Below are 72,089 nucleotides of genomic sequence, written 5' to 3'. Positions count from 1 at the left end.
TGTTGGTCAATATCTGTCAAATATGCTCTCTAAACGGTTATTTCTGAAGATTTCTTGTGCATCAAAAGTCCCACAGCACCTAAGATAAGTGAATTTGGGTTTATTTCAGCACAACACACCTCTGTGTATCATATTCAATCAAAATATGGATGTTTTAATGGTTTGTGTATGATTTAAGAACTTTTGTTGGTCAAAACAATGCTCTCTGAATAGCCATTTCTTAAGATTTCTTGTGCATCAAAAGTTCCACAGCACCTAAGATAAGTGAAATTGGGTTTATTTCAGCACAGCACACCTCTGTGTATCATATTCAATCAAAATATGGATGTTTTAATGGTTTGTGTATGATTTAAGAACTTTTGTTGGTCAAAACAATGCTCTCTGAACAGCCATTTCTTAAGATTTATTGTGCATCAAAAGTCCCACAGCACTTAAGATAAGTGAAATTGGGTTTATTTCAGCACAACACACATCTGTGTATCAAGATCAATCAAAATCTGTAAGTTTGTGATTGCTTTAAACAGGGGGTTGTCCAATACACATAAAACAAACAGCAAAGGTATGCTAATACAAAGCAGCACTACAGGCACTAAATAATAATTTACATTTGATCAGATTCACCTTTATTGTCATTGTGCAGAGTAAAAGTACAAACAGGGTTCCCACTCTAAGTCAAATGTAAAATTCTATGACTTTTCCCTGACAAAACACCTGAATTTCCATGACTTACAATATACCGACCAATGATTTCAGAGCAGCCGCATCAAGAGTCTTTTACTTTTTTAGAGCGGGAGATGAATAAATAGGCATTGAATTAACACAGTTGGGCTACTCAAGCAAGCTGTAAAGCTAATAACCAGATATACATACTGTGTGGAAATATGCATTTTGGCTAGTACATCATAAACTACTACGACAAAATTCCCTGATATTTCATGACTTTGCCCCCAAAATGATAAAAATTCCCTGACTTTCCATGTCTGGAAAAGACTTTCTAAAATTCCATGATATTCCAGAAATTCTATGACCCGTGGGAACCCTGTACAAAGCAAAAGTGCAATGTGATATACAAAGTATAGACAGATGGTGCATAGGCAGGACAAGAAATACTGTATAGTGTCGTGTAGACAGTAATATGCAGTTGGTTTACAGAAGGTGGTTTAGAGTAATATAAATTAGATATAAATATGGACAGTGTATTAACAGAACATATGAGAAAAACAGAATAAATATGGATATTCAGTATGAACCATATAGACAGATATGTGCAGTGTGGTAACAGTACCATTGTAGTGCAGAAACAGTAACATTATAAGAGTAGTAAGAAGTGTTCAGGATGGATAGCATGAAGAGCAGTAGAATATGGTTATGTATAATTGTAATTACAGTATGTGCATTTGTAAATAAATAACACTATGGGTGGAATAGGGTATTTGGGGGCTTAGTTGATTGGTTGTCACCGGGATACAGAGCTACAGTCCAGTCGGGTGACAGCCACAGAAAAGAAGCTTCCTCTGAACCTGCTGGTTCGGGTGCAGAGAGACCTGTAATAATAATAATAATAATAATAATAATAATAATAATAAAGACAATAATATTTTTCAAGACCATAGAGAATGCTGTTGCAGTACTCCAGTCTTGAGGCGATGAGGGCATGGATGAGAATGATGCATTGTTGAGCCGTCTGATCACAGTAACACAAGACCCATCCTGTCAGACTAGGCCAGAAGTCCCGTCACCGGAATGATGTAGAGGACTTTGAGACAGTTATGTGGCGCCTTTGACCAGTGGTCACAATACAGAGGACCCCTGGCCAGTCAATGAGCAGTGCTTGACAAACATCATGTGTAGAAGAACCATTTTGAAAAAACGATGTAGACACCCATCTATTCTCAGGAGCAGTCCTTCTATAACGGGCAGGAACAGCTGCAGAAAAATCCCCGGGCTTTGCCTTGCTCCTTCCTGGCCTGTGCCTTGCTCCTTCCTGGCATGTCTTTTTGCTTTGGTGATGAGCCTGATAACAGCTGACAACCTGGAAATTAGAAATAGAGATAAAACAAGTGTACAAAGAAAGAAACTACAATCTCAGTGTTTCTCTTGACATGTTCAAACATACTGATGACTATAAAGTCCACTAATAAAATGCAGGTCTATGCCTTTAATATAGTGCGCCAAAGTATTTAAGGAGGGTGGACCAAGTCCTAGTATGGTTTAGGTGGTTGAATCAGCTGTCCCTTAATAGTGTACGCCAAATTGTATCAACTGAACAATTTGTTTCTCGATCTACAATATGGACCTATGTATGCTTTATGATATGCCGAAGTCAGTAGGAAGGTGGGGCATGTCTTAATGTATATTAATTGACATCTAGAGGCTATAGGCTTTCAGAAAATATATGGTTTAGGTGGTCAATTCAGCTGTCCCTTAATAGTATAGCCCAAGATGTATCCGCTGTACAAGGCGTTTCTCGATCTACAATATGGGCCTATGTACGCCTTATGATGCACCAAAGTCAGTAGGAAGGTGGGGCATGTCTTAAGGTATATTAATTGACATCTAGAGGCTATAGGCTTTCAGAAAATATATGGTTTAGGTGGTCAATTCAGCTGTCCCTTAATAGTATAGCCCAAGATGTATCCGCTGTACAAGGCGTTTCTCGATCTACAATATGGGCCTATGTACGCCTTATGATGCACCAAAATCAGTAGGAAGGTGGGGCATGTTTTAATGTATATTAATTGACATCTAGAGGCTATAGGCTTTCAGAAAATATATGGTTTAGGTGGTCAATTCAGCTGTCCCTTAATAGTATAGCCCAAGATGTATCCGCTGTACAATGCGTTTCTCCATCTACAATATGGGCCTATATTTAGCACAGCGACAACCATATCTAGCAAAATCACAGTAAAAGTAATGCAAAAGTGACGTAAAATACCTGCCAATTGTCCTTTGTATCCACCGCTGCAGTAGATCATGATGTGAGGATGCACTCCATAACACAGCTGTTAATGGAAGCAAGGACTGAGGTGTCAAGGCCATCATGCTTCAGCCTCTTCAGGAAGTAGACAAATGAGTAGCCAAACAAGGACAAACAAGGCCTTGCTTACATGCTGGCTGTCTTGTAGTTTGACACCACTCTCCTTTCTGTGAGTGTTCTGTTGGAGTCATATAATGAAGTGCAACCCATACATCAGGATATCAGGAGCAAGGATCTGTGAAAACATAAGTAGAGGGGAGAAAAAAGACATAAAGATATGTCGAGAAAACATTGCAGGATCATCCCTAAACAACACATAAGGACACCTTTCTTTCCTTTTTCATTTGATCACTACTGCAATTCATAAACATATGTTGTATACAGGTGAGACAAGGGTAAAACTGATGTGGGTATTTATTCTATTATAGAATAGGCTACTAAAATATAACTTCACAACTTCAAGTGTCAACACTGTAGTTTTGGAGGAGTATTTGTAGTTTTTATGCAGGGAAATCAGTATAGGCTACTTTGGACATTAAAAGCTGCATGCACTACGTAGTACACACATGCGTACAATGCATTATTTTGGAGATAGAAATGTTGTTGTACTGCTTTGTTTTTCAGAAAAACGGTAGAAGCCTATAACAGAATTTTTTGTCACATGAATTACCCAGACCCAAAGAAACAAATAGCTTATTATGTGAAACTGACCTGCTTATAATTTAATGTCAAACACCATCTCAACTAATTGAAAAGCAGGATTGCATCACCATCGCACTCATTCCGATAATTTAACCATAACATGTCGTGAACAACGATTTATTTGTATATCATATCATGTATTTGTCCACATCTTTTACCATTATAAGACATTGAATTGAACTAAGATATTGCTAAGATATTGAGACAGTAGGAGAGTGGCATGGAACAATAGGAAACAGACACGTCACCAACAACAATGCGAGTGGCCTACTGTAATTACTGCTATTATTATCATTATTATGTATTATTATCAATTTGTTTTGTTATAGTCTAGACACACATTCCATATTCACTGTATAGGCTATTTCTGTCACTGTACACATGTCATCTGGAAAACTTGCCTATTTATCTAACTGCACTTCTAGTTGGATGTCAACTGCATTTCATTGGCTCTGTACCTGTACTACTCTTAAATTACAATAAAGTTGAATCTAATCTAAATCTAGCCTAATCTAATATCTAATATTATGGGCTACACACATTGCAATTCTCTATTGAATTAAACCCCTCTCTTAATCAGGTTAAAGAAATACAATATTATATTATAATATAAGTGAATATCTAACATCTGGAGAACTGCTGTATCAGAATACAATTGTTTTATACCTGATATGTGGCCTAAAACAATGCGCGTTTTCGCAACGAAATCTATTCACGTTCATCATGATTATCGATTATACATGCCTGGCTGATAGGCTACCTCCCAGCTGTTAGCTGTAGCTCACACTAACAATATTAGGCTACAATGTTAATTTACACAGACAACAGCTGTTTTACAGATTAATGTAACATTACATCATGCACGTTAGCTAAATTATAAGTTGTGCAAGCCTACTCTGAATTCACAGTATTGACCATGCATAGGCTACTATTTCATGTTAAATCAACTTTAAAATGTTTTGCTCAATTGCTAGCAAAATGATCATGCTAGCGGCAGTAGCAAGGCTCACCTCATTTCCCATTTGGATTCTTCTTTTTTCTCCGTCCCTGCTCGGTTCTTGTTTCTGGATTCTGGGGTTCAGCCTTCTAAAACTGCTAGCTAGAAGGTGGCTCCTTCTAACCCACAACTCAAAGCAGGCTTAAGAGTGTGAAACTGCACATCAAAAGCATCAAATAACATTCTCGCCATTTTGTGAGGTCAGGCTTTTTTGACAGATGACGTGGTTCTGTTGGCTCGTTGAAAGCGAAATACAGTAACACGATAATTACGTCCTGCTCAACACGTTTTTTAACAAGGAAACGTGTTACACAACACGTCCCAATAGATTAATTAACGTGACAGTGACACGTTCAGACGTGAGACTGGGTTGCTGAGTTTAAACCATGTTTAAGCATGAAAGACACAGTGTGCAAGCTTTCATTGTTTCCAATAAGTTTAGGAGTGTTAATTGGTGCATGCACATGTATTTTTATCACATATTCTTTTTGAAATGTCCAGACTCTAGGGCTTTTCAAATGTAGGCCTATTAAACAACTACAGTATGTGACACGAGCAGTATGTGACAGAGCAGGGGAACCGTTTGACAAGTTGGGGAACTGTTTTTTGATTCCCAATGTCCTATAAAGGCTGGGGAATAGGACCCTAGAACTGGGTAGCATATGAACCTTTGTCATGTTCTCTGGGAAAAGGACCATAGAACTACAGTATAGCATATGAATCTTTGTCATGTTCTCTGGGAATAGGACTCTAGAATTGGGTAGCATATGAATCTTTGTCATGTTTTCTGCAAATAGGACCATAGCATACGAACCGTTGTCATGTTCTGGGAATATAGGACCCTAGAACTATAGCATATTAACCTTTGTGATGTTCTCTGGGAATAGGACCCTAGAACTTTAGCATACTGTATGTACCTTTGTCATGTTCTCTGGGAATAGCACTCTGGGAAAATAAGGATGACCCCAATATGTATATGTAACACTAACTTAGTCAAGACCAACAGATACATTTTAGTCTCTATTTTAGTACTTTTGAACATCTGAGTCTGAATTGATGGACTGAGCTTCTTGCCTTTCATTTATGATGATTGTCAGTATCAGGCATTATCAGATGAATCAGGGTGATTCAAACGTATTGTGTGTGTGTATGAGAGTGAGAAGTTTAGTTGAATGATGTAATGTATCCTATCTTCTGATTTAGATAATCCAGGTAAGGACTGTTGGGGAGTGTCCTGCTCGTCCACCAGCTTCTGTGTCTTGAGGGGCTGGCTCAACGGTGGACATTCCCTGCACATACGGATTCCCCACAGACCAGACAGTCACCACAAGATTCTGGTACAGAGAGGTGGAGAAGGGTCAGGATCTTATAGCCCTGCGTCTGGAGGAAGACTATAAGGGCAGAGTGGAACATCTCAGTACTAAGGAGCATTAATATCAGAGACGTGAGAGAAAGTGATTCAGGACAATATCGATTCAGATACGTAACAAACACGACAGGAGGGGCCTTCTCTGATGATGTGGTGACAATCTCAGTCACAGGTAAGTACATCAGTGAAGTTTTAATATATGATATCGTATATTAATAGTATATTTAATATATAAGACCGTAACACCTGCCATTTTTCCAGATCTCCATGTCTTATTGACTGCTGGTACAGTTACTGAGGAAAGCAATGTGACACTGACCTGTGACACGACCAGCTGCAACCTAAAGGCCGACACCACCTTCATCTGGTACAAGAACACACAGCCTACCAGATACAGAGCCATCAACAACACCCTCCACCTAAACCCAGTCAACAGTGAGGATGCAGGCAGCTACTCCTGTGCTGTTAGAGGACACAAACAGCATCGATCACCTGAGGCTGCTTTAGATTTCAGATGTATGTGAGAGAGCAGCTACTGGATATAAACTTGTCAATTAAATTTAACTGATGAAAGATGAATGAAAGATGAAAGAATTAACAGCCTTAGAAATGGACCGAACAGATGAAGAAAAAAGTCTGTATATAATTGTTGGTGTTTGTGTTGGCAGATCCACCACGGAACACCACTGTGTTTGTGGATCACCATGGTGAAATGGTGGCGGGTGAGTCTGTGAATCTGACCTGCCGGAGTGATGCCAATCCACCTGTACACACCTACACCTGGTACAGGAAGACGGGAACTCAAATCTCACTGCTAGGAGGAGGTCAGAGTCACATCATCGCTAACATCAGCTATGAGACCAGTGGACTCTACTACTGTGTTGCACAGAATAGTGTTGGTGAACAGCACTCAGCTGCTGTGTCAGTGCCAATAGCAGGTAAGATCATCTGATGAGACTGTGTTTTTCACTGGCATACTGTTATTCATAATCTCACTTTCAATGACTAGGTCTATGCTTCTTACACACCATACCAACTGAATCTACAAATATACAGCAATGTGCCATGTCTGTGGTACTTTCTTAGGAGAGAAACGGAGATAATATTTTTTACACTTTTACACATCTGTGCCACTCTCACAACGCATACACCCCCACCCAAAACACAGCAGCTGTTCCCATAGCAACCAACACCATTACACTCAAACTTCTGAGTGGTAGTTCCCTTACATCTTATTATAACAGTGTGTACAACAATTGTTGTCACTTTGTCTGTGGCGTAGTGTGCCATGTATTTATGATGCTTTGTATGATGTGTGTTTAGTTACTTTGAGAATGATGTTCACTTTGTCATTTTGAGGATGATGTGATGAGATGTTTATGTTTGTCTATAGAGTTGAAGAGGACCCTGTGACCTACAGTACAGTCAACAAACACCCCAGAACATGAATACGATGAGCATCACTTCCCATCAGTGCTTCCCATATGCAAATGCATGTCCTGTGTCACTGGGCTCAAGAACAGTTTCTACCATTGATAAGTTGTTCTGTCCAGGCACTTCTAGCCTCTTGGAAAAAAAGTGTCATTGCATCTACCAAGTTATGTACCTGAATTGTTATAGAAAAACGTATGTTATTTACAAGTCTACTTCATTATGTCAAATTACTTATGACATTACCATGAACCCTGAAAACCTGCTGAAAACTGAAATGATAATCTATTCGTGTTTGGTATCATGTCAACGGTCTCAGTGTGAGAAGTAAAAGGGTCTCAGTTGTCTAACAGTGGAATAAGTGCACATATGATTGTTCTGTAGCCTGGGAGAATTTGTCTGTGTTCTGCCAGGACACTCCCATGACCTCCTGTTATCATGATAAGGAAACCCTGGGTGTTTCAAAGGTCACCAGATCTGAATGTCTCCGTTTCATTTTTTTTCTTCTCATAACACCATTTCATTTTTTTGCTTCTCATAACTCCCATGTGTGTCTAGTTGAATCTATGCCAAGTATGATATACTTAATCTATTTTGAATTGATTGCTGTATTACCTTTACAATACTTTTTACTGATTGTGTCTTGAACACTGATTGATTGTAGTTTATGATTATTCCTTGCATTACAATAAATTGTTAGCTGGTAATCTGTAACATTGCTTTCCTGAGGTTATTGACTTCTAGTAAGGAATATGTTAGTCAGATGCCTATTCTAGTTAAACTACATGTGTCACAGAAGGCTAGACAAACCAAAGACCCCTGGTGGCCACATGGAGGGACTACTCTTTGGATATTACTTTACCTTATTGCTGACAAAGACTCTTTTACTGTAAGAACTGTCCTAAATAAACATCATTGTTTGACCTTATATTGTCGTCCTGGTATATTTGGAGGTTACGGTTTGCTCCTCAGTGTAGTGGGTTAAAGAGGCGGTGGCACAGGCGCCTCTACCTGGTGACTTTGATAGTAGTATGATTTAGTATGCACCTTCAGCTTAATCTCTCAAAAACAGACTTTTTGGTGTTTCCAGCTAAAACAGCTATTCCCCAACAGATTAACATTCATCTTGACTCAACTTCACTGACCCCAACTAGATCGGCACGAAACTTGGGCGTTGTAATTGATGACCGACTTAACTTCTCTGAGCATATAGCTTCTATTGCAAAATCATGTCGGTTTATGCTTTACAACATTAGGTCTTCAATCAGCCAAAGAGGACACATGTAACTCCTCTCCTAGTTACTCTCCATTGGCTCCCTATAGTAGCCAGAATTAAATTTGAATCTCTCACTTTTGCCTGTAGGACACTAACTGGATCTGCTCCTAGTTATTTTAATTCAATAATCAAGCCTTACATCCCCAACCGCCCACTGCGGTCTTCTGGTGAGCGTCTGTTGTGTCGACCAGTCATGAAAACTGGGTCTAATTCCAGACTCTTTTCTTCAGTGGTTCCATGTTGGTGGAATGAATTGCCCAGTGCTCTCCGTTCCTGTGGTAGTTTTGGGTCGTTTTAGAGGGGTCTAAAGACATTCCTATTCAACATATACTTAGTTGTTTAAGCGCTTATGTGTTATGGTTTGTATAATGTTGTTTTATTTCAATTGGGCTGTTAATTAATTTGACACAATTGTTTATTATTGATATTCTCCTTAATGTAGTCTAATAATGTAGTGGACATTATTGTTTTATTATTGCCTTTCCCCTTTTTTTCCATTGCTTTTTATTAGGCTATTGATTGAATTTATATTATTGTGTATTATAACTATTCTCCTTATTATATTTGACCTACATTCTAATCTGTTCCCTGTTCAATTTTAAATATTATTATGTTGTTTGTATTTATGTGTCGCTTTGGACAAAGGTGTCTGCTAAATCCATAACCATAACCATAACCATAACCATAACCATAACCATAGTATGCCCATGCTATTCTTTGTGGAACTGGGAGCATCTTATAGTGTCTAAATCAATGTCACATGAAAATACTAAAACCTGACCTGTCATCTATGTATTTTAAGACATAACTTTGTTAAATTAGGGCCTTTTACAGTTCCTTGCAATCACCACTAGGTTGTCTGATTTTCTCATTTTACCTGAGATTCAATGAATGGATTCACCTGCTGGTCATGTGATATGATAAAGTGATGATTTTACTTAAAGACTGGCAATGATATACTTACTGAAAGTGTGTATATTATACGGTATCAGAGGTGAAACACTGAAATAAAACCAGAAAGCGAAGGTATGTAGATTGAAGGCGAAATATGCAGGTTTTTTCTAGCTTAATTTACCTTAATTTACCTTAACTTAACAGCTTCGGAGTCATTGGAATGGCTATATGACTTTTTTCGGGTTGAATGGTGGCCGTCTCGCTTCCCCCTAGCGCCTGTGAGCTGAAAAACCACCCTTGCAACTTTGGGCCGGCGGGCCGACGGCCTCAGTGTCAGAAAGTACAACGAGTGTAACGAATTGCTTTACTGCATTTAAATACACGTACACGTCAGACACCGGCTGCTAGAACAAGGTAGCGATGGAGTTTCTCAGACATTCTTCATGTCACGTGAAAATACTCAAACCTGGCTTTTTCACCCATGCATTGTAATCTTATACAGTCTATGACTGTAACACATATACTGTAGTATGGGTGCACCTTTGTTAAATTTGCACAGTTCCTGGTAATTACCACTAGGTGGTGACATTATTCACAAATACTGTTTGGCTGAGCTTCTCAGTTCGCCTTAGATTCAGTGAGTGGATTCACCTGGTGGTCATGTGACATGATGTGATAAAGGAGAAAAACAAAGTCAATTGATTTTAGACTAACAACGATATACTTTCTGAGAGTGTAGTATAATGCTGCAGCAGTAGACATTATGAGCTAACACAAACCTTAAGCAGAGATGATATGTAGAGGAAGCCTGGCACTGACACAAAAATTGCAGGATTCTTTAAGAAATGCAACATTTGGTGGACACAACTTAATGTTTCACAATGAAACACACTAATAAACCGACTGGATTGAAACATGACCAATCAGCAGCAAAAGCTTTTGGAACACATAATGAAATAACAAAGAATTATGGGAAGGAGTGGTGCCTGGGCACTTCTCCTGGGGAGTTCTCCCACAATGGGACACTGAACAGTAGAAAAGGGCCACGTCACCTGGCACTGTAACTGGAGCAAACAGGATTATTTGATTTAAGAAAAAAACATAAACCCCCTTTATTAGAGTCTGGAACCTCCAGTTCAGTCAACGCCATATTGAACACTGGGGTTCGGATCCAGCGCCAGTCGGCTCTGACCAGAGAATGTCTAATAGGGGGAGAACCGCCACTCTCGGGAAACTTCCGGTTTCTGAACTGATTGCAGTTCCTTTTCTGGTTCCATATGAGGGCGCTCACGAATAAGTGCAGAATTAATGGAGGTCTATGGAGCTGTACCCCTCAAATCCACTTTTCTCGGGATATAATTTTTTGCCCAGAAATTTGAATGTTGCATGCGAAAAGAGAAAATACACACCGCTGAGAAAATACACACCGCTGAGTATTATATTTTTTGAGTCACTTTTTTGTTCTAAAAAGCCTTTCAAATGTGTCAATGACGTCATTCATTAGCAGAAAGTGTGTTGTGGGCAACAACGACCCAACCTGAAAGAAATCGAAAGGACGTAAGTACTCGTTCATTCAACTTTTGACCTATAATCCTTATTGAGCTTGCAGATACCACAATCAAATCTTCGATTTTTAAACAACAACCAGGTGAAAGAGACACATTTAGGCGTCTAGCTCCATTGACCCCCATTGATTTTGCACTTATTCGTGATCGCCCCTAGCGGAACTACAACAGATTGCAGGTACAATGGAGTTAATAGGGAGTGATCCGGCTCTCTGTAAACGGGCTCTGGCCAGGGTCGGACTGGGAACAAAATTCGGCCATAGCAATTTTCTCCTGGACCGGCCCACCACTGGACCGAAGACCCCCTCCCCCCCATAAATAACAAACACCCCGTATTATGCTGTAGCAACACTTCATAAACTGAACCCAAACATTAAACATTTATATTTGAGATCTAATCACAATAACACGGGGGTCCGGGGAAGTCTCTCCAGGATTATCACACCATTTCAAAGTGATTTGAGAGGGACAGGATTCAGGGATAGGCAAGACAGATTCTGTCTGTCTCATGTTACCCCATGCATTAAACCACATGTCACTGCTTGACTATATGAAAAATATAGGCTACTGAACATGGACATTGTCATAGTTGACAGAAATTACGTTTTGTGCCAACATGTTGTAGAAACACAACCACAGCCTTAATTTGGTGCAAATCTCTTTTACTTTGGTTATAGTCCGCGATTCACATAAACTGTAGGCTATCACCACAAGTGTAATAGCCTACTAAACTTTTTTGCCCAAGTTTGTGTGCCGTCATCACATTTTGCAATATTAGGCTACCTTCGTTACTAACCTACCAGTTGATGGCCTACTTTTTACCTGCCTTTTTACCTCGTTGTGAGCTAAAAGGCTAGGCCTACTACAGTATGGGAAATACTTTGAAGTTCCTTTTGAGTAGGATCAGCTTCAAAAATGAATGGATTTTATTTAACCTGTGCTATACTTTTCCACCAAGTTGTGCGGAAATTGTAGACTACCCGTAGTTTTTTTTTATGTTGACAGAACCGCACTACAGTAGCCTACATGGTGCAGTAAATGGAAGCTCTTGGTAGCGTGTGCAACTAACGTCTATAAAAACAATATATTTATGGAATAAGACTAGACCTCTGGTTGCTGTGTACGGTTAAACTGTGATGTGAACACCAGCCAACGGAGGGCACCTACAAGGCTACCATGCACTCGTAGGCTATTCCCCACAAACCTAGCGGCTGCTTGGACAAATCCACTTGAGGGGTGGGGCAGGGGGGCGCGATCGTAACACACACTGAACCTGTCATGAAGAGGCCAAAATGATTGGCCTGTCACCCCCCCAAGCCAAATGGATGCAACTGCATTTATAGGTTAGGCCTATGCCTACATGACGGGCCGCAAAAAAAAGTTGTACAGATTACCAGTCCGAGCCTGGCTCTGGCTCTGACCATGCGCCAAGTTTCAAAGCTGGAAATGACGCATGGACCAACGTCGATTTTTATTGGATATTCTGTAAAATGAAAGTTGTCCTCCAGTTAAGAGGGTGGCGATAATGCACATACATTGCTTGCCATGTAACAAGAAGAAGAAAAATTTGCTCGGGAACGCGCATGGAGTCCGAGTGGAGTACCCCTGAAGCGTAACTTAATTTAATCGGTTAACAGCGGCTCTAACGAAGAGTGGTCTGCCTGCCGTCCTGCTGCTGCAAATGATGCATTCGAACTTGAGGTGAAATATCTGTAGTCAAACTATAAATAAACTATTCCGTTTTTAGTGTCATGTGTAGCGCATTTTTACAGTCTATGATTAGTTTGTTTTTTATTTTATTGTTTGCCATCTCATAGCGGGTGCTCTAAACGTATTCTAGCGTTGGCCCATGACCAAATCAAGCCAATAATAGCCAGTAGCCACAATAATGACTGGAGCCAGCCAGAGCCTGCCACCCTGCTTCGAAAATGGAAGATAACGCACAGAACGACCAGCCTGAGTGGACAATTACGTCCCCAACTCATCTAAAATGTGGTGTCTGGAAATACTTTAGGTTGTACACCGCAGATGGTAAAGTAACCGTTAGTCTGCGGACTCTGCAAAAAACAGTTTACTTACGCATCCACGACATCCAATCTTTGCACTCACCTGTCGAATTACCATCCAAATGAGGCAGCGGAGTCAGAGGCACAGTAGACGGCCAGAGCATCGCCAGGCGTCCAACATCGTATGATTGCATACTTTCCGTAAATCCTAAATTATGTTCAGGGTCTGCTATTTACTTAGGCTGCGCAAAGCACAGGTATTTATTATGACCGCCGCGCAGCGAAGCGGTGGTCAAATAGGTTTAGTCAGATTTTTTTTTTTTTTTTCGCATGTCCACATTTCCGTCAAGGATTCCCAGGACACTGTAAGACCGGGATACACGAAACTTGGTGGGCATGTAACCCCACATGGAAAGCATGGAACCATCGTTTTTCGTTTTGATCTCTAGCCCCCTCCCCCCCCCCCCCCCCTGCTGGACTGGACCCCCCGAAAGGAGGGTAGGGCAGACACAGTTTAGGAGGGTTTAGGAGGACCATTTTTTTTTGTATGTTGATCTCAAAGGGCCATGTCAACCCATTCCATAACCACTCATTTCATGTATAGCGCCACCTAGTTAAACACAAAAAAGTAAAAATGAGGTGTTGTAATCGCAGGTATCTGTGATCTAACATAGTCAATACTGCACAAAATTGGAAGTGTAGGATCATTATACACCCTCTGAATGCACGCCAAGTTTCGTGGAATTCTGTTCATGGGGGGCCACACAATAAATTAATTTATGTTACAATACACCAACTGGCCTGTAGGTGGCCGGAGACAGTTTTATGTGAATATATCAAGAACCGTAGGGCCAAGGAGGTCCACCTTTTTTTTGTATGTTGGTCTTAAGGGGGCATGTCAACCTATCCCATTACCACTTATTTCAAATATAGCGCCATCTAGTTAAAAATTAAAAAGCAAAACATTAGGTGTTCATCACAATATCTCTGGCTGACATGTAGCCTGACGAGCCAGACCCACATTAAAATGTAGTGTCTGGGCACTCACCGTTCGTAGTGCTCAGTTCGAGGGGCGGGATAATCAGTTGTCTTTCAAATTCCCTCTGCACGCAATAAGACAGCGGCAGCGCTATGAGTCCCATGCGTTTCCCACCAGCGGAGCTAGTTGGCTAGTTCAAATGTTTGCCAACTTAATAAAAGCTTAACTCGTGTCACACTGTTCGCCAACAGCAACATACATCTTATTTGTTTTCAAGTAGCAGGGAATTCAAGCCAAACCGTTGCAAGTCTGCCATCAATCATTATGTTAAGCCCACCTAACGACTCTATACACAATTTCATTGGCCTGATTAAGTTTCGATTTCTGGAGCTCACAAGCCAACGGAGAGGTGCTAGACTAGCCCTGGCAGCAAATGTAATTTGCTGCCGCTATGGGCACGTCTAGATTTCTAGGCTAGCTGACATGGTCAAAACTGCATGAAATTGAAAGTGTAGGATCATTATGACACCCTGCGAATGCATGCCAAGTTTCGTGGACTTTTGTTCATGGGGGGCCTTACAATAAAATAATGTATGTGTACATTTAGTGACAGTACCAACAAGGATTCCCGGGACACTGAAAGACCCCACATGGATAGTCCCACATGGATAGCATGGAACCATCGTTTTTCGTTTTGATCTGTAGCCCCCCCGCTGGACTGGACCTCCAGAAAGGAGGGTAGGGCAGACACAGTTTTCTGTGAATATCTTGAGAACCGTAGGGCCTAGGATGACCAATTTTTTGCATATGTTTGCCTCCAGGGGTCATGTAAACCCATTCCATATGCACACATGTGCATAAACAGATACACACGCACACACATACATTCACAGTAATCCTACGTATGACACATACTCACACAGTAGACATATATACGCATGCATGCACATGCACACATACAGTCACATAAACAGGCAAACACACAAGCACATGCACATGCACGCACACACACCCACCCACCCACCCACACACACATAAACATAAACATGTACACGCACACATGCACACAATTTAAGAATTTCTCAGAATTATGAACAGGCAAGATGGAGGTGGGGTTGTATAAAATGTATTTTACATGTGAAATCTATAAACTAATCATGTTTTAGTACTTGTTGTCTAGCAGATACCAGTGAGAATTGAGTGTGCATAATGCAATTCAGTGAGACAGTTAGAATCATATATGCCTTTCAGCGTGACTTATTTTTGTGGAAAACGTGCTGGGCTGGGCGGTGGTCATATTGTGTACCGCTCTGCGGTACATCTAGTTTGGGGCAGGCTTATTCGAGGCACCTTTATTTCTTACATTGTGCGTTTTATTGTGAGACATGCGTTTCGTTTGGAGCGGCATACCACGCTATCAAAAGCAGGCGATTTTCAGTTTGGTATGGGATTTAATTTACTTTTGGACTTTTATTATACAGTCAAATGTTGAGACTGATGGGCACTTAAATCTAGGGGGTATTTGATGATCACTGTAAAGTTTTGTGTAGTTGAAAAAGTGTTGGCTGTTTATTGTGGGACAAGGCCCTTTCACTCATTCACTGAACGTGCACTGTGCTCTAATGGAAACCTTATTGCGTAGCCAAGTAGCCTAAATTGAGTTATTTTTTTAATTATGCATGGTTTACTTTTTATTAAATTCGTAGGCTGGAATGCCTCGCGGCAACAATTGTGTTTAAATGTAGTAGCCTACTTCTTCAGCCTCTGGCAAGCTCAAAAGGGGGCGGCTATGGGTAGCTTGAGAGCAACATGTTGGAGACCCATGGTGTTTAACGAGACAAGGGCTTTATGCCGTGTAATTTATTTTTAAAAAAAACGGATGAAAAAAACTCTTGACTAAACCCATATGACCGCCGCTTCGCTGCGTGGCGATTATAATAAATGTGTAAGACAGTGAAATGAGGAAGTAGAAAAGCAAAGCACTAAACCCTCCGTTTTCTTTGAGCTGCATTTAGTTCATCTAGATTCACTGAAGTCACAGACGCAGCCCATCTTCCGCAACAAAGTCTTACTTCTCTTATCCACGAACGGTTCGTCCTGGTTCTGGCTCTGACACATTGGTATCAGAAGTGGGAAAGATATTATGAACAGAGAACCTAAACAGAATAACAATGCACATTTGATGTGCTTTTAATACGGTGTACATACATCCTTTTTATATATAAGGTCCTTATGAAGTGACACATGTACATTGTTATACAGTGTGTGTGTGTGTGTGTGTGTGTGTGAGAGAGAGAGAGAGAGAGAGAGAGAGAGAGAGAGTGTGTCAGTGAAATGAGGAAGTAGAAATGGCCTCATCAGAGCACTAAACCCTCCGTTTTCTTTGAGCTGCATTCAGTTCCTCTAAGATTCACTGAAGTCACAGACAAAGTATCAGCTGGGGTAAGAATCAACACAAACATTCTTATTTTATAATGAAATGAATAGACAAGTGAAAAAAACATATATTGCCGAGTTGAGATGATGACGATTATTATGATGATGATACTGTATATATGAATAAAACTCTGATTCCATTAGTCAGTCATTAGACTTTTTCTAAAATACATTAACATCCTGGCAGGTTTTCATTATGCACAAGAAAATGCACAGAATCAGATGCATCATTCTGCTGTTATACACACTGGGTATGTACATCATATTGTAACACTGATATCTTGCTTGGGTTGCTTTATCTTATGTTTGTGGGAGTGTGCATCAGTTTAATACTGTTGTTGCTGACAGTGGTAACTTAGGAAAGTTCTGATTCTTCATTTGTTTGTGTGCGAGTGTGTGTGTTTGTGTATGTGTTTGTGTGTGTGTGTGTGTGTGTGTGTGTGTGTGTGACAGAGAGAGAGAGAGAGAGAGAGAGAGAGAGAGAGAGAGAGAGAGAGAGAGAGAGAGAGAGAGAGAGAGAGAGAGAGCATGTGTGTGATTGATTGAGTGAGTAAGTCAGTGAGTTATGTAGAGTGAGTGTGTGCACCCATGATGAGTGTGTTTGTGTTTCAGGTCTTCATGGCCAACCACCCCTCACTGTGACCTACTCTCCTCAGAACATCTGTGTTCTCACAGGCTCAGTCGTGGTCCTTAACTGCAATTACACACTTACACCAGATTACAGTTTTAGATCAGGATATTGGTGTAAAATCGATGGTCAGAAACATCCTACATGTGTGAAAGCATCTGAACCTCGTATTGAGTATGACTCTCGTGAGTGTAGAGTGAAGATAAGCAATCTGATTCCTAGTGACTCTGGTGTATATGAGTACAGAATTATAACGGCCAAATTCACATACTTACAAGGCAAAGATGGAGTTTCTCTCAGTGTTTCAGGTAAGTACACTTGTTGCTTGATTCATAGCTTTATTTGTAGTGGTAAGTGTTTTAAACCAGGATCAAGTGAGAGTGTATTTTGCACTATAAAATGGGTGCTGTGGTGATGCATGCTGTTATAGAGCTATTATTGCAGCCCCACCCCCTCTTCTTTTGCAAAAGTAATCAGAAGGTTCAACCACAATGGTGGAAGCTAAAGACTAGGCCTACTTGTAGCTTGAAACTATGTATAAGGATGAAAGATATTCAAATCTCTAGACTCTAGACACCCCTGATGTGCACCTGTTTCTTGCCGTCACTCCAACCATGTAATACTGTATATATATATATATATATATATATATATATATATATATATAATAGCAGAGCTGGGCAATACACACACAGTTACCCATATCGTGTGAAGCGAATACAGTGTTAGGAAACTTTTTTAATTACCTGAATAATATGCTATGCTAGACAGGGGGACATAAAACCCTGGGAAATTGGACTATAGAACTGGGTAGCATATGGAGCTTTTGTCATGTTATCTGGGAATAGGACCCTGTGATCCTAGGGAATACCTATGTTACACTAACTAAGCCAAGACCAACAGACCCATTTTAATCTTCATTCATTGGGGCGATGGTAGTGTAGTGGCTATAAGGAGCTGGGCTAGCATGCAGCATGCAGTAGCCTGAAACGTTTTAAGTTCAATTCCCTGTTGTGCCTTGAAATATAATTGACATTGTACTGTACTGTATTTGTAATATAATTGACTACTTGAATAATTGAATACTGTAGTACACTAAAATGGATGAAGGTAAAGGTTCATTTTAACACATTAACTTTGGAGTCTGAACTGATGGACTACTGGGCTTCTTGCCTTTCATTTATGTTGATTGTCAGTATCAGAAGCATTAGATAAATCAGGTTGATTCAGATGTAATTGTGTGTGTGTGTGAGAGTGAGAAGTTTATTTGAACACTTTAATGTATCCTGTTTTCCGATCCAGCTACTCCACATAAGGACTGTTGGGGAGTGTCCTACTCGTCCACCAGCTTCTGTGTCTTGAGGGGCTCAACGGTGGATATTCCCTGCATATACGGATTCCCCACAGACCAGACAGTCACCAAATCATTCTGGTACAGAGAGGATAAGAAGCGTAAGGTTCTTATAGACCTGCGTCTGGAGGAAGACTATAAGAGCAGAGTGGAACATCTCAGTACTGAGGAGCATAACTGCACTCTGAGAATCAGAGACGTGAGAGAAACTGATTCAGGACAATATCGATTCAGATACGTGACAAAGAAAACAAAAGAAGCCATCTCTGGTGGATTGGTGACAATTTCAGTCCCAGGTAAGTACATCAGAGTTGTAATATATGATCAAAGTTTTATATTGTAAACTATGGTATATTTGAATATATGAAGTATATGAAGCTATGGTATATGACAAAGGTTTAAGACAGTAACCCCTACCATTTGTTCCAGATCTGCAGGTGTCAATGACAGCTGATACAGTTACTGAGGGAGGCAATGTGACACTGACCTGTGACACCAGCTGCAACCTTAAGGCCGACACCAGCTTCATCTGGTACAAGAACACACAGCCTACCAGACACAGAGCCATCAACAACACCCTCCACCTAAACCCAGTCAGCAGTGAGGATGCAGGCAGCTACTCCTGTGCTGTTAGAGGACATGAACAACATCAATCACCTGAGGCTGCTTTAGATGTCAGATGTATGTGAGAGAGTAGCTACTGGATATTTACTGTTTAATAAAATTTAACTGATGAATGTCAACAAAGGTTATAAATGGGTTAAAGGTTAAAAAATGGTCACCCTTTGAAATGGACCGAATAGATAAGGGGGGAAACAGTCTGAATGTTATTTTGGGTGTTTGTGTCGGTAGATCCACCACGAAACACCACTGTGCTTGTGATTGTGGATCACCTTGGTGAAATAGTGTTGGGTGAGTCGGTGAATCTGACCTGCCGGAGTGATGCCAATCCACCGGTACACACCTACACCTTGTACAGGAAGACGGGAACTCAAATCTCACTGCTAGGAGGAGGCCAGAGTTACATCATCGCTAACATCAGCTACGAGACCAGTGGACTCTACTACTGTGTTGCACAGAATAGTGTTGGTGAACAGCACTCAGCTGCTGTGTCAGTGCCAATAGCAGGTAAGATCACCTGTTTAAACTGCCCTCTTCACTGGCATACTGTTATTCACAAATTCAGCATGACTACGCATATTCTTTTTGAAGAGACATGTCAGATTTTTTAACCATCGTGGGTCAGTCAGTTTTGCAGTCATATGACAAACTATGGTTTCCCTCCTGTTTGGAGGCCTATAGGCCTAGGCCTACTTCTAAGTAAACATGCTACTATGAATGTATATGATATAGTGGGCCGGATGTACAGAGAAAGCGCTAATACCGAGTTTTTCTATGTGCAGACAGCAAACGCTGTGCTTTGCCATATTGCATGGAATTTACTAAGCTGTCACTTTATTACGTAAACAGTGCTCATCACCACCCATCCCAGCCCCCTCTACAACGCTAATTGCATGCCCACAGCTGAACCAGAAGCGCAGTTGAGTTAACCAATTGCGACATTAAAAAGAATCAAAGAATCAAAAAAAGACAGGAGCCAGCAGTGACGGACTGGACGGTCTGGCATTTGGGCAGATGCCAGAAGGGCCGCGGCCCCTCGTGGGCCGTTTGGGCCGGCCAATCACGGAGCGGCATGCTTGTCGGGTTTGCGCGGCCGCGGCCCATTTATCGTAAAGACGGTTTTACAATATCTCTCGGCCCACTATCAAGCATCAATAGTGTTACATGGCTTTGAATAAGCCATTTATCTCGAACTCCCATTTCCTCCTTCATAGTAGGAACCTGATCAGTATTTATACCAGACATGAGTCTCTATACTACAGTCATGGTGACCTTCAATATTTACATCAGTCTACATTCTTTTGTAACCTTATTCAATCAAATGATTTAAAAGTGCATTGTTTGAAATTGGAATACAATAAATATGCTGCCTGTATCTTTTATTTTATTAATGGTTTACAAAAGTTAGGCTACATGAAGCAATGACTTCTGGGAATTTCAAAACCGAATGCGTCTACTTCCTTCAGCACGGGGAATTGCCAATCTAGCATGCCTTGATCCTCAGAATTTTCCCCTTATAGAAGCTAATAAACTGCCCCCAAATGCACTTCGAAACATAAGAGAATGTCTGCTTAAATTCAGTAAAGGTGCTACGGTTGAAAATCTCCTTCCCACCTTGTTAACTGCATGACGTTAATTAAGACACGTTTGTGGAGCGGCTGCTCTGATGGGTTTCCCGTTTACCAACAAAACTAGGCCTACATTCGCGCGCAGCCGTGGGGCAGAAGACACTTGGTGCCACAGTGTTATAAACTTGACTTAAATAGTCGGCTGCTGTAAGCTACAATCGGAATTTTTTATATACCCCTGGTCCCCTGTTGTCCCAATGATAATAATATCTCACTTCAGGCTATATTTCAGAGTTTGCCGTTCATTTGCATTAACATGACATGTTCTGCAGGCAAACTTCCTTTTATATGTTCTGGTTACACAATCACAGTGTGACAGTTAACACATGGCCTAAAGCAACATTTAAATTGAGTGGCCTGAGACAACATTGCGTTTACAAATCTTGATATTTGGGTCAAACAGTACATTTTGAGACATGAGACCTTTTGGTCAGACAGCACATTTCAAGACAGCTGTCATGAATTTCTTTCCATTCCTCTACGGTTGATTTGCACAACTTTGCACAAGTTGTGTGACTCAGCATGTCTGGCAACTTAAAAGCGGAATTATAAACAGAACATAAGGTTCATGCGTGTGAACTAAAACAGAATAATAAACAGAACACTTATATTTTTTAAAGCAGTGCATGTGAAACACTTGTTGTAAAGCAGTGCAATAACTTTTCTTAATTGTCAACATAAGCAAACAGATACATTTACCGCAATTTGGATTACCGTACACCTGCTTTTAACAGGCGCAAGTTTTTTCACCGCAAAACAGACGTGCGCTGTTTTCATACATATGGCGGAATAATGAATCGCTATTAGCACTTCTCCTCCCCTGTGTTTGCGTGACACTCCCACTTTGCCATGACCCTCCTATGAATGCATATGCATGACACAGAAAATAGAAAATAGCCATTCTCAGCTCCTGCGACAGGCAGTCTGCGCTTTTTTCTCAAAATTTTAGTACATCTGGCCCAGTGTGTAGAGTGATTAAAGCACCTGTACCACATTTGGGTCCCACAGGGACCTGGGTTCGAGTCCGACCCAGGTCATTTCTTGAACCTACCCAATCTCTCTCTCCCACTCGTTTCCTGTCAAGGTCAAGGTAACTTTATTGTCCCCGAGGGGCAATTATTTGCACAGCCAGCAGACTGACATAAGGACAAGACACACAACAACATCACAACATAAATACCCACAGTATCTAACACAACAATACATAACAACATAAATACCCACAGTATCTAACACAACAATACATAACAACATAAATACCCACAGTATCTAACACAACAATACATAACAACATAAATACCCACAGGATCTAACACAGCAATACATAACAACATAAATACCCACAGTATCTAACACAACAACATAACAACATAAATACCCACAGGATCTAACACAACAATACATAACAACATAAATACCCACAGGATCTAACACAACAATACATAACAACATAAATACCCACAGGATCTAACACAACAATACATAACAACATAAATACCCACAGGATCTAACACAACAATACATAACAACATAAATACCCACAGTATCTAACACAATAATAAATAAATGGAAATGGAAGTCAGGATAAAAGAGTTTCTGAGTCTATTAGACCTGCATCTGGGCATGGAGTACCTACAGCCTGAGGGGAGTAGCTTTTAAACTGGCAGGACAGGGATGGCTGGGGTCAGCTGCAATAGATTGGGCCTTCTTTTTCCAGGAGTAGTTTGCTCGAATAAAAATCACTTTAAGCATTGAGTGCTCCGGTCCTGCTCCTTGGCTCTTGTATCTCCGTTTATGTGTTCACAATGCTCTGGAGGTGTTTCTTATTTTTGACTGAGAGGGAGTGAAACCAGCACATGGATGAAAAGGTCAGTATACTTTCAATAAAGGAGGTGTAAAAAATGCTGAGAATCTTCCTGTTCCAAAAAGGAGCTATCACACCATTCCACAAACTCACTGAGGACAGGCCCGTGATCTTGGACAGAGCCATGTAGCAGGGAAAGGAGAACAGTATCATCAGCAAACTTCACTAGATGACGATCAGCATGGAGGCTTCTAAAGTCATCTGTGTACAAGATGAAAAGTAGTGGTGAGAGGACACAACCCTGGGGTGAGCCAGTGGACGTGTATCTGATGTCAGAGAACCTCTTGTTGACCAGCACAGTCTGTGTTCTTTGGGTCAGAAAGTCTGTAATCCACAGAATTAGCTGATGATCCAGGTTGAAATAGTCCATACGTTTTTTAGCCAGCGTGTGAGGTTGAATGGTGTTAAAGGCAGACGAGAAATCTGCAAATAGGAGTCGGGCAAAAGAATTTGGGCTTTCTACTGTACATGTTCATGGATGGCATTCAATATGTAGATTTTGGCATCATCCACCCCTCTTTTGGCACGATATGCAAACTGAAGAGGATCCATCTTTGAAGCTGTGGTGCTGATAATGAAAACATTCTCATAAAAGTGAGATTAATGTTAAAATTCTTCAGTTTGCGATAAAAAGTACATGCGCTGATGGGCTTTGGCACAAACAGCATAAGTGTATGGATCAAAAATAATTATGTCAAACTACTTATACTCTTGTACTGTCTCAACTGGTTGACCATCAGTGATAGTGGGGAGAAGAGGGGGCACTGCTTTCTAAAATCAATAATTAGTTCCTTAGTCTTTCAGTCACTTCACTGTCCTATCACAGTAATGGCAAATAGCCCAACAATACTCAACAAATATTGATTGGTCACTATTGTGAAACATTGTGATTAAGTGTGCTTAAATATTCTGATTTACAGGGCAAGGCTCTGCTAAGTATGTAGCCATTGGGATCCTTGTTGTAGTGACTCTCCTACTGCTCCCCGGCCTTCTGTGTCTGAGGTGAGAAATAAATGTCCTTCATATGACTTTCATAATATAATAATGTGGTAAAACATATAGTAATACGGTAACATATGTTCATTTTGTTGATGTTTCATGACAACTGGCCCTAATCCCTTCTCCTCCACAACAGCAGGCGGAAATCTAGCGTTCCCCCCACAACAGGAAGCACAACTTTTTCACAACAGGTGAGCATACCGACTGTGCTAAAGAGAGAATGTCAAACAAACTAATCAATAGACCTCCAAAGGCCGCCTACAAAAAAGCTGCCATCTTTGACATCCGGTATCTGGCGATTTTTCTACGGGAAAATAACATGGGGATTTTGAATTATCGCACCTGTTAAACTCTTGCGGGGATGAAAAAGTCTGAAATGCAGACGTTTTCCTGAACACACTTTTGTCCTCTGCCTTTGAGTGGATACTAACTTGCAATGCAACTTGCCATAGGAAGTTAGCTTCAATTAACAACCGGATCTCCTTAGGCAAAGATGCCCGTTTTGGTTCTTTTTTGTAGGCGAACTTCAGAAGTTCAGAAGACACACGTGGTAGATTCGGTCCAGGCAGGATTATACTAATTATTATGATCTCAATGCAGCAACATACAAGTTTGGGTCTAAAACTAGTGAGTTAGTTGCCTAAAATGCATTTAAAAGCAGCCTTATTGGCACTGCCAGAATACATTTATTCATTTAGCAGACGGTTTCATCCAAATCAATTTACATTTGTCAATTATATCACAAGGGCCCAGAGGAACTTGCTCAAGGGCACAACAGTGGAATCCACAATTTAGGCCATTGCATGCTAGCCCTTAGCTATTACGCTACCACCGCCTGAACATGGTGACCAGGGACGGATCATGCTTGTGCCAAATGTGCACGTGCACAGGGGCCCTCAGCCAATGGGGGCCCTCGGATTAAAAAAAAAAAAAAAAAAAAGCCATGAATTTAGGCTAGATTATGCGGTGAGCGCATAATGTGGGCTGTTGCGCAAATAAATTCATTAGGGAGATGATCTGCATCTCCATTTACCAAACGCTAGTTTTGCTAACATCTCCACTGTTAACGTGAAATATGTCTCCATGCAAGGTAGTGTCAAGCAGCAGTGAAGTGAAAACCTTATCATGCAGGTAGCCAATGTTCACGTCACCCAAGTCAGACAGAAAACGGGCCTTGCTTGGTCTGTTAAAGTTTGTATGCCCCTTCCTTCTGCGTTAAAAGGGTATATTTAACAGCCAGAATTTAAAAACTTTCCCGGGGGAGACACCCCCGAACCCCCCGTAATATGATCACCACCACCTCTCACAAAATAGCTACTATCAACGTTCCTGCTACCGCTCAGAAATATGACAACTGTTGTCCGGTCTGTTTAGTGAAAAATGTTGGGAACCCCTGCTGTAGACTGTTTGGACAGCAAAGGGAGGTTACAGCCTAATAATAAAAACAGCTGCTGGAATTATTTTCTGTGTGGGCCTGAGTTATGATATATGACATAATGTACTACATTTTCATTGTGTGAAATCAAAGACAGCACGGGGGGAGGGGGGGGCCTTTTTTGATATTGTGCACAGGGGGCCATATTTGTGTAATCCGTCCCTGATGGTGGATTTTAGCAATGTTGCCCTGTTAAACGGTTTCTTTCAGGTGTGAGGTTAGTTCCATCCCATAACACAGAACTGCATTGTGCATACAGTATGCTGGATGGGACACAGATAGATAGAGGAGAGACTGAAAGGATGTTTCTAGGTTTCACCAGACCCTTTTTTTGAGTTGTTGCTTGAACAACTTCCTCTTTCCCTCCAGCAGGCAGATTCAAGCCACAACACATTGACCTCCAACCCCTCATGCAGACGAAATGCAGAAGCAGACAATGACGAATGCCAGTATGCCAGTGTTAAGTTCAAGGGCTCGGACAAAGCAGAGGTGGGCCCATACACTGACGTTCAGCATCCTCACACCCAAACAGCACAGGATGACACTGAGTACGCTTCAGTGAATTTCTTCAGACCATAAGGACACTTCCCAGTGAGTAGTTTTACCTTCACCATACCAACTGAATCTACAAATATACAGCAATGTGCCATGTCTGTGGTACTTTGTTAGGAGAGAAACAGAGATAATATGTTTTACACTTTTACACATCTTTGCCACTCTCACAACGCATACACACCCACCCAAAACACAGCAGCTGTTCCCATAGCAACCAACACCATTACACTCAAACTTCAGAGTGGTAGTTCCCTTACATAATGGGGGATGGGTCCTTCAAAGCCGCTTTTTCAAGGACATTGCGTCATCGAATCTCGCCAAGTCAAAGGTGCTTGTATCCTCTGTGTGCTTGGAACACCCACAATCCTGTGCGCACACATGATTTTTAATAATGCACCTGCAGCTTCCTGCACACTTGCTAGTTTGTTCCATTGTGTGTTTTCCGAATGCTAAGAAGCCTTGCCTCGTCTTTGAAGTATTTGATTCGGAAGGGCTCGTTCTACCAAGCACGAATCCTTGACTTTGAGGAGCGGTCGTTATGTCTTGTCGTCCTGGCATACATTACTTTACCTTATTGCTGACAAAGACTCTTTAGTGTAGTGGATAAAAGAGGCGGTGGTACAGGCGCCCCCACCTGGTGACATTGATAGTAGTATGATTTAGTATGCCCATGCTATTCTTTGTGGAACTGGGAACATCGTAGTGTCTAAATCACTGTCACATGAAAATACTGAAACCCGTCACTTGTGTAAGACATAAGGGTGCAACTTTGTTAAATTAGACCCTTTCACTGGTCCTGACAATCACCACTAGGTGGAGACGTTATTCTCAAACACAGCAGCTGTTTCCATAACAACCAACACCGCTAGACTCAAACGTCAGAGTGGTAGTTCCCTTACGTCTTAATCTAACGTGCACAACAGTGTAGTATTCTGTTACTTTGTCTGTGGCGTAATGTGTCATGTATTTTGATGCTTTGTATGTGATGTGTGTTTAGTTACTCTGATAATGATGTGCAGTTGGTCATTTTGAGGATGATGTGATGAGATGTTTATGTTTGTCTGTAGAACTGAAGAGGACCCTGTGATCTACAGTACAGTCAACAAGAATATGAATACATAAAAGAGGCGGTGGCACAGGCGCCTCCACCTGGTGACATCGATAGTAGTATGATTTAGAATGTCCATGTTATTCTTAGTTATTCTTTGTTAGCATGTCCTGGGCTCAAAAACCTATTTCTACCATTGTAATTAAGTTGTTTTATCCATGCACATCTAGCCAATATATGTGGGGAAAAAATCTTGCTGGCTTTTGCTTTACTTGAAAATACTTTCTATCTTGTGTCATTGCATCTACCAAGTTATGTACCTCAGATGTTACAGAAAAACATATGTTATTTACAAGTCTACTTCTTATGTCAAATTACTTATTGGCAATACGCTTATGTCACGTGAGTGCCATTTTGGACATTTTTGCGCAAAAGGGAGGCTTTGGTGGTAGACCTGCTGTCGCGCCACATTCACCTACAGTGTCACACACTTTGAGCTGCTTTGATAACGATCATGACGGCTTGGAGTCTTTATCATTAATGTTCATGATGATGGACGTGAAAAAGTGGGCTAACGAAGGAATTTGGATCCTGAGATCAAGCATATATTAATAGGATAAGCATGTCATGAGTGTCATAAGACTGTCATGGTTCTCAAAAGCCTCAATTCAATGTCATTTTCGATTTTAAAGTCATGATTTGATTTAATTTTTGATGTTATTTAAATACTATTAATGCATTCCTTGGGGTTCGATTTCGGTCGGTTGATGGGTATTTTTTAACTGGCTGCAAATTAGAGGTGTATGTGTGTGTTTTTGCGTCTTGGCATACATACTGGACGTGACATTGGGGGTGTGGCTGCATCGTCAAGTCTACCTTTGAGTTCAAAGTTCGAGATTGAGATGTAATTTCGATCGATTTCGATCGATTTTCGACACCCCTAACCCATATAGAAGGTAAGAGAACGATTGGTGTGCTACCTCAGCAAAATGTCAAAATATCGTCCAACATCTTGCTTTATTTTGGCAATCCAGTGCCAATGGATGTCTGTGTCTCTTGGGACATGATGAAAAAATAGTTCTTAGTTCCGTCGTTGGTACAAAATACAGAGCAGTAAGCTATTACACATAACTTTTAACAACCAAAGCCTCATTTTGGCGCAGAAAATTTTGAAAATGGCAACATATGACTTAAGCAATCTTCTTTACATAAAATAATTGTACAGTTTAGTTAGCTATTAAAAATGCATTTTGTTAATAATAATCAGTCATTTAGTTTTGAATCAAATACTTTAATATGTATTATTTTACTTTCACCTGGAGTCTGTGCCCCAGCCCAGTTACCCAGTCAAAATGTTTTTGGAATTGACACTGTTTGAGAGTGATGAATCTGTGTGAAAATTCATTAAAGAGCTGTTCTTTTTTAGCCTGAGAACCGAGGCGATCTGACAGCTGGCAGCTTTCTGGACACAGAAAACCTTTTTTTCCTTTTGTTTTGTTTTAAGTAACACACCACAACATTGTTTAATTTAAATAGCTGAGGCTGATGGTTACTGCACCTGTTTAAGCTTGTTATTTTTTTACACAGGCTTTGTTTTCATTTTACTTACATAATTAGACTATAGTTACACTTGAAGGCACCATCCAAGATCAAACTGGCAATGATTTCCCATATCCAGACCATGGAACCATTTGAACCCACTGGACTACAATTTCAGAAACCCTCTTTAATGTATGAAACATACAAATATTATATTTACGTGTACATTTATCTGACACTTTTATGCCCAGCTTATACTGTAAGTACAGAATAACAATTTAGATGTGACATACAGTAATGCCTTTGAGTGTCCACTTATTCATCAGCTTCACAGTTCCTCTAGACAGTTCCTCTAGCTACTGTACTGTTCTCTCAGTGTGTGGTCAAAAAAGTGTGTCCTATGTGTGGTCAAAAACAATTTCAGTTTCCTACTTTGTAACTTTCAAAAAGAAGTAATGAACTCCATCTATCAAACACCAAATTGACTTGAATTGACTATGACTGTTCTGTATAACGTTCAATTATTGCCAACATGAATGTACATCACACACTTTGTAGCTTTTAGTATTGCTATTATGGTAGCATAAGTGATCTAAATTGTGTTCAGTATTTTGTGTTATTACTTTCTTATCCATGTTTATAACTTTTTTTGTTTTTTGTGTTATGTGTAATATATAACAAACATACACTTAAATGATCCAATAAAAAATATTAGATAAGTAAATAATAATTAAACATAATCCTTTAAAGTTGTAAAGATTATTTGGCCATGCAGCCCACACCCCTTCTTTAACATGTTGAAGACAATATTGACTATATGAAAGAGATGTGGACAACTATGACATCAGAGTGTATATGTAAGCAATAAGCCCAGAGAGGCCGAAGGTTACACTGATTCTACACTGATGCCTAAAACCCCCCTTAGCTGTTGTAGAATCAGTGTAACCTATGGCTTTTAGTGGCTTATTGCTTTTCTAAAACTATTACTACACCGTGTGCACAATTATTAGGCAAGTGAGTATTTTTACCTTATCATCATTTTTATGCATATTTCTAACTCCAACCTATATAAACCTGACTGCTAATTGGATTTATGCATCATCAGTTGATGTGTATTTGTGTAATGAGGGAGGGTGTGGCCTAAAGTGATCAACACCCTACAATCAAGGTGTGCATAATTGTTAGGCAGCTTCTTCACCTCAGACAAAATGGGCCAAAAAAGAGATTTAACAGACTCTGAAAAGCAAAAAAATGTAAAATGCCTTTCACAGGGATGCAGCACTCTTGAAGAAGCAAAGATATTGAGGCGTGATCACCGAATAATCAAACGTTTTGTTGCAAATAGTCAAAAGGGTTGCAAGAAACGTGTGGAGAAAAAAAGGCGCAGAATAACTGCTAGAGACGTGAGAATAATTAAACATGAAGTTACCAGGAACCCAGTGCGGCCTTATTCCAGAAATGCAACCTACCTGGAGTGTCCAGAAGTACAAGGTGTTCAGTGCTCAGAGACATGGCCCAGGTAAGAAAGGCTGAAACACGACCACCACTTAAGACTCATACGTTTAACGTTAAGACTGGGCCAAGAAATATCTGAAGACAGATTTTTCAACGGTTTTATGGACAGATGAAATGAGAGTGACTCTTGACGGTACAGACAGATGGGCCCGTGGCTGGATCACTAATGGGCACAGAGCTCCACTTAGTCAGACGCCAGCAAGGTGGAGGGCTAGTATGGGCTGCTATTGTTAAGGATGCTATTGTTAAGGATGAGCTAGTTGGACCTTTTCGGGTTGAAGATGGACTTAAAATCAACTCCCAAAACTACTGCGTTTTCAGAAGATACTTTCTTCAAGCAGTGGTACAGAAAAAACTACATCCTTCAAGAAGGCCATGTTTTGTATGCAGGACAATGCTCCATCACATGCATCCAGGTACTCCATTGAGTGGCTAGCCAGCAAAGACTTTAAAGATGTCAGAATAATGACATAGCCCCCTTCTTCACCTGACCTAAACCCATTGAGAACTTGTGGACCCTTCTTAAATGTGAGATTTACAGTGAGGGAAGACAGTACACCCCTTTGAACAGCATTTGGGAGGCTGTGGTTGCTGCTGGACAAAATGTTCATCATCAACAGATCAAAAAATTAACAGACTCCAGAAGGCTCATCACAGTTATTGAAAAGAAGGGTGGCTATATTGGTCGCTGAATATTTCATGAAATGTCAGAAGTGTTTATTTGTACATTTTGAGTTGTTTATTTTGTTTATTCTTACTCTTAGAAATGAAAATAAACAAGTGGGGTGGGAAAATTTTAGTTTCTTATTTAGTTGCATAATAATTCTGCACACCAATAGTTGCCTAATAATTCTGCACACATAGATTTTCTCCTGAGAAAGCCAAAACTCACTTTCCCTTTGTTAAATATTCAGGTTTGAGGTTTAATAACATTTTTGATTGACTGACATCATTGTATTTGTTCAACTATACAATTAATCTTCAGAAATACAACTTGCCTAATAATTTTGCACACAGTGTATAAATACCTTTCATAAAGTAAAGGCACAGTTTCATAAAGCAAAGGCACAGCAACTAGAAATATAATGAGTTATTCCTCGATAATCATTCTTCCACCAAGAAATATTCCTATCTGAATGGTTGCCAAGCAATGCCGAGACGCAGCTACTTTAACTTTTGTATCAAGTTATGGTAGCGCAGTAATATACAATGAAATTTGATCAAGGTGTATGTTTATGCTGCATTTTACAACGTGATTCAGCCAATCACAATCAAGGACTGGAACTATCAGTTTTAGAAAGCTTAGTTGACAAACTACAAATACGTCATCTACCGGTATGTTCATTTTCTACAATGACATCGTCCTCGGTGTCATATCCAGAGGTACATGTACTACTAAGCCAAGTGTGAACCTTTCTTCTGGAGAGTTCACGCTCATGCTCATCAGCTTCAGATGACAGAACTGACAAGAGATGAAGAAACAAGAATAATGACAACAATGTATAGTTTATTCTGGACCAGCTTTTTGCCTAATTCTAGCTGCATGTCTAACACACAGTGATTTGACCTTTGCAGGTTGTAGACTACTATGCTAATGGTTATCATATAAGCATGTGTGAGCTCACCAAGTGATTCAGACACGATCCCCTGAAACCTCTCCGTAACTGTCACTTCTCGTCACCCCCACTCTCGCTGGAGTGTCTCCCTCATTTTTTCCAGTGGATCTTCGTGGCTCTCATGTCTTCTCCTTTTTTGAGGAACCTCCTTTTCAGCTTGCCTGGCTTTACCTTCACTCTCTGACATGTGAAATAAAGTACTCAGGGGGCTCAGGGAGAAACCTAGCATTCAATAATAACTTTGATATTATTGGTTGAAATAGCATATAAACTCACCTGAGGTACTCTGATATGTGGTCAGTGGACCAGCGCACTCTGTGGACAACTTTTCCTCCTCACTGGTATCAGAAGGTTGTTTATTGTTATGAACTGATTGGAGAATTGAAGACATCAAATCATTTATCAAACAGAATAACTTGATGTACAAAACACAATGGGGCCAAGATTCCTGTCATTTTCATTATACAGTAGCTAGCAACTTTTCTATATTGCCATTCAAACAAGGTTTGACCAGAACAGTAACTCACAGTCAGTGTGTCCGTCCATGCTTTTCTTTCCTTTCTGTGCAACGGTTTGGCTGTACATTTTTGTCATGGTGTCATCCATCTCTTTATCCATCTTGCTCCATTCTTTGTCCAAGAATCTCACCATTTCAGCATTTGTTTCATCTGGTTCAAAACTCATCTCCTCAACCTCAGGTGTTTGAGTCTCTGGATGAAGACTGAACAAGCTGTTTCCAGCCACCATTTCCTCGATCTTCTCCAACAGTTCTGCAATTTGCAAACGTTCCCTGCTTTGGTCTTTACCCAAGACATGATATCTGTTCCCACATTTCTCTATGACCCAACGTAAAGGTTCTCCTTCACTCTCAATGTGCTCCTCAATACTCGTGTCACCAAGAAGGTCTCAAATTTTTTTTTTGAAAATATCACAAATTGCAAGGTACTGAATAATGCATATGATGAGAGAATAAGGGTGTTCTCAAATAGTTTATCATGCTCAGTCAGTAAAAACTCACCTTGTTTACGGAGTATTTCTTTTTGTCTCTCTACCCTCAGGTACCGGGATCTGGCTTTCTCCTGATTCTCTTTTCTCGCCTCTTCAGCTTCCTTTAAAACTTTCTCATCAACTGGAAAGTAGCCACCATTGTTTTTCACAATGATACCCTCTATCATTTCCAGCATTAGTTGTGGGTTTATCATTCTTTCATTCTCAAATATGAGATACCTGTTTGTACATTTATCTATTACCCACCTCAGAGGCCCATCTTTAGTGTCATCATGCTGGTCTTGGCTTCTGTCTATCCCGATGGATACCACTATTGTGTGCTTCCAAACTGTCTCACCAAAGAGCCCTACATGATCTTCCACAGACCTCCTGTTTTTCTCAGTAAATGGGGCATCAGTGCCAATTACCAGAATGAAAACATGAGGTCCTGGTGGACACTTGGTCACACTCAGAACAAACTCCTGTTTAATGAACTCAGCTGTGTCAGTCGACGGATAATCCCTCCACCAGCCTGGGGTGTCAATATAAGGATGAGCTTCCTGTCTGTGACCTCACCCACTCTCCTCACACAGGAAGCTGTTCTTTTCCCAACCTCTAGCCCTGCCTGACCGAGTAGAGTGTTTATTACAGATGTCTTGTGAGACAGATTGGCAACCACCACCACCATTCGCAGCTCTGAAAAAAAGAAAACACGTTCATCATGAACTGTGGTCTCTTTAATGTGGGTATGCCATTTCAGGATTTTTTTTTAAAAAGGGGGGCTTCAATATTTCAGAGAGATATAATGGCTCACAATAGTCTCCAAGAAGACAAGCAACATTCAGCAGTCGGAGAGGTTAATAAAACTATAACTATACCATAGTCATTAAAAATTGCAGTAACATCTACAAGTACAAGTGTAATGTACAGTAATATGACAACAAGCCACATTACATTTTATTTTTAGAATTTGTGGCCGACCACCTAAAACAGAACAATGGGCCGTAGTTGGTTTGTGGGTTGTAGTTTGGCAATTGGCACCCCTACTTTAAAGCCTTAAAAGACACAATGTACAGTAATCCTGTTACATTATTCAACAGATCAGTCAGACAGTTGGTATACACGGCTTACCTCTCTGAGGAGGATGTTCTCCTGACACTGTCTTCTTCCTCTCCTTTGCTCACTCCGTCATCATAACTGGAACAGCAGATAAATTGACTTCACTTTTCCCTTCACTCTTTCAGCATGACCTTAAGTGTACACAAACATAATCTCAAATTTTTCTAAGTTATAGCCTTTAAATCTTACTCCCTGGCCCTGTGATCGTGTGTGTGTGTGTGTGTGTGTGTTTGTGCGTGTAAGTGAATATCTATTCAATGCAACTTATTCTGGGTGTGGCTTGTAGAAACTGGTCTGACTGCATTTTTTCAAGTTCAAGATGCCTGACAGCGTATCAACAATCAACAAGTATCACTTAAGAACACATAGAAATGAACTATTTACATGCAGTGATCTGTTTGTTTCAAAAGTGTGTCACATCAAGCTTAACGCAACGTTTTCAAAATCATTTTGATGACCTAATAACATGACGAATTGCACTTCTGCTATTGTTTGATCGGCCCTCTGTAGGCGATTTTCGACCTAGCAACTTTCTAGTTTCAGGTAGGAAAATGCCCCCCTCCCCCCTCCGAAATCGAAATGCAAAAGAGCTGCTCTGCTTTGCTTATTTAGTTTGTTTATTATCGCACTATTATACATTATTTAGTTTGTTTATTATTCACCAGAGGGTGACCCTGAGAGCAAATCTTGTCAAGGGTGCCTTTAAATCACAAGTTAACCTTTGAAATATTCCAAATTATGCTAACATGGACTGAAGCCCAACTACTCACTCCTGAATGCTAGCATAATGTACTGTGTGTTTTCATTCAACAACATTAAACATGGCAGCTTTATAACTAAATAAAATCACTTCTGGTGATTTGACATCCTCAACAGGGGCAGAGGGGTGGCACTGTACTCACAAGTTCGCTTTCCAGCAGAAACCAAGGGCATGTTTTTTTTTACATTTAAAAGTCACAGTTTAAAAGTCACTCAAACATTTTATTTAGATTTCCCAATGAACACATTTCTCCAACATAAAGATGTCTAACTAGATTTAATCTGCCTGAGGACTAAAAACGGAGTGATATACTTTTTTTCCATCTTTTTTTTTCAATACAGATTCACAGACATGAATTACAGTAAACATAAAGAAAATATAAGTTCAATCAAAACCAATTTATTGTAAAATATACATACTGAAAAAAAAACAACGATAAGATAATTAGAATGTTGTAGAGTTGGATGTCTCGAGACGGGTCTTGGTCTCGAGACCACTTTTACGTGGTCTCGGTCTTGTCACAGTCTCGACCGTCTTTGGTCTTGGTCTTGTCTTGGTCTCGGATCCCTCGGTCTTGTCTTGGTCTCATTGTCTTGGTCTTGCGGTCTCGGGTCGACATAGTGGTCGGGAGATTTGCAACAAATATGTCCATGATACAAAACATAACATTCGATAATGCAACATTAAATTATTTCGCCTTTCACGCCCTTCAAATGCAACCTTTCAAATGCAACCAATCAATGACATACATGTATTTTGTTGTGATTAAGAAACTGGCGCTCATCCAATCAAAAGACGCAAGTGTAGCCAGCGCGAAACGTTAGGTTTACGTCGTAGCTGTCAGTCTCAGTCAGACCTAGTAATAATAATGTCAGCGAATTCCGCCGTCATTAAATTTGCATTCACGGAACATAGCTCACAGTCACACACATTCATGACATGCTCTGTCTCTGCATTGTTCTGTCTGTAGTTGAAATAATACCTTCTTAAATTTAATTTAAACTGGGACTGAACCTCTTACCCCAGCAGGGTTCTCAAGTCTCATGCAATGGGCGTGAGACACACGCAATTCAACAAGTTCACACGCTCACACCACACCTTACATTTCTCACGCAGAAATATTACTAGGGATGTCAAGGTATCTGCATAATTATTAGAGGAGGCGCAGGGATACGAGAGGATTTCTCGCAGGGTTCAGAACTAGCGCACCACTCACCAGCAAAATCAAAAAAACCGCCACCGACATCCAATCAAAAAAGCCTATTTGTTGTATCCTGGTAAAATTCCAAAATAGCACATCCCCTCCCTACAACCACGTTATGCTTGTGTGGGGTTACACGTTTAAGATTTCAAAACTGCACCAACATTCTTTTTATTCAGAAATTCAACTGTCTGTCATTTGGTAAACCAGCCTACTTATGGTACTTTACAGGGTGTGTAAATCAAGCCTTTTCACGAACATTTGGCCTAGCCTACTTTATGGCAAAATGATTTCTTATCTATAAACTAAACTAAACTGTCGGTCATTAAGAAAACCTAATGATTGTGTCGTTATAGCTTTGTGTAAGCCAGACATCAGCAACGTTCATTTTACACGACCAATCACTCTCGTGGCTGCCTGCACTTTCCCTGTCGTCACGGCTGCAACTTTCGCACTCATTTGTGCCTTTTAGCGCCGTGTTCATCAGGTCCCTGGACACCCATCTGATCCTCCATGGACCATGTCAACAATGAATGAAAATTAGCTTATTATTAACGAGTGTTATCAATTTGAGCGAGTATGCTACACATAGGCCTACATTTTTTTCTAAACATACAGGACTGCTGCAGACAATGACCTGCCAACCACCATAATGTATAATGAACTTGCTGTCCTCGGTTTCGGCATGCACATGCTTAGTCTAATGATTCAGTGACGATATAGGCTACTCAAGTGAATAAAGCAATTAGCCTAATAAATAAAATATTTGTTTCACTCAGTACATATAGGCCTACATCTCGTAAATTGGTGAGCCATAGAATATCCCAGCGTCACGATTATTATATATCAAGATTCCAATCTATCCCACCTAAATATGAAAAGTTATTTCTACTGACATGCTTCCTGGTGACATAAAAAAACAAATGGTTTCCCTTGATAAGGCTGACATAAGAGACATAGGCTATGCATTATACTTTCCCAGACAAAAACAAGATATAGGATGTATAGATTACAATGACAAATTCAAGGTCTCAAAGGGTTAATGCTTCTTTCCAATTTTTTTTTATAATTAGTGAGTGAGTGCTAGTGGGGCTAGTTTGCAACGCCAATATGGCCGTTGTCTACACATATCCCACCCCTTCCTCGCCAAATGTCGACATGTGTATACATTGAGCGAATCATGTGGTGTGAGTTGACTACTTTGAGCCAATTATGTGCTGTGTTGTGCAGACATTGTGCCAATCATGTGTTGTGAACTCGACACTGGAGCACGGTTGGTGTGGTGAAGCCTTGCGCACGCGCATTTCTGCTGAATAGGATGCCCGATGAGTACCCAAAAAGCGTTGCAATATGGCCGCCGAGTGGAGGGACATGCCTAAAAGGACTTTGGTAACACTAGCTCGCTAGCTGTTTTTTTTTTTTTTTTTTGGTCTCGGTCTTGGTCTCGGTCTCGTCTCGACTTTGTCTTGGTCTTGACTCAGTCTGTCTTGGCCTTGGTCTCGTCTTGGTCTCTGTCTTGATACCCTCTGGTCTTGGTAGTGTCTTGGTCTCGGTTTAGGCGGTCTTGACTACAAGTCTAGAATGTTGCTTATTTTTTGAATTGCATTGGCATATTGTGTAGGTAGTATAGATAGAATGTGTACTGTAATTTTTATAGTGCACACATCACACGTCTCTTTCCATGTTTAACTAATTCAATTTCCGTATAGCTGTGGAGCTGTCCATCAGTCTACTGTGTCTGCTGTGATGGGCCTGATCAATATAAGGCAGCAGTGGGGTGTACTACGAATCTCAATTAGTGGGTTAACAAGGTATGTTGCGCTCAAAGCCAGGCTTTGCTGTGACACGAAAGTGGATCTGTTTTAGTGTCGCTATATCACCATGGTATCTTATGCTGTCAACCAAACCTGGTCGGGAGGAGGTTATGTGCTAAGTTATAGCTCAAATCGTGTAATCTACCGCACACTGACCAATCAATTGTCTTAAAAACGAAGTTCTCTCACGTGTAGGATTCTGTCATATATCTTACAGGTGGCGCTCCGCCTCTACTAACATTTTGGATCTCGAATGTGCTTTAATAGTGCTGTGCGTGCAAATATCCCACTATGGACGTGCATACCATACAACACTGATGACAATTGATTTATTTGATGTTATAGGTTAGACACAAAAAATTACCGCAGTGTAGATTAAGCTATCGCTCATGAATGCGGAAGTAATTGTTTTTAAATAGAGGCGGTCTTGTGCGTCTCCACGTTTCACTATTGGCCAACGTCATCCCAACACCGAGAACGCGCACAGATCTGAGCTGAAAGCCTAGTTTGACAAATATATCACATAACTGCAATCGTAGTATCACTTAACGCAGTGTTTTTCAACCTTTTTTGTGCCACGGCACACTTTTGACACTTAAAATGTCCCACGGCACACTAACATCCTGTGTGAAGAAAAAATAAACATACCATAGCCTAAAATTTTAAATAATACACAGATATAGCCTTATTATGGCTTCTATGCAAGACCTGCACAATGAAACAAGCGCCCTCTGTTTCATTTGTAGGTGACTATATCTAATTTAATTGTTGTTATGAACTGGATATGTGATGATTCTGTGAATACTGGGGGGCCCCGTTGTACAATGCCTCAATACCACAAATAGTGCAATCATACAATCAATGAGAGCATGTGGTTATAAATTCTTTGATGCAACAGTTGCTTTTCTGGACCAGTGAGTGACATTTGGGTAATTTTCTGCGGCACACCTGATGATCTCTCACAGCACACTAGTGTGCCCCGGCACAGTGGTTGAAAAAACACTGACTTAACGTATACCCCTGAGTCAAGGCTTTGTCAAGCCTCGATATGTCTACATAGCCTAGATATGTCTAACGTGCTTCGTAGTATACCCCACAGGTCAGACAGATAAGATCCAGCAGCAGGGTGTGGCATTCACAAACGTTATGATGGTGTTGGTAGAATGAGAAGGGGGCTCTCATAGTTGTACCTGCCATAGAGAGGGACAGTGATAGTGTAGTGGCTAAGGAACTTGGCTAGCATGTAGTAGCCCTTGTCACAAAATGGAATGCCACTGTTGTGCCCTTTAGCAAGGCACTTAACCCAGGGTTGCTCCAGGGAGACTGGCTGCTGCAATTGTTATCTGTAAGCTGCCTTGGATAAACTTGCCAGCAAAATGCACAAGTGAATAAGCAAATAAAGAGGAGAAGGCTCAATACACGATCCTGATCGGTGCCGTGCTGCTGAGTGTAAAGATGGAGTGGAGTTGTGGGCCTAGTTGCCTACCTCATCTTTTATAGATTGTTATAGCATTATCAATATTACATGGTTAATTGTTAGGAATAAATAACTACTGTTTTGGCTTTTCAATATCCCATGTTTAGCAGTAATGATAAGTGAGTTCAATATCTCTTACAACAAATACCAAAATTGCTATTTTTTATTTGGTTTGTTTGTTTTGTTTCTTTTCTCTAAGTCCTCATTCGACCCGCGTCCTGATGATGTACGATGAATCCACCTGATAAGCTTTCTGAATCAGCAGTTAAGGTCATGCACATCCGCTTCAGATGACTTATCTGTCAGATTTAAAACATACAGTACATGAATGAGTAATCAAAACAAGTCAAAATGTAAACATTTTACATTAAACAATTCATTCAATTGCAAAAACAATATTGCTTACTGAGCAATGTTGTTTCTAAAGGCAGTTGGTATGTAATTTTGATATGAACGTGTAGTCTTACCAGATTCCCTTCCATCTTACAACAGCGGCTGAAATCTCTCTGTGACGCCTACTTCTAGTCTCCCGCACTCCCTTTCAAACATCTCTCTTATTCTCTCCATCTGACCAGGGTGGATCTCAGTGGTCTGCTCTTGGTCTTGATATCCTGATTGGCCACATGGGTATATTACTGTCACAGTAAAATTGCCTTTATTTCAGCACTTATTTTGTGCCAGGACAGAACGTGATTGACATATTAGGGTACAACAGTACAGTGCCACAATAACATTGCAGACACTACTTGTTATATAGATAAACTGAATATTAATACCGAGTACTTTTTAATACAGAGATTATGACAGCAACAGAATACAAATGGTTAAGGATATAAAACGGAGGGGGAAATCAAATTAAAGTTAATACCTGTGGTGGCATTAAAAGGGCCGGACTCCTCGATGGAGGATTTCCGGAAGCTCAGTAGACTGGTCTCCTTTCCAGAATTGTTGGAAGTATTCTCAGAGGACGGCTTACTGTCATGAACTAGTTACATGAAGAGAGCTACATAGTTATAGTTTTAATGATAGTATTTAAAATGCTTATAAGATTATTAGAAAAAAAGTTACACTGAACAAGGTACACAGTAGAGTTCAGTTGTACCTTTAAGATAAACAAGAAAATTGTCTCTCACAATCAGGATTTAAGTTTAGTTAGCAGTGTCATTTAAGGCAACTCACAGTCTGTATAGAAGCTTATGCTCCCTCTCTGCTGTAGTCTGGTGTGTCTAGTTTGATTCCATATGTTTTTAATCTTATCTTTCATTGCTTCATCTGTCCTCTCCCACTCCAGATCCAGGCATTGTGCAGTCTGTTTCTGTATAGCCTCTGGTTCCTCAACAGCCTCTTGAGACACACTTTTCTCTGCTTTGCTCTCTGGGCTAAATAAGCTGTTACCTGCCACCATTTCCTCGACCTTCTTCAACAGCTCCAAGACTTGGTCTTCCTCATCACTCCAACTTAAGACATGATATCTGTTCCCACATTTCTCCACCAGCCACCGCAATGGTTCTCCTTCACTCTCAATGTGCTCCTCAATGCTTGTGTCTCCCAGCAGATCACCACACGTGAACAGCACTATAGTGTGTCTCCAGACGCGCTCACCAAACATCTTCATGTTGTCTTCAGTGATCCTCCTCTGTCTCTCATGAAATGTCGTGTCTACTGGAACGGCGAGGAGAATGACATGGGGATTTTTGGAATCGAGCGTCAGCCCTATTCGGATTTCAGTCTTCACCCACTCAGGCATGTATTGTGCAGGAAAGTACTTGTACCAGCCGGGGGTGTCCACGACCGAGATTTGCCTTCCACCCACAAGTCCAGACTTTCTCTCTGACCGTTCCGTTCTTCTCCTCTCTATAGCTTCTTTTAAGCCCAGAATGGTATTTCTGGCAAATGTTTTTCCAGAGAACAACCATCCAAACAGGAGAACCCGGAGTTCTGGCAATGAGTGTACCACACCTAATAGAATAAATAAATAAATAAATAAATAAATACTTTATTTATTTATTAAATAAATACTTAATTTATTGAACTGGCAGAGGATAAGATGAGAGCACAAGACAATTCCTTTATCCATTTAGTTAAATACGTAGCTCTTAAAACCATGCTATACTTACCATGCTCATTCATGATTTCCCTTTCACTGTTAACCCTCTGCTGCCTGGACATCCCTCTCTCCAGATCGGTTTTCCTCTTCTCTTCAGCACCCTGTGATGCCCTCTCATCAAACTCAAAATAGCGATCTCCATTCTTTGCTACGATATCATCAATCTTTCCCAGTAGCTGTGTGGTGTTGTGAAGACCTTCCCTACTGTCAAAATTGTGACACATATTCCCACATTTCTCCAGTAGCCATTTCAGAGCCTCTCCCCCATTCTCAATGAACTGCTCTATTCCTTCATCACCTAGTGCACCCCCTGTGGTGAACACTACAATGGTGTGCTCCCAAACGTTCTCCCCAAAGAGACCCAGATGTTCCTCGGCGGCTCTCCGGTACTTCTTAGTGAACGGGCCGTCAGTGCTAATCACCAGCATGAAGGCATGAGGTCCTGGTGCACACTCAGTCACACTCAGCGCGAGCTTCCGTTGGATAAACTCTGCCGTATCAATCAAAGGATAGTTCCTCCACCAGCCCGGGGTATCAACAAATATGAGCCTCCTGCCATCCACCTCCCCCTCTGTCTCCATACAGTTACAGAACGTGCTCTTCTCGCACACTTATACCCTTTCTGACCAAACAAGGTGCTTATTACAGATGTTTTCTCTTCTCACACACTTATACCCTTTCTGAACAAACAAGGTGCTTATTACAGATGTTTTCTCTTCTCACACACTTATACCCTTTCTGACCAAACAAGGTGCTTATTACAGATGTTTTCTCTTCTCACACACTTATACCCTTTCTGACCAAACAAGGTGCTTATTACAGATGTTTTCTCTTCTCACACACTTATACCCTTTCTGAACAAACAAGGTGCTTATTACAGATGTTTTCTCTGACCCATTTGCACCCAAAACCACCACTCGCCTCTCTGAAAGAAAGATGAACAAGAGGTTTCTTAATCATTTCACAATTAAAAATATATTGTAGAGGGTGCACATAATGACATATATGAATGATATCTAGCCAGTTCCAAATCTAGACTCCAAATCCAACAGCTTTGTTAACGGCTTCCTACTTCAGAGGCCTATTTGAAGGTATTTAAAATAGCTCTGCTACGTCCTATGTTGTTACATAGTCATTACTATGGACATAAGCACAGCAATTTTTTGGTGGAAAAAAATCCGTTTTGGAATATTGGCTTGTATGAGTTTGACAGTCAACTTGTATGGACCTCACCGGAACTAAACAGTTACGTGCACTGGCTGAATTAGCACAACGTTGTGCTTTTCTTTCAAATCTACTGCAGTCATATTCACTGTGTTCACTCGGAAGGAATCATTCCACATGGCTAGGCACTTGTAATGACATCTCAAACATGTTGTGGGCGACTCAAAGCTTTGGTCGCCGAGAGGCTGAGTAGGGGAGACTAACTTGCCCGACGCGCTGTCCAATAATTTCCAATATAGCTTCCAAGAAAGTTAAGTTCCTTTATTGTAGTAAAATCGGCATCTTGAAAATATCCACCACAGTTCAATGTCTATCAATTCATAAACGTCAATAAATCCAGAAGTAAAATCCACAAGTTTCATGTAGTCCACAACAGCAATAATTCCATTCAACAGGTTAAAATATCAAATGCGGTCAGCAAAAAGTAAGGCTTCCCCCATCACCCCCTCTCTGTTCATTCACAAAAACGCTTAGCAAGTGAGCAGGTGATGTTATGATTTTGCCGTTACTAACACCAATTACCATGAGTAACCACAGGTGCACAACACAGACATCATCTGACCCCAAAACATGTTAAGAGGCTAAAAGCATGTTTAAAGCCTGCCCCGTTTCAGCTGTCTGAGTGCAAACTTTAGGCCACACTGACTTTTGTTGTTTTTCTCGCTGACAGCGTTCAGTTACCACAAACCACAGAGCTACGTGTTGAAATCGACCGGAGTTCTCCTTTAAACGTGTGGCTCTGTAAGATTTGCTGATGTCTGCGTCTCTTTCTCAGAAAAGAACTGCATGAAACAGCTGACGTTGCATTGTGGTTTAATTGTCTAGCGTCTAAAGCCAGATTCAGGCAGTTTGATAACTCTGACTCAATCTAACCGTCAAAAGTGATTATAGGCTACATTTAAATGTAGTATTTAATAGTTTTTACTTTCTTTTTTTAATTAGGGGCTTCGCCCTTTTCATTTAATTCTCAATATTTTTTATGAACAGAAAATAAGTTTTGATTGCAAATCTAAATGACTAACTTTGATTTAGGACTTTAGGTTAATAGTCTCTCTCTAAGACTGAACACAAGATAAATGGCCAGTTGTCAAAATAATTTGATCAGTCTATATCTCCACAACATTTTTACTTGTTACTATTAGCAGTGAGTTTACTCACCATTCATGCCAGTTTGTTCAAGAGACATTTTCTCCTTGTCTTAATTAACCACCAAAATATATCACATTAACCTGGACCAAAATCCAGCAACTCACTCCTGCACGCTCATGTCAACAAGTTAGCGTTCCCCAGTATGTATGACAAAGAAGTGATTTGTCCTCTTCACATAGGGGGGATGAGACTCTGGTTTGAGCACTCCTTCTTTCTGATAGGTTACAAGTTAGTTTCCCAAAAAGTACCTTTTAAATGTCACACCTCAGCACTAGTCTGTGCATGTTAAACTGCTTGCAATTACACTTGAAGCATTTATTTTTAATTTCCAATAAACATATTTCATCCATGACAATCATTTCCTTTTCTGTCTTTTTCAGAATGGACATAACTATGAATGTTTCGGGGAAGACGTGAGGTAGGTCACTGGGTAAGCCTGTTGCAATCTTGAGAAGGTGGTCTATTTTGGTGTAAAAGTAGGTGTACAGACTAATAAAAGTAACTTTTGCTTCCTTAATGATGTCTATACTGTATGCCTTCATAACTTCATACACAACCCCCGCCCCACCACCCCCCACGTGTTGTGCTCCCCCTGAATCGTGGCTTGCATCACACATCACACCGCTGTACAGCACATCTGCATTAACAACAAATCAGAGCTACAGTAGGAAATCAAACAAAAAAGGACTCTAGCTGTCAATTATGATTTTATGTACAGTATATTTCAAGGGATCATATTCACAGTGTACTTGTGTTAAAACTTCAACAACATTAATAGATAGAAGATCAAATATTTCTAAATAAATAGTATTAGGCGGGGATCACACTGACCAGCGGCAAGCAGCAGGTTTCCTATTGTTCGGCAGCAGAACGGTGGCAGTGCTGGCACCTTGTGGACTGTCATACTTGATAATTTTGATACCACAGATGAATGAAAATCCAGTCAGGCAATAGTAGGAACAATCATTGTCAGAGCTTTATTTACAGTACAATGATGCGCATCAAAGGAGAGACTGCACGACTTCACCTAAAGATCCACCAACTGCTATAACTAGACAAGGAAAAATGTTAGGGTTTAAGTATCCTTCCAGGCTGACGGGAGATGGCGTTGGTCATCCCATTTTACGTGGACCACACTGAATCAGACTCTGATTAGTGCCAACAACAAAATACTCAAACCAATGAAGTAATGAACCAATGTTTTAACATAGACACAGGTGAACTCACTCACTCAATTATGTCAAATTAAGGCATGATAAGATACAAGATGACACAAAAGGCACAAATGAGGCCATCTAGAGGCAAAACAGGGATTGCACCCATGCAGACTAGTGACATACTGCAAAAACATAATATTCCCCCTTATCACCTTAAGACATAGTCACACAAAGACATACTCAGGGACGGTACAGGAACAAAATGACATTAACAGGCATGTCAGTCTGTGCAAAAACACACAACAGAAACATCAGGGTATAAGCTACTTATGGATATAAAATCAGTATGTCAGTATCAGTATATAATTTATATAAAAAGTGAATATTTTGAATTCCAAAACACTCATTCTGCATGGGTTACTGTTGAGAATAATACTTATTCAACAGTAAGTAAATGTACAGTATTATCCAATCAAGGAAAATTGGCCAAGGCCAGAAATGAATCACATATTTAAAGCATTAAAAATGTAATGTTGAAAAGAAAAATACCAATCAGAATCACAGGGACGGCATCACTGTATAATACAAGCACTTCACTCTCAGATTTACAACAAAGGCTTGCTGACTGTATTCTTTGATGTTCTACATATTAGATCGGTGGTTCCTTAGGTGGGGGGGCTGCGAGGGTCGGGGCTGAAAAGTTTGGGAACCCCTGTATTAGATATAGACATGCAGTATATATCATTGATCATCAAATTTCTCCTCATCCTCTCCAGTTCCATCATCCATAAACGAACCATGTCCCGATGAACCCTCAAACCATTTGACAACTTTTCTAATTGAGAGTTCTAGGTCATGCACATCAGCTTCAGATGACATACCTAAAGGGTTTAAGGAAGTATCAACAGGTAAAAACAATATTTTGGATTTCACAAAATTAATTTACCACTCACAGGACAGTTGCTTATGACTGCCAAGTGTGTAGTTTCTGTTAGTTCGCCTCTGAAGTTCGCCTACAAAAAGGAACCAAAGCTGCCATCGTTGCCCATATAAGGAGATCCGGGTGTTTATGGCAAGTTGCATTGCAACTTAGCTCTGGGGTAGCAAAAATCGGTTACACTTTACTTGACAGCATAGCAGTGGGATGTGGGGGTGCTGGGGGTGCGGTAGCACCCCCTGCAGGAAAGCACGCGTATGTATATGTCATAGGCTACCACTCACGATCAGAAAAAAAAGAAGCTCTCCGTCCCCCTATTATTCTATTATGCACTAAAGAATGTTACATTAGACCTGGGAGATCTAAACAAAAACTAAACAAATTAACAAAACAAACCTGAGGGAGATATCCTATGACGCTAGCTTTATGGTACGACAATATGCCATATTAACCCGTTTAATCCCAACGGTCACAATAGTGACCGTACAAAAAAATCTGGCTCTTGTGCCTTTAAAACTGTTACTGGATGAATTATCAATACATTTCTCCCAAAAATAGAAACCTGAAAGGGTCTCAGTTAAATATGTGCAGTGCCAAATGTGTACTGTAATTTCTCACATGGCCACAGCTGCTTATGTTTTGGTTGCACCCTGACCAGAAAATGTCCACCCAAAAGCTCCCAAACTAAAGCTTAGAAAAGTATGTTTATGTAAACATAGGACAAAGATTTTTGGTACACATCATCTTTAAGGTGTCTAGTATGGAGGGATGCAATTGAAATATATGAACTTTGTTCAGCGTTCTCATAGCATGAGTGAACATGATGACGGTCACAATTGTGACTGTTGGGAAACAACATAGTCCGATTTTAGGGATTTTCGCACATTTCATTGTTCAGTCATCTAATTTCCACTAAATTCCATTCAAAGATGATATGGGGACATTGTCCCAGGTCTGTTTTTTACTTTTAAATTTGTATCACATGGCATTTCTCAACATGGCCTCTAAAATTCTCTGTTATATTCTAAGTGTGCCAATTTTTACATAGAAAATCCATTATACCACACTATTATACAAAATTATTGTAATAGCTGGTTTTCTATGCTGTTCTTTATTTTAATTTCACTTTCAGTCACTTCCTGCACATACTGTATCAGATCTAACTGACTGCCCAGATTTTACACCTCAAAAACAGTAAATCATCATACTTATTGACTATTGTATTACATGTCACATATAAACAAGGTGGTGGGGGTATAATCAACTTGCCAGTCAGCCTGTTGAAGGCATATTGGCTGAATTTATGCAGAGACTTGCAGTAGATATGAACAACCTTACCAGAAAAATTATTCCCCACCCCTTTTCCCAACAATACCCCTCCACTTATGTAGGGCCTCTGCCACAGGGACCAGTCAGACGAACCAGAAGCAAAGCTTCATGTGATCAAAAATAAAGATCAAGTGTCTCAAGAATCTGCTCTCACACTATTTTGTATGTCAAAATTACAGAATGTTTCCTATTATGCATTTAGAACCTTACTTAATTCAGTGGTAAAATTAATCAAATTTAGCAATATAGTGGATATCACACCCCTCTGACACTAGATTAGACCAATAACTGAGGCCAGAGCAGGCTCCTAGCTCCTCAGGTTTATATGTGATGGGATCATGGAAAGGTGTCCTGTGTTCCCCAGGTCAAGCATTGTGTGTTTCCAGGGTCCTCCAGCTTTATAAAGCACATAATAGGTACCCGAATGAGCATAGGTCCCAGGATACACACTGGGAATATAGGGCCTTATGAAGATGGAAAGTTACTTAGTTGCATGCTGTGATGAAAATATGTTTAACAGCACTCACCAAACACACCTCTCCACTTGTGTGTTTGATGCCAGACAGGCTCATATGGTAATGCTGTTGTATATGCATTTAGAACCTTACTTAATCCAGTGGTAAAATTAATCAAATTTAGCAATATAGTGGACATCACACCCCTCTGACACTAGATTAGACCAATAACTGAGGTCAGAGCAGGCTCCTATGCTCCTCAGGTGTATATGTGATGGGATCATGGACAGGTGTCCTGTGTTCCCCAGGTCAAGCATTGTATGTTTCCAGGGTCCTCCAGCTTTATAAAGCACATAATAGGTACCCGAATGAGCATAGGTTCCAGGATACATAGGACACTGGGAACATAGGGCCTTATGAATAAAAGGCCTTTGGATCATAGGGACCAGGTAACATAGGTTCACTTCATTTAGTGAACTTAACAATACCACTGACCAAAGGAGACCAATGGAAAGGCAATTAATGGCATTGGAAGTATGGCAGTAGACTTGCAGGACAATCTGTTGTGTAATTAATTAATGAATTAAATAATGAATTATACAATTAAATAATACAATAATAAACAAATAAACAAACAGACAACTAACATCACTTTTTGTAACATTTGTGGTTGCTGTTGTATTGTAGGGTGGTGTTGTTTCCACTATAGTCATAATAGTGTGATATAATGCCTTTCCTATGATCGGCACACTTATAATATAATAGAGAATTGCAGAGGCAATGTTGAGTATTGTATTGTGATACAAAATTAAAAGTAAAGAACAGACCTGGGACAATGTCCCCTTATCATCTCTGACTGGAATTTATTGAAAATTAGATGATTGCACAATGAAATGTGTGAAAATCCCTAAAATCGGACTATGTTTTTCCCAACGGTCACAATAGTGACCAAGCATAAAAGACTCCTTTTCACCCACTTTTTCAGGAAAATTTGAAAAAATAGTAATTGATTACTTCAAAGGGTTACTCAAGACACATGATTTTGATATATTCAAGTCTGGGAAAAATTTGGGATTAAACGGGTTAAGTAGCTGAATATTACCGTGAGTTTCCCAAAGGAGCTGAACACGGGCCGCCTCAATCTTCAGCTTAAAATTATGCATAGTGTTATCGGGGAGTCTCGGTGCACCACGGTGAAAGGTGGCATGGATATTGAGTAAGCTCCATCCACAAACAAGAGCTCTCTTCAGCGAGGTAGATGAATTTATTCATCTGTGTCTTTGCGTGCCTGTTTCAGTGGCCTCCTCAGAGCGTTCTTTCTCTTCTTTTTGAAAGTGTAGGTTAAAGGCTACACTGTCCGTTTATGATGTCAGCATTTGTTGTACTAGGCTATATTTGTGATATGTGGATCAATTTAAATTAGGCTAGCCTATGAATATTGCGTTGTGTAGGCCTATGTTATGCATATGTTTTGAGTCAATGTGTTCTGTCTAATATGCTGTGCGGTCGATAACGATAGGGTCTTTAGCCTGTTTTGACACCCATGTCAGAAGCGTCAATAATTATTACGTTTTATTAATGTTGGTGTTCAACAGTTTTATATTTCACGTGTTCACCGTCGATTTCGGTGCAAGGCTACAGCAACTTTGTTACCTTACTAGTGTAGCGTCAGATAGCAGACAGTTAGCCTACTTTGTTTGCGTTAGTATCAATCTGTGGTTTGCGACATTTTGTCGCAATTTTTCTGTAGTGTAGCCATAATGTTCTTGACAGTGATGTATGCCTGTGCTGTGTGTCATGCAATGCCAGTATGCTGTTGTCCATTAACAGAGAAAGGCGTTTAAATAAAATACAATAACCCCCCCCCCCCCCCCCCCCACTACAGCACCCCCAACCAAAACTCACTTCCCACGGCCCTGCTTGACAGTGTCGACATAAGAGTGCCATGACACTGTCATGAACATGTCATAAACGAGTCATAAACGTTTATGACATAACGCTTCTGTTATTAAGTGACATTCGGTTTTTGTCATAACAAGTTAGGGTTAGGATTAGGGTTAGGTTTCATATGTCATGACAGTGTCATGTGTTCATGACAGTGTCATGTCACTCTTATGTCGATACTGTCAAGTAAAGTGTTACCCAAAAATCTAAATGTGTCGTCTTAACATACTGAAGATCACAGTATCCACTAGAAGGCAGAGGACAAAAGTGTGTAGAGCAAAACTGCATTTACAATATCTTCATCCCTGCAAGGTGCGATAATTCAAAATCTCCATGTTATTTTCCCATAGGAAAAATCTCAAGATACCAGATCTCATTATATGGGCAAAGATGGTAGCTTTTTTGTAGGTGAACTTCAGAGGTCTATTGGAATGCTTGATTTAGTGTTAGCATGTTTGTCATCATCTTGGGATGCCTATAGCATGTGACATGGTGAACAGGTAAGGATGGCTTAAATTTCCCAGAAAGCAAAATTGAGGTGAGTGATGGCTGTCAATCTCTCCTTTTAAACTTTAGAAACATAATTTACAAGTAGTGTGACCTTTACTATGACATTTCTGGACAAATAAGCAGTCTCACCTGATTGCTTTAGATCTGATAACATATTCTGAAATCTCTCTGTGATTCCAATTTCCCGTCGGCTCCACTCCTTCTCCAGCATCTCTGTTAAGCGCTCCAACTGAACAGCATTTATCTCACAAGGGTGCTCTTGGTCTTCATGCCCTGGTTGGTCACATGGGTGAGTATATACAGTAGCATCACATCAGAACATACAGTACATTTGAAATGAAGGCAGAACATACAGTATTAACACATTATTTTAAAGATGATCCTATACCTGTGGTAGCCTTCGTAATGCCAGATTCCTTGATGGAAGTCTTAGCCTCAGAGAGGATTGGTGGACTGATACCCTTTCCGGAATTTTCCAGAGTCTTCTCAGACGACGGATCATTGTTCCCAACTAATTTTAGAGAGAATTCTGTTAACAGTATCTATTTTGTTGCTTGTAATGCTTATACCGGTAATAATGTCACAACAAATCAAGAATGTTGGCTTGGAAGAATGGTAACAGAATAGGAACTTCTTTAACAGAAAGTAATTAAGTAACAGTAATTAAGTAGGAGTTACATTTTCCCACTTTCCATTCCAAGGGAAGAAAAACAGCAAAACAAAAAACTCACAGTCTATGTAAGCATTCTTACTCCCTTTCAGGTTTGTTGTAGGCCTAGTTTGACTGCATATTTTATCAATCTTCTTCTGCACAGCTGTATCCTTTCTCCGCCATTCCAAATCCAAGAAATCAACCAGCTTTCTCTTTTCTTCCTGTAGCTCCTCAGTCATGTCTTTGCCCACACTTCTCTGGGCTTCTGTGACCTCCAGGCAAAATAAGCTGTTACGTGTCACCATTTCCTCTATCTTCTTCAGTAGCTCTATGACTTCATCTTCTTTATCATTCCAACTTATAACGTGATATCTGTTCCCACACTTCTCTACAAGCCACTCAAGATGTTCTCCTTCACACTCAATGTGCTCCTCAATACTCGTCTCTCCCAGCAGGTCTCCACATGTGAACAGTACCATGGTGTGTCTCCAGACATTATCACCAAACACCCTCATGTTGTCTTCTGTGATTTTTTTCTGCTCTGTAGAAAATGCTGTGTCCACAGGAACTGCCAGAAGAATGGCATGGGGAGCTTTGGAATCAAGGATCAGCCCTCTCTGCAATTCTTTCTTCACCCATTCTGGAGTGCATTTAGCAGGTAAGTACTTCCACCAGCCAGGGGTGTCCACCACAGAGACTCGTCTTCCAGCAAATTCTCCAGATGTTCTCAAAGATCGATAAGTTCTACTTCTCTGAACATCATCTCCTTGGCCAATAATGGTCTTGCTTGCTGATGTTTTTCCAGAGAACAACCACCCTAGCAGATAAATCCTTAGTTCTGGTAGTGAGGGTATAACCCCTGAATGAATGTGGAAAATGAGACTTTAGTAATATATTTTATAAAACTAATGGTGTTATAGCTTTGAATTTATAGATTTTATTTGGTGAATTTAAGTAAAATATATAAGAATAAGATAAAGTCATAAGACATGTTTTTCTCCATGTAGCTTTGTTTCTTATGATGTAGCCACTCACCATATCTATGTAGTATTTCTCTTTGGTCCTGAACCTTCTGCCGTCTCTGCTGTGCTCTCTCCCTGTAGGTGTTCCTCTTCTCTTCAACTTCCCTCAATATTTTCTCATCAAGCTCAAAGTTGCTGTTCTTACTCTTGGCTAGAATATCAATTTGTTTCAGTATCTTGCCTACTTCATTACAGCCTTCTGTACTGTCAATGTTAAACATGTGACACCTGTTCCCACATTTCCCTACCAGCCACTTCAGAGCCTCCCCCTCACTCTCAATGTGCTGCTCTATGGTTGTACCCTTGAGATATTCTCCTTTGGCGAACACCACTATGGTGTGCTCCCAGATGTTCTCCCCAAAGAGCCCTAAGTGCTCCTCCACAGACCTCCTGTTCTTCTCAGTAAATGGGGCATCGCTGCCAATGACCAAAATGAAAGCGTGAGGTCCTGGTGGACACTTGTACACACTCAGTAAAAGGTCCTGCTTGATAAACCCTGCTGTCTCAGTCAACAGATTATTCCTCCACCAGCCCGAGGTGTCAATGAAGATAAATTTAATGCCGTCGACCTCACTGTCTCCCTTCTCACAAGCTGCTCCTTTTAAAAACTCAAACTCTGCCTGACCACGCAAAGAGGTTATCACAGACGTCTTGCCAGACTGATTTGCACCCAATATGACCACTCGCAGCTCTGGAATAAAAAAATATATACAAATTCGTTGAGATTGAAGAGGACAAAATAATTTTGTGTTGCATTTGTTGTATTCTGCAATTCTATATTTGTAAATAAGCATAAATGTAAAGATACTAAACTTTTGAAACTTTGCTTTTGTTGCCTAACTGAGAGTCCATTGAAATGACTTTCAGTTCTGATCAGGTTAGAATTATGTGGGGAAAACACACAAACATACAATATCCACAATTCACAAACTAATGCCATGTGATGTTCTTTAATTACTATGCCCTCACCACACACACACACACACACACACACACACACGTTAAGGTGAAAAAAATGCTGTGGTCTCCTCACATGATAAGAGGTTTTTTGAATCACATGTTAGTCCTGTGACAGACATCAAAATACATGTATGCTCTTCTCACATCCTCAAATTATCAAGTAGCCTAGTTATCTGTATCTGATTTTGAATCACCTGTTAATTGACGGTTTAAGCCTATTAGATTTTCACACTTTTCACTTTTCATTGAACAAATATTTCCAATCAACATGAAAATCATCCAATCATCATGATGGCTGTTTAAACAACATAGATATTTAAAATGATAAAGAAAATTACTGTATAAAGAAGGTTTTAATTATTAGCAGTGAGTTCACTTACCATTCTACGGAGCCCTAGAGGGGTCATTGCAAGGTATTTTTTGGTATATATCCAGAAAGCGTGGGCTCATTTTACTAAATTGTGCTCTCAATTTAGTAAATCTTGCTCACGATTTAGTAAAACGTGCACACAATTTAGTAAATTGTGCACACGATTAAGTAAATTGTGCGCTCATTTTACTAAATTGTGCTCTCATTTTAATTGTTGTAAATTGAGCGCACAATTTAATAAAAACGTGCGCACAATTTTCTATATTGTGCGCACGTTTTACTAAATTGAGAGCACAAAATAAATAATACACAAAAAATATATTGCAATGACACCTCCTGGGCTCCGTACAATTCAGGCCAGGTTGTTCTAGAGACATTTTCTCCTTAGTTTAACTACCAAAATATATCAAATTAATAACCAGGACCAAAGTCCAACAACTCACTCTAACGTGTATGTGCAAGTCAGCTCACCCTATTATAACAAAATGGAGAAATGTGCTATTTTCACATATTGGGATGGCACCACTCTGGTTTAAGTAGGCCTACTTCTTCTTTTTCTGGTCACGAGGTAGTCTCCCCAAAAGTACAAAAACATGTTTTTCCACCCTGTAAATGTCACATTCAGCACTGGTTTTTGCTAGTTAACCTTCAAAATGTATCACATTTTATTAACCAGGGCCCACTTCCCCGATAACGACGGAGACACGCTCTTAAGAGGGTTTTCTACGATTCATCTTACGATCGTTCGTTTGGTTTTTCCGACTGTTTCCCGAACATGCTCGTAGCGTGAACGCGCGTGCACTGCTCTTAAGATGCTCTTAAGGGGAGCTGTCCACGTTAATAGTTCTGAAATATCCTCTGATTTGACGGTGATGTCAGGTGACTGCACGTCACAGCTATAGGCCTACCATTTAAACTTCGGATCTACACATTAATTCACATCAATACGAAAATAGAAACACTTTGACATCTGCATGTAAGCATCCCAAGTAGGTTATATACCACACAGAGACATAAATAATTGTAATTATTTTAAGATTAGATTGTTGCACCATGCAATAATTTTTTGCGGTGTCACTTAAGAACACGTTTGAAGATAAGAAAGAAGTCAAGTAAGAAAGAGAGGAAATGTGTAGGCTTAGATTTTGATGCAGTAGGCTACAGACCACATGTTGCTTTCTCTTTTACCTCATAGGCCTAATAAAATATTTACTTAGCAAAGATAATGTCAAACTATTCTGGCAACGTCTCGTTTCATAACTTGATTGCATTTTTGTCCGCTTTTCATCACATTATTATGACCATTAAATGTAGGTTATTTTGCACGCTAAAATCTGATTCATCACAGGTAAACACAATAAAGAATGGGAACGTAAGTTGGATTATGTATTCTAAGTTGTAATTCCTCTGTATGTCCTGTTGGTGACCTCAGTGAAAAGTACTGTTAAGACGCTCTTAGCCGGTAACGAGTACTCTGGAGCACTCGTAGATCTACGAGTATTTTCACGACACTCTTAAGCTACGATGGTTTCGGGAAACAGTCGGCAAATCTTAAGACGTTCGTAAGAGGGACTTTACGACGCTCTTAGGCTTAAGATGCTTTCGGGGAAGTGGGCCAGGGCCACCAACAGGACATACAGAGGAATTACAACTTAGAATACATACTCCAATTTACGTTCCCATTCTTTATTGTGTTTACCTGTGATGAATCAGATTTTAGCGTGCAAAATAGCCTACATTTAATGGTCATAATAATGTGATGAAAAGCGGACAAAAATGCAATCAAGTTATGAAACGAGACGTTAGTTTGACATTATCTTTGCTAAGTGAATATTTTATTAGGCCTATGAGGTAAAAAGCAGAGAAAGCAACATGTGGTTTAGTCTGTAGCCTACTGCATCAAAATCTAAGCCTACACATTTCCTCTCTTTCTTACTCGACTTCTTTCTTATCTTCAAACGTGTTCTTAAGTGGCACCGCGAAAAAATATTGCATTGTGCAACAATCTAATCTTAAAATAATTATTTATGTCTCTGTGTGGTATATAACCTACTTGGGATGCTTACATGCAGATGTCAAAGTGTTTCTATTTTCGTATTGATGTGAATTAATGTGTAGATCCGAAGTTTAAATGGTAGGCCTATAGCGGTGACGTGCAGTCACCTGACATCACTGTCAAATCAGAGGATATTTCAGAACTATTAACGTGGACAGCTCCCCTTAAGAGCATCTTAAGAGCAGTGCACGCGCGTTCACGCCACGAGCATGTTCGGGAAACAGTCGGAAAAACCAAACGAACGATCGTAAGATGAATCGTAGAAAACCCTCTTAAGAGCGTGTCTCCGTCGTTATCGGGGAAGTGGGCCCGGGGCCAAAATCCAATGACTCACTCCTGACTGTTAGCATGTTATTAAACGTGGCAGCTTTGTAACAAAATCAAAGCAGAAGTCCTCAACAGGGGCAGAAGGGTGGCACTGTGGTTTACTCACGAGTTAGCACAGACAAAGGGCATGTTTTTTTTTTACATTTTAAAGATCACACATAAGCAGTATTAATAAAGATATTAATATTCTAAAATATTAAGCTCTAGACTCACCAAAATATAAACTGCATTGGATACCTTTAACATTTTTTAATTATTTTACAGACAAAGTAGGCCTATAGCCTACTTAAAGAGTTAAGGTGTTGTGCTGCTAGACTGCGCAGGCTTTGGATACACCGAGAGCGTAGAAAGTTTCAAAGCGAGAGGAGCGGAAGACAGAGACGGTGAGCGGCCCAATGCGAACGTCATTTCTGTGCTCTCAATCATAATTGTTACAGGTTTATTCAGAGCAAGATTATTTGTCACCCCTCAATTTCTGTATTTACGCTCTGGATTCCTGAATCTGCGCTCGTTTTCATTCTTTATGCCCTTGCATAATTAAGGCAGCTAACTGACGTCATAAATTTGCATTTACTTCCACCAGCCAGGGGTGTCCACCACAGAGACTCGTCTTCCAGCAACTTCTCCAGATGTTCTCAAAGATCGATAAGTTAGGCCTAAGAGGCCTATTCGAAGGTATTTAAAATGGCTCTGCTACGTCCTATCTATGTTGATACATAGTCATTACTATGGACATAATCACGGCAATTCGTGACCATCGTTTTTTTGGTGGAAAAAAAAACGTTTTGGAATATTGGCTTGTATAAGTTTGACAGTCGAGACGTCACCAGAACTAAACAGAGGTACGTGCACTGGCTGTATTTTTATGCATTTCTTTCACATCTACTGCAGTCATATTCACTGTGTTCACTCAGAAGGAATCCGTCCACATGGCTAGGCACTTGTAATGACATCTCGAACATATTAAGAGGCTAAATGCACGTTTAAAGCCTGCCCCGTTTCAGCCGCCTGGGTGCGAACTCGGCCACACTGTAGGTCACACTGATTTTTGTTGCTTGTCTCGCTACTGACAGCACTCAGTGACCACAAACCACAGAGCTACGTGTTGAAATCGACCGGAGTTCTCCTTTAAACGTGTGGCTCTGTAAGACTTGCTGATGTCTGCGTCTCTTTCTCAGAACAGAACTGCATGAAACAGCTGACGTTGCATTGTGGTTTAATTGTCTAGCGTCTTAAGCCAGATTCAGGCAGTTTGATAACTCTGACTCAATCTAACATTTAAAAGTGATTATACATTTAAATGTAGTATATCATAGTTTTTACTTTCTTTTAAATTAGGGGCTTCACCCTTTTCATTTAATTCTTAATAATTTTCATAAACACAAAAAAATTCTAAATTACTAACTTTGATTTAGGACTTTAGGTTAATAGTCTCTCTAAGACTGAACACAAGATAAATGGACAGTTATCAAAATAATTTGATCAGTCCATATCTCCACAACATTTTTGCTTGTTACTATTAGCAGTAAGTTTACTTACCATTCATGCCAGTTTGTTCTAGAGACATTTTCTCCTTGTCTTAATTAACCACCAAAATATATCACATTAACCTGGACCAAAATCCAGCAGCTCACTCCTGCACGCTCATGTCAACAAGTTAGCGTTCCCCAGTATGTATGACAAAGAAGTGATTTGTCCTCTTCACATAGGGGGGATGAGACTCTGGTTTGAGCACTCCTTCTTTCTGTTAGGTCACAAGTTAGTTTCCCAAAAAGTACCTTTTAAATGTCACACCTCAGCACTAGTCTGTGCTAGTTAAACTGCTTGCAATTACACTTGAAGCATTTATTTTTAATTTCCAATAAACATATTTCATCCATGACAATCATTTCCTTTTCTGTCTTTTTCAGAATGGACATAACTATGAATGTTTCGGGGAAGACGTGAGGTAGGTCACTGCAGTCTGTTGCAATCTTAGAAGGTGGTCGGTCTATTTGGGTAGGCTTTCTCATTTGTACTGGCAGAACAAGTGTAAAAGCAGGTGTACAGACTAATAAAAGTCACTTTTGCTCCCTAATGATGTCTGCTCTCATAACTTCATATACAACCACACCGCCCCCAAGTGTTGTGTGTGTCATACTTGATGGTCATTTTGATACCACAGATGAATGAAGACCCAGTCAGGCAATAGTAGGGACAATCATTATCAGAGCTTTATTTACAATGATGCGCATCAAAGGAGAGACAGCACGACTTCACCTAAAGATCCACCAGCTGCTCTAACTATACAAGGAAACATGTTAGGGTTTAAGTGTCCTTCTAGGCTGACGGGAGATGGCATTGGTCATCCCATTTTACGTGGACCACACTGAATCAGACTCTGATTAGTGCCAACATGGCAATCTGGAGTAGCTACTGACACAGTGTCACATGGTTATGCTAACCCCAGGCCTTGACACAGTGTCACATGGTTATGCTAACCCCAGGCCTTGACACAGTGTCACATGGTTATGCTAACCCCAGGCCTTCAACCCGGGTCTCCGAAGCCTGAGACTGGGACCAACCCCCTATAGGCCACCCTCAAGAGCAAAAAACCCAGGACCAAACATGCAGAGGTTTCAGTGTGTCTTTTACTCAGACAAAATTCAAAGTCTAAAAAGGTAATCAACAATCCATCAAAAAGTTAATTTACTAATACGATATAAGGCAGTCTGACAAAATCCATTCTTCTAGCACATAACCCACAAAAATAAGGCAGCTCTTCAAAGTCCAAAAGACAAGCAAAAATGATTGAACAAGAACAAATAAAGCATTCTTCGTAAACCAACAGCACACTTACATGTAGGAGGGGTAAGATGAGCCATGCCCTGTTTCTAGGAAACGGTAAACAAATTTAATTATGTAACAGCATTCTAAGGTGGAGGGGACCCTTTGCTAACATCTGTGGAGAAGGGCAGGAAATCAAAAGTCCAAAGCAGGAAATCAAAAGTATTTTTAAAAATACTTAAACCAATAAAGTAATGAACCAATGTTTTAACATAGACACAGGTAAACTCACTCACTCAATTACGTCAAATTAAGGCATGATAAGATACAAGATGACACAAAAGGCACAAATGAGGCCATCTAGTGGCAAAAGACAGTTATTACAATGTAAGTACAAAGTAGTCCACAGGGGCTGACACACAGGGATTGCACCCATGCAGACTGGTGACATACTGCAAAAACATAATATTCCCCCTTATCACCTTAAGACATAGTCACACAAAGACATACTCAGGGACGGTACAGGAACAAAATGACATTAACAGGCATGTCAGTCTGTGCAAAAACACACAACAGAAACATCAGGGTATAAGCTCCTTATGGATATAAAATCAGTATGTCAGTATCAGTATATAATTTAAAGTGAATGTTTTAAATTCTCATTCTGCATGGGTTACTGTTGGGAATAATACTTATTCAACAGTAAGTAAATGTACAGTATTATCCAATCAAGGAAAATTGGCCAAGGCCAGAAATGAATCACATATTTAAAGCATTAAAAATGTAATGTTGAAAAGAAAAATACCAATCAGAATCACAGGGACGGCATCACTGTATAATACAAGCACTTCACTCTCAGATTTACAACAAAGGCTTGCTGACTGTATTCTTTGATGTTCTACATATTAGATCGGTGGTTCCTTAGGTGGGGGGGCTGCGAGGGTCGGGGCTGAAAAGTTTGGGAACCCCTGTATTAGATATAGACATGCAGTATATATCATTGATCATCAAATTTCTCCTCATCCTCTCCAGTTCCATCATCCATAAACGAACCATGTCCCGATGAACCCTCAAACCATTTGACAACTTTTCTAATTGAGAGTTCCAGGTCATGCACATCAGCTTCAGATGACATACCTAAAGGGTTTAAGGAAGTATCAACAGGTAAAAACAATATTTTGGATTTCACAAAATTAATTTACCACTCACAGGACAGTTGCTTATGACTGCCAAGTGTGTAGTTTCTGTTAGTTCGCCTCTGAAGTTCGCCTACAAAAAGGAACCAAAGCTGCCATCGTTGCCCATATAAGGAGATCCGGGTGTTTATGGCAAGTTGCATTGCAACTTAGCTCTGGGGTAGCAAAAATCGGTTACACTTTACTTGACAGCATAGCAGTGGGATGTGGGGGTGCTGGGGGTGCGGTAGCACCCCCTGCAGGAAAGCACGCGTATGTATATGTCATAGGCTACCACTCACGATCAGAAAAAAAAGAAGCTCTCCGTCCCCCTATTATTCTATTATGCACTAAAGAATGTTACATTAGACCTGGGAGATCTAAACAAAAACTAAACAAATTAACAAAACAAACCTGAGGGAGATATCCTATGACGCTAGCTTTATGGTACGACAATATGCCATATTAACCCGTTTAATCCCAACGGTCACAATAGTGACCGTACAAAAAAATCTGGCTCTTGTGCCTTTAAAACTGTTACTGGATGAATTATCAATACATTTCTCCCAAAAATAGAAACCTGAAAGGGTCTCAGTTAAATATGTGCAGTGCCAAATGTGTACTGTAATTTCTCACATGGCCACAGCTGCTTATGTTTTGGTTGCACCCTGACCAGAAAATGTCCACCCAAAAGCTCCCAAACTAAAGCTTAGAAAAGTATGTTTATGTAAACATAGGACAAAGATTTTTGGTACACATCATCTTTAAGGTGTCTAGTATGGAGGGATGCAATTGAAATATATGAACTTTGTTCAGCGTTCTCATAGCATGAGTGAACATGATGACGGTCACAATTGTGACTGTTGGGAAACAACATAGTCCGATTTTAGGGATTTTCGCACATTTCATTGTTCAGTCATCTAATTTCCACTAAATTCCATTCAAAGATGATATGGGGACATTGTCCCAGGTCTGTTTTTTACTTTTAAATTTGTATCACATGGCATTTCTCAACATGGCCTCTAAAATTCTCTGTTATATTCTAAGTGTGCCAATTTTTACATAGAAAATCCATTATACCACACTATTATACAAAATTATTGTAATAGCTGGTTTTCTATGCTGTTCTTTATTTTAATTTCACTTTCAGTCACTTCCTGCACATACTGTATCAGATCTAACTGACTGCCCAGATTTTACACCTCAAAAACAGTAAATCATCATACTTATTGACTATTGTATTACATGTCACATATAAACAAGGTGGTGGGGGTATAATCAACTTGCCAGTCAGCCTGTTGAAGGCATATTGGCTGAATTTATGCAGAGACTTGCAGTAGATATGAACAACCTTACCAGAAAAATTATTCCCCACCCCTTTTCCCAACAATACCCCTCCACTTATGTAGGGCCTCTGCCACAGGGACCAGTCAGACGAACCAGAAGCAAAGCTTCATGTGATCAAAAATAAAGATCAAGTGTCTCAAGAATCTGCTCTCACACTATTTTGTATGTCAAAATTACAGAATGTTTCCTATTATGCATTTAGAACCTTACTTAATTCAGTGGTAAAATTAATCAAATTTAGCAATATAGTGGATATCACACCCCTCTGACACTAGATTAGACCAATAACTGAGGCCAGAGCAGGCTCCTAGCTCCTCAGGTTTATATGTGATGGGATCATGGAAAGGTGTCCTGTGTTCCCCAGGTCAAGCATTGTGTGTTTCCAGGGTCCTCCAGCTTTATAAAGCACATAATAGGTACCCGAATGAGCATAGGTCCCAGGATACACACTGGGAATATAGGGCCTTATGAAGATGGAAAGTTACTTAGTTGCATGCTGTGATGAAAATATGTTTAACAGCACTCACCAAACACACCTCTCCACTTGTGTGTTTGATGCCAGACAGGCTCATATGGTAATGCTGTTGTATATGCATTTAGAACCTTACTTAATCCAGTGGTAAAATTAATCAAATTTAGCAATATAGTGGACATCACACCCCTCTGACACTAGATTAGACCAATAACTGAGGTCAGAGCAGGCTCCTATGCTCCTCAGGTGTATATGTGATGGGATCATGGACAGGTGTCCTGTGTTCCCCAGGTCAAGCATTGTATGTTTCCAGGGTCCTCCAGCTTTATAAAGCACATAATAGGTACCCGAATGAGCATAGGTTCCAGGATACATAGGACACTGGGAACATAGGGCCTTATGAATAAAAGGCCTTTGGATCATAGGGACCAGGTAACATAGGTTCACTTCATTTAGTGAACTTAACAATACCACTGACCAAAGGAGACCAATGGAAAGGCAATTAATGGCATTGGAAGTATGGCAGTAGACTTGCAGGACAATCTGTTGTGTAATTAATTAATGAATTAAATAATGAATTATACAATTAAATAATACAATAATAAACAAATAAACAAACAGACAACTAACATCACTTTTTGTAACATTTGTGGTTGCTGTTGTATTGTAGGGTGGTGTTGTTTCCACTATAGTCATAATAGTGTGATATAATGCCTTTCCTATGATCGGCACACTTATAATATAATAGAGAATTGCAGAGGCAATGTTGAGTATTGTATTGTGATACAAAATTAAAAGTAAAGAACAGACCTGGGACAATGTCCCCTTATCATCTCTGACTGGAATTTATTGAAAATTAGATGATTGCACAATGAAATGTGTGAAAATCCCTAAAATCGGACTATGTTTTTCCCAACGGTCACAATAGTGACCAAGCATAAAAGACTCCTTTTCACCCACTTTTTCAGGAAAATTTGAAAAAATAGTAATTGATTACTTCAAAGGGTTACTCAAGACACATGATTTTGATATATTCAAGTCTGGGAAAAATTTGGGATTAAACGGGTTAAGTAGCTGAATATTACCGTGAGTTTCCCAAAGGAGCTGAACACGGGCCGCCTCAATCTTCAGCTTAAAATTATGCATAGTGTTATCGGGGAGTCTCGGTGCACCACGGTGAAAGGTGGCATGGATATTGAGTAAGCTCCATCCACAAACAAGAGCTCTCTTCAGCGAGGTAGATGAATTTATTCATCTGTGTCTTTGCGTGCCTGTTTCAGTGGCCTCCTCAGAGCGTTCTTTCTCTTCTTTTTGAAAGTGTAGGTTAAAGGCTACACTGTCCGTTTATGATGTCAGCATTTGTTGTACTAGGCTATATTTGTGATATGTGGATCAATTTAAATTAGGCTAGCCTATGAATATTGCGTTGTGTAGGCCTATGTTATGCATATGTTTTGAGTCAATGTGTTCTGTCTAATATGCTGTGCGGTCGATAACGATAGGGTCTTTAGCCTGTTTTGACACCCATGTCAGAAGCGTCAATAATTATTACGTTTTATTAATGTTGGTGTTCAACAGTTTTATATTTCACGTGTTCACCGTCGATTTCGGTGCAAGGCTACAGCAACTTTGTTACCTTACTAGTGTAGCGTCAGATAGCAGACAGTTAGCCTACTTTGTTTGCGTTAGTATCAATCTGTGGTTTGCGACATTTTGTCGCAATTTTTCTGTAGTGTAGCCATAATGTTCTTGACAGTGATGTATGCCTGTGCTGTGTGTCATGCAATGCCAGTATGCTGTTGTCCATTAACAGAGAAAGGCGTTTAAATAAAATACAATAACCCCCCCCCCCCCCCCCCCCACTACAGCACCCCCAACCAAAACTCACTTCCCACGGCCCTGCTTGACAGTGTCGACATAAGAGTGCCATGACACTGTCATGAACATGTCATAAACAAGTCATAAACGTTTATGACATAACGCTTCTGTTATTAAGTGACATTCGGTTTTTGTCATAACAAGTTAGGGTTAGGATTAGGGTTAGGTTTCATATGTCATGACAGTGTCATGTGTTCATGACAGTGTCATGTCACTCTTATGTCGATACTGTCAAGTAAAGTGTTACCCAAAAATCTAAATGTGTCGTTTTAACATACTGAAGATCACAGTATCCACTAGAAGGCAGAGGACAAAAGTGTGTAGAGCAAAACTGCATTTACAATATCTTCATCCCTGCAAGGTGCGATAATTCAAAATCTCCATGTTATTTTCCCATAGGAAAAATCTCAAGATACCAGATCTCATTATATGGGCAAAGATGGTAGCTTTTTTGTAGGTGAACTTCAGAGGTCTATTGGAATGCTTGATTTAGTGTTAGCATGTTTGTCATCATCTTGGGATGCCTATAGCATGTGACATGGTGAACAGGTAAGGATGGCTTAAATTTCCCAGAAAGCAAAATTGAGGTGAGTGATGGCTGTCAATCTCTCCTTTTAAACTTTAGAAACATAATTTACAAGTAGTGTGACCTTTACTATGACATTTCTGGACAAATAAGCAGTCTCACCTGATTGCTTTAGATCTGATAACATATTCTGAAATCTCTCTGTGATTCCAATTTCCCGTCGGCTCCACTCCTTCTCCAGCATCTCTGTTAAGCGCTCCAACTGAACAGCATTTATCTCACAAGGGTGCTCTTGGTCTTCATGCCCTGGTTGGTCACATGGGTGAGTATATACAGTAGCATCACATCAGAACATACAGTACATTTGAAATGAAGGCAGAACATACAGTATTAACACATTATTTTAAAGATGATCCTATACCTGTGGTAGCCTTCGTAATGCCAGATTCCTTGATGGAAGTCTTAGCCTCAGAGAGGATTGGTGGACTGATACCCTTTCCGGAATTTTCCAGAGTCTTCTCAGACGACGGATCATTGTTCCCAACTAATTTTAGAGAGAATTCTGTTAACAGTATCTATTTTGTTGCTTGTAATGCTTATACCGGTAATAATGTCACAACAAATCAAGAATGTTGGCTTGGAAGAATGGTAACAGAATAGGAACTTCTTTAACAGAAAGTAATTAAGTAACAGTAATTAAGTAGGAGTTACATTTTCCCACTTTCCATTCCAAGGGAAGAAAAACAGCAAAACAAAAAACTCACAGTCTATGTAAGCATTCTTACTCCCTTTCAGGTTTGATGTAGGCCTAGTTTGACTGCATATTTTATCAATCTTCTTCTGCACAGCTTTCTCCGCCATTCCAAATCCAAGAAATCAACCAGCTTTCTCTTTTCTTCCTGTAGCTCCTCAGTGATGTCTTTGCCCACACTTCTCTGGGCTTCTGTGACCTCCAGGCAAAATAAGCTGTTACGTGTCACCATTTCCTCTATCTTCTTCAGTAGCTCTATGACTTCATCTTCTTTATCATTCCAACTTATAACGTGATATCTGTTCCCACACTTCTCTACAAGCCACTCAAGATGTTCTCCTTCACACTCAATGTGCTCCTCAATACTCGTCTCTCCCAGCAGGTCTCCACATGTGAACAGTACCATGGTGTGTCTCCAGACATCATCACCAAACACCCTCATGTTGTCTTCTGTGATTTTTTTCTGCTCTGTAGAAAATGCTGTGTCCACAGGAACTGCCAGAAGAATGGCATGGGGAGCTTTGGAATCAAGGATCAGCCCTCTCTGCAATTCTTTCTTCACCCATTCTGGAGTGCATTTAGCAGGTAAGTACTTCCACCAGCCAGGGGTGTCCACCACAGAGACTCGTCTTCCAGCAACTTCTCCAGATGTTCTCAAAGATCGATAAGTTCTACTTCTCTGAACATCATCTCCTTGGCCAATAATGGTCTTGCTTGCTGATGTTTTTCCAGAGAACAACCACCCTAGCAGATAAATCCTTAGTTCTGGTAGTGAGGGTATAACCCCTGAATGAATGTGGAAAATGAGACTTTAGTAATATATTTTATAAAACTAATGGTGTTATAGCTTTGAATTTATAGATTTTATTTGGTGAATTTAAGTAAAATATATAAGAATAAGATAAAGTCATAAGACATGTTTTTCTCCATAGCTTTGTTTCTTATGATGTAGCCACTCACCATATCTATGTAGTATTTCTCTTTGGTCCTGAACCTTCTGCCGTCTCTGCTGTGCTCTCTCCCTGTAGGTGTTCCTCTTCTCTTCAACTTCCCTCAATATTTTCTCATCAAGCTCAAAGTTGCTATTCTTACTCTTGGCTAGAATATCAATTTGTTTCAGTATCTTGCCTACTTCATTACAGCCTTCTGTACTGTCAATGTTAAACATGTGACACCTGTTCCCGCATTTCCCTACCAGCCACTTCAGCGCCTCTCCCTCACTCTCAATGTGCTGCTCAATGGTTGTACCCTTGAGATATTCTGAACACCACTATGGTGTGCTCCCAGATGTTCTCCCCAAAGAGCCCTAAGTGCTCCTCCACAGACCTCCTGTTCTTCTCAGTAAATGGGGCATCGCTGCCAATGACCAAAATGAAAGCGTGAGGTCCTGGTGGACACTTGTACACACTCAGTAAAAGGTCCTGCTTGATAAACCCTGCTGTCTCAGTCAACAGATTATTCCTCCACCAGCCCGAGGTGTCAATGAAGATAAATTTAATGCCGTCGACCTCACTGTCTCCCTTCTCACAAGCTGCTCCTTTTAAAAACTCAAACTCTGCCTGACCACGCAAAGAGGTTATCACAGACGTCTTGCCAGACTGATTTGCACCCAATATGACCACTCGCAGCTCTGGAATAAAAAAATATATACAAATTCGTTGAGATTGAAGAGGACAAAATAATTTTGTGTTGCATTTGTTGTATTCTGCAATTCTATATTTGTAAATAAGCATAAATGTAAAGATACTAAACTTTTGAAACTTTGCTTTTGTTGCCTAACTGAGAGTCCATTGAAATGACTTTCAGTTCTGATCAGGTTAGAATTATGTGGGGAAAACACACAAAAATACAATATCCACAATTCACAAACTAATGCCATGTGATGTTCTTTAATTACTATGCCCTCACCACACACACACACACACACACACACACACACACACACACACACACACACACACGTTAAGGTGAAAAAATGCTGGGATCTCCTTACATGATAAGAGGTTTTTTGAATCACGTGTTAGTCCTGTGACAGACATCAAAATACATGTGTGCTCTTCTCACATCCTCAAATTATAAAGTAGCCTATTATCTGTATCTGTTTTTGAATCACATGTTAATTGACAGTTTAGGCCTATTAGATTTTCACACTTTTCGCTTTTCATTGAACAAATATTTCCAATCAACACGAAAATCATCCAATCATCATCATGGCTGTTTAAACGACATAGATCTTTTAAATTATAAAGAAGGTTTTGATTATTAGCAGTAAGTTCACTTACCATTCAGGCCAGGTTGTACTAGAGACATTTTCTCCTTAGTTTAACTACCAAAATATATCAAATTAATAACCAGGACCAAAGTCCAATAACTCACTCTAACGTGTATGTGCAAGTCAGCTCACCCTATTATAACAAAATGGAGAAATGTGCTATTTTCACATATTGGGATGACACCACTCTGGTTTAAGTAGGCCTAATTCTTTTTCTGGTCACGAGGTAGTCTCCCCATAAGTACAAAAACATATTTTTCCACCCTGTAAATGTCACATTCAGCAATGGTTTTTGCTCAAAATGTATCACATTTTATTAACCAGGGCCAAAACCCAACGACTCACTCCTGACTGCTAGCATGTTATTAAACGTGGCAGCTTTGTAACAAAATCAAAGCAGAAGTCCTCAACAGGGGCAGAAGGGTGGCACTGTGGTTTACTCACAAGTTAGCACAGACAAAAGGCATGTTTTTTTTTTACATTTTAAAGATCACACATAAGCAGTATTAATAAAGACATTAATATTCTAAAATATTAAGCTCTAGACTCACCAAAATATAAACTGCATTGGATACCTTTAACATTTTTAAATTATTTTACAGACAAAGTATAGGCTACTTAAAGAGTTAAGGCTAGACTGCACAGGCTTTGGATACACCGAGAGCGTAGAGTTTCAAAGCGAGAGGAGCGGAAGACAGAGACGGTGAGCGGCGCAATGCGAACGTCATTTCTGTGCTCTCAATCATAATTGTTACAGGTTTATTCCGAGCAAGATTATTTGTCGCCCCTCAATTTCTGTATTTACACTCTCGATTCCTGAATCTGAGCTCGTTTTCATTTATGCACTCGCATAATTAAGGCAGCTAACTGACTAATTAAATATCCCCCATCCCCACCCAAAAAAAATAAATATATAAAAAAAACACTAAATTGATGTTCTCCTAGACCTAGATGACCAATCCTCCTCTTCATTTGAATGAAGAAAAGTCTTTCTACAACCAACACATATAATTAAATTTCTCCGTGGTGTGATCTGTGTGTCTGTCAGTGCATCTGTTTATCACCTTATTTGCTCTCCCACATGCCTTTTGACTTTCTCATTCACTCTCCCAGACCTACGGATGGTGCTGATTGGGGGGAAGCAGTCAGGCAAGACCTCTTTGATAAACACAATTATCGGAGCAGAGTCTACTGTTAAAACGTCTCGCTGCCAGAAGAGGGAGGCTGTGGTCAACGGTGTTATACAAGGAATTTGTTCTCTGCATTTTACACTCTGTGTGTACACAGACACACACACACACACACACACACACACACACACACACACATTACTAGGTCTACTGCATGCAACTACAAGTAAATCCATGATTCCAGTAGGCCTACAGGATAAAAGTGTATGGGAGAAGACTAGTAATAAGATTATTAAGAGGGTAACAATAGGCCTAGGTCAGATAACAGATAAATGCTTTATGTCTTGACATTTTAGGTGTACAATTCTGCTCTGTTGTCCCGTTTCTCTGTAGCATATTAAAATGCATGTGAAACGGTTTACCAAATCATTAATCAGTTGTTCATGTTGTCTGGATTTTTATTTTCAGGTTCACCCACAGACTTGTTCCTGGACTTGGAGGATTTTTGAGAGGAGTAGCTAGGTCCTGCAGTTTCTTTAGGACTCAGTGAGAAGTAAAGCCTGAGTTCTCAAAATAATATATTTTTTTACATGCTTTCTTGTGTAACACAACTGTATTGTGATATGCCTTTATAATCTTCTCTCATTTCAAAAGTCTCACAGACTACAATAAATTGAGTAGCCGAGTGTAAAAGGTTGCACAGCACAAACAGCCAGTAAGAAAATGTTAATTTATTTATAATTGTTGAATATATATTTATGAAATGTAGTGTTGGTAAAAATATAGTAGGCCTATACCAAAGTGAAACACGAGATCCAGTCACAGAGGAGAAGTACAATCAGGATACAAAGTTTAATTTGGCTGGAGATACACACAAAGCACAAGGCTCTTCAGAGTCTCTTAGGCTATATGACACAGAATTATCCCAGGTTTAAGTACACAACAGCAAAGGATAGATAATCATACAGTGACAGTGGCAGAGTCAAGAGACATCCATTCAATGACGCAAAATAAACAATCAGAAGTGACACAAATGGCAAGCATTCAGAAGTGATTCAACCCAGGTGCCTTACATTATCCATGTTTCAGACAGATATCAGGGTCATGAAGTAAGAGCATAGCCTACTTTTAGTGTCAAAGTGACCTACTAATGAGAAATGTAGAACATTAAAACACATATTGGAATATTGGACATAATGCAGGTATAGACCTTCGGGCTCGTACCTACGGCCGAATTACAGCTGTATCTGAATGTATTGTGAATGGGTTGCAGCAGCGGACCTCACCCCCTTCACACTTGCAATAGTCAGTGCAACTGAGACTTGCAGCATGGCAGCTGCTGCAACCCATTCACAATACATTCAGATAAAGATAAAGAAGATGATGAGACTGAAGGGAATGAGGAAAGAAATGATGAAGATGGTGAAGGCTATTGAGTGGGATTGTGTGGTTGTTGTTAAATACAGCGGGGAAAATAAGTATTGAACACGTCAACATTTTTTTCAGTAAATATACTTCCAGTGAGGCTATTCACATGAAATTTTCACCGGACATTAGTATTAACATAGGTAATCCACACATGTATAAAAATCCAAACATTAATGTCTAAAAGTAGAGTTATGAGTAAAAAAGTGGAATGGCACAGGGAAAAAGTATTGAACACACTAAGAAAAAGCAGTACACAAAGGCAAGGAATGGCAAGGAACAAACTGGAATTTATAAGTAATTAGAGAAATTATCCCTCCTATCTGTGCAAATTGATATAAGCTGGGTTAGTACATACTGGTGAGCTATAAAAAGGTTTTTTGTTACCAAGGTGTCACACAAGAAACATTTCATGATGCGTAAAAGCAAAGAGCTCGTCCAAGACCTTTGCAACCTTATTGTTGCAAAACATATCAATGGAACTGGTTACAGATGCACTTCAAAACTTCAGAATCATCCAGCAAGCAGTATTGGAGCCATTATCTGCAAGTGGAAGGAACATCACTGCATCATCAACTGGCCATGCACAGGATCTCCTTGCAAGATTTCTGACCAGGAAGTCAGAAGGATAGTCAGAAGAGTAGCCCAAGAGCCAAGGGCCACTCGGAGAAAGCTCCAGAAAGACTTGGCGGCAGCAGGTACAATTGTTACAGAGAAAATCATAGGTAATGCACTCCACCGCCATGGCCACTATGCACGCTCATCCCGCATTACTCACTGAAGAAAAACATGTCAAAGCTTGTTGAAAGTTTGCTACACAACATTTGGACAACCCTATGAAATGCTGAGAGAATGTATTCTGGTCAGGCAAGAGCAAATATTGATCTTTTTGGATGTCATACTACACACCATATTTGGAGGAGAAAATGGCACTGTGCAACACCCTAAAAATATCCTATCAACAGTGGGGTTTGGAGGTGGTGGCATCATGGTGTGGACTGTTTTTCATCTCATGGTACTAACAGACTTCATACAGTTGAAGGAATGATGCATGGAGTCATTTTGTTCCGGGAGAATCTTTACATCCACCAGGATGATGAGGATGAGACATGGCTAGACCTTCAGCAGGACAAGTATCCAAACCAATCAGCAAAGGAAACTCTCAATTGTTTTCAGAGAAAGGAAATCGAGGCCCTGACTTCAATCCAATTGAACAGTTTTGGAAGTTCAGGATTCACAAGAGGGACCCCTGGAATCTTCAATATTAAATGACTATCTGTTTAAAATAATGGGCCAAACACACACCAGAATAATGTGACTAATTAGTTTCGTCAAACAGGAAATGCCTTGAAGCTGTCATTACGAATAAAGGCTTTTCCACAAAGTATTTAAGACATTTCAGCAGGCGTGTTCAATACTTTTTTCCTGTATCATTCCACTTTATTACACATAACTCTACCTATGGACTTTAATGTTTGGATTTTTTTTATATGGGTGGATTATCTGAGTTAATACTAATGTCTGGTGAAAATTTCATGCAAATAGCCTCATTGGGAGTATACTTACTGAAAAAAATGTTGACGTGTTCAATATTTATTTTACCCGCTGTATGTGTGTGTGTGTGTGTGTGTGCGCGCGTGTGTGTGCATACTGTATATAGTTATATAGTTTACAGTGTGTGTGTGTGTGTGTGCGTGCGTGCGTTGCATGTTGTATATAGTTCTTGTATATAGTTATTGTGCATTTGTGTACGTGTGCATGCTGGATATAGTTATTTTGCATATATAGTTCTTGTGGGTTTGTGTGTATGTGCATGCTGTATATAGTTATTTTGCATGTTCTATATAGTTCTTGTATATAGTTATTGTGCATTTGTGTACGTGTGCATGCTGGATATAGTTATTTTGCATATTGTATATAGTTCTTATGGGTTTGTGTGTGTGCATACTGTTATATAGTTATTACATCCACCAAGGAGGTTATGTTTTCATCGGGGTTTGTTTGTTTGTCTGTTTGTTTGTTTGTCTGTGTGTCTGTTCATCTGTTTGTTTGCAAGATAACTCAAAAAGTTTGGGAGTGATCCGGATCACCGTCTGGATCCAGGAGGCGGTTATGTTTTCGCTTGGCGGAGGTCTGCACTCTCTGTATATAGTTCTTGTGCATTTGTTTATGTGTGCATGCTGGATATAGTTATTTTGCATATTGTATATATTCGCTTGGCGGAGGTCTGCACTCTCGGAGTGCTTTTCTAGTTTCGCATGGCACACTTCATTTCTTAATATGTCTGTCCATAGGTCAACACTGCCTCCTTACCAAGTTTCTTAAAGGTTTTCACCAACTCACCCCCCCAAGTATACGTGTTTACCTTGGAAAAACAATTTTGAGCCTGGCTTTATCACACTATCTGCTTTTGTGTGTATGCAAATTAGAGCATTTTTAATGAGATAGCACCTCATTTGCATATGTAAACATTAAAATATAAAAAACATGCAATACATTCTTTTCTCATCTTAACATAAGTAATCAACTAAGAAAGTTTCATGGTGATATCTATTATTTAATTTTTTTACCCTATTCACCTGTACTGCCTCGCCTTAATTGCCTATTTATGCTAATTATGCAAATTGCCCAAAGTGCAACTTTAGGCAACCAAGTTGACTTCCACCCATTAGGCCTATAGATGACATTTCTGCAATAAAACTTTAGGGTACTAAACATTTCTGGGTTTACTATTGGGCCTATGGGGATCACGACTAGACCACTAGGTTCTGGCCAAGGACCCCCTTGATGTGTTATTAAACCCATCGACAACACTACGGCAAAAACACATTAAGCTAAACCTAATAATTATTTTAGCCACAAGCACTTCGCAATGGAGCGTACAGTGTGAAAAAACTGCATTTGGGGCTTTCTGCTATATGAGAGCTATCATTATCATGGAAAATATAATGTTCAGATATGTGAGACATTATTATAATGGCATTGTATAACAACCCTCATAGTAATAGGTATATTTAAACAATTTCAAATGTATTTATTTGTTCCTTTTATTTTTCCTTCCAACTTGCTGAGGCCCCCCTGGCACCCCCTCACTTTGAAAACCACTGCCCTACAGTACTCAGTCAGAGTCTGGTTTCCAGGCTAGGCTATCATACTAATTTAGGCTAAATTGACCTAAATGCGTGTCCAGGATTTATGTCGCCTGAACTGTTCCGCGCAACCACCAGGGTAGTATTTTTTCACTTTACTTGGGGAACGTGCTATTTGGCCATGTGATCAACCCGGAACCGGTGAAAACGAAAGTAGTCTAGTTTGAAGCGAGGGCAAGTTGTGCACAGGAATGTTTCCATCCGTTTTAT

At 40.0% G+C, this 72,089-nt stretch overlaps 4 protein-coding genes and 3 long non-coding RNA genes across 7 annotated transcripts in view; 2 read left to right on the top strand and 5 right to left on the bottom strand.

Moving 5' to 3' along the window:
• Positions 1 to 1,785: 1,785 nt before the first annotated feature.
• Positions 1,786 to 5,042, bottom strand: LOC143128237 (uncharacterized). Its single transcript, XR_012987909.1, has 3 exons — positions 4,690 to 5,042; positions 2,936 to 3,212; positions 1,786 to 2,032 (listed from the first exon to the last, which is right to left on the bottom strand). It is a non-coding gene; the product is annotated as an uncharacterized LOC143128237 (long non-coding RNA).
• An 11,564-nt stretch (positions 5,043 to 16,606) lies between these two features.
• LOC143128147 (HEPACAM family member 2-like) lies at positions 16,607 to 31,276 on the top strand. Its single transcript, XM_076289820.1, has 9 exons — positions 16,607 to 16,638; positions 16,820 to 16,883; positions 17,245 to 17,568; positions 18,563 to 18,907; positions 19,041 to 19,292; positions 19,464 to 19,739; positions 23,645 to 23,726; positions 23,860 to 23,914; positions 25,528 to 31,276. Exons 2-9 carry the CDS (start codon positions 16,829 to 16,831, stop codon positions 25,735 to 25,737), a joined length of 1,599 nt encoding a protein of 532 aa, XP_076145935.1. The 5' UTR covers positions 16,607 to 16,638; positions 16,820 to 16,828; the 3' UTR covers positions 25,738 to 31,276.
• A 26-nt stretch (positions 31,277 to 31,302) lies between these two features.
• On the bottom strand, positions 31,303 to 32,333 carry LOC143128215 (uncharacterized). The gene is made up of 3 exons (XR_012987888.1): positions 31,959 to 32,333; positions 31,708 to 31,800; positions 31,303 to 31,611 (listed from the first exon to the last, which is right to left on the bottom strand). It is a non-coding gene; the product is annotated as an uncharacterized LOC143128215 (long non-coding RNA).
• Positions 32,334 to 38,934: 6,601 nt separating this feature from the next.
• Positions 38,935 to 43,395, bottom strand: LOC143128156 (GTPase IMAP family member 8-like). Its single transcript, XM_076289832.1, has 6 exons — positions 43,279 to 43,395; positions 40,907 to 41,821; positions 39,969 to 40,748; positions 39,658 to 39,774; positions 39,257 to 39,400; positions 38,935 to 39,088 (listed from the first exon to the last, which is right to left on the bottom strand). The coding sequence occupies exons 2-5, from the start codon at positions 41,475 to 41,477 to the stop codon at positions 39,273 to 39,275; spliced, it is 1,596 nt and encodes a 531-aa protein (XP_076145947.1). The 5' UTR covers positions 41,478 to 41,821; positions 43,279 to 43,395; the 3' UTR covers positions 38,935 to 39,088; positions 39,257 to 39,272.
• Positions 43,396 to 44,706: 1,311 nt separating this feature from the next.
• Positions 44,707 to 56,632, bottom strand: LOC143118952 (GTPase IMAP family member 8-like). Its single transcript, XM_076280141.1, has 5 exons — positions 56,528 to 56,632; positions 51,289 to 51,966; positions 50,333 to 51,112; positions 49,731 to 49,874; positions 44,707 to 44,711 (listed from the first exon to the last, which is right to left on the bottom strand). The coding sequence occupies exons 1-5, from the start codon at positions 56,553 to 56,555 to the stop codon at positions 44,707 to 44,709; spliced, it is 1,635 nt and encodes a 544-aa protein (XP_076136256.1). The 5' UTR covers positions 56,556 to 56,632.
• Positions 56,633 to 58,034: 1,402 nt separating this feature from the next.
• On the bottom strand, positions 58,035 to 63,885 carry LOC143128248 (uncharacterized). Its single transcript, XR_012987920.1, has 3 exons — positions 63,574 to 63,885; positions 63,315 to 63,458; positions 58,035 to 58,891 (listed from the first exon to the last, which is right to left on the bottom strand). It is a non-coding gene; the product is annotated as an uncharacterized LOC143128248 (long non-coding RNA).
• Positions 63,886 to 72,011: 8,126 nt separating this feature from the next.
• The window catches only part of LOC143118946 (NACHT, LRR and PYD domains-containing protein 3-like), a 20,192-nt gene continuing 20,114 nt past the window's right edge, over positions 72,012 to 72,089 (top strand). Inside the window, exon 1 of the mRNA XM_076280128.1 lies at positions 72,012 to 72,089. This exon is cut by the window's right edge and continues 4 nt beyond it. The gene's annotated coding sequence lies outside the window, so the exon portion shown is untranslated.

This window comes from Alosa pseudoharengus, unplaced genomic scaffold (assembly GCF_046254945.1).
Source record: "Alosa pseudoharengus isolate Yale_2024_CS ecotype anadromous, Long Island Sound unplaced genomic scaffold, YU_APseudo_1.1 YU_APseudo_1.1_scf_1, whole genome shotgun sequence".
In the NCBI taxonomy this organism is placed as follows: Eukaryota; Metazoa; Chordata; class Actinopteri; order Clupeiformes; family Clupeidae; genus Alosa; species Alosa pseudoharengus.
This window is presented reverse-complemented; position numbering and strand designations above follow the sequence as displayed.

Excerpts from the sequence above, each read along its gene's own strand:
- LOC143118952 (XM_076280141.1), bottom strand. The coding sequence starts at position 56,555 with ATGTCTCTAGAACAAACTGGCATGAATG. Across the intron at positions 51,967-56,527 it reads AGAACAAACTGGCATGAATG|AGCTGCGAGTGGTCATATTG; the intron begins GTAAGTAAACTT and ends TTTTTATTCCAG. Across the intron at positions 51,113-51,288 it reads AGAAATACTACATAGATATG|GGGTTATACCCTCACTACCA; the intron begins GTGAGTGGCTAC and ends ACATTCATTCAG.
- LOC143128147 (XM_076289820.1), top strand. The coding sequence starts at position 16,829 with ATGCACAAGAAAATGCACAGAATCAGATGCATCATTCTGCTGTTATAC. Across the intron at positions 17,569-18,562 it reads AGTTTCTCTCAGTGTTTCAG|CTACTCCACATAAGGACTGT; the intron begins GTAAGTACACTT and ends TTTCCGATCCAG. Across the intron at positions 19,740-23,644 it reads TGTGTCAGTGCCAATAGCAG|GGCAAGGCTCTGCTAAGTAT; the intron begins GTAAGATCACCT and ends TCTGATTTACAG.
- LOC143128156 (XM_076289832.1), bottom strand. The coding sequence starts at position 41,477 with ATGGAGACAGAGGGGGAGGTGGATGGCAGGAGGCTCATATTTGTTGAT. Across the intron at positions 40,749-40,906 it reads GGAAATCATGAATGAGCATG|GTGTGGTACACTCATTGCCA; the intron begins GTAAGTATAGCA and ends TTATTCTATTAG. Across the intron at positions 39,401-39,657 it reads CCCTTTTAATGCCACCACAG|GATATCAAGACCAAGAGCAG; the intron begins GTATTAACTTTA and ends GTGGCCAATCAG.